Source organism: Jaculus jaculus, chromosome 4 (assembly GCF_020740685.1).
Source record: "Jaculus jaculus isolate mJacJac1 chromosome 4, mJacJac1.mat.Y.cur, whole genome shotgun sequence".
Taxonomy (NCBI): Eukaryota; Metazoa; Chordata; class Mammalia; order Rodentia; family Dipodidae; genus Jaculus; species Jaculus jaculus.
In genome coordinates, this window is record NC_059105.1 from 13,669,347 (window position 1) to 13,726,846 (window position 57,500).

The 57,500-nt window shown below is 51.3% G+C and overlaps 2 protein-coding genes and 1 pseudogene across 8 annotated transcripts; 1 reads left to right on the forward strand and 2 right to left on the reverse strand.

Annotated features, from left to right (window-relative positions):
- The first annotated feature begins 2,968 nt into the window (after nucleotides 1-2,968).
- Ptprn (protein tyrosine phosphatase receptor type N) lies at nucleotides 2,969-26,608 on the forward strand. Of its 3 annotated transcripts, none has more exons than XM_045147354.1 (23): nucleotides 2,969-3,007; nucleotides 4,721-4,771; nucleotides 4,984-5,097; nucleotides 10,232-10,328; nucleotides 11,284-11,542; nucleotides 11,621-11,978; nucleotides 13,637-13,768; nucleotides 15,037-15,071; nucleotides 15,726-16,003; nucleotides 16,774-16,860; nucleotides 17,136-17,215; nucleotides 17,388-17,452; nucleotides 17,845-18,063; nucleotides 18,935-19,135; nucleotides 19,234-19,381; nucleotides 19,507-19,580; nucleotides 19,815-19,892; nucleotides 19,996-20,115; nucleotides 20,621-20,787; nucleotides 24,898-24,951; nucleotides 25,484-25,548; nucleotides 25,745-25,818; nucleotides 26,028-26,608. In XM_045147354.1, the coding sequence occupies exons 3-23, from the start codon at nucleotides 5,088-5,090 to the stop codon at nucleotides 26,097-26,099; spliced, it is 2,673 nt and encodes an 890-aa protein (XP_045003289.1). In that variant the 5' UTR covers nucleotides 2,969-3,007; nucleotides 4,721-4,771; nucleotides 4,984-5,087; the 3' UTR covers nucleotides 26,100-26,608. The 3 variants fall into 3 exon arrangements, with proteins under 3 accessions (XP_045003289.1, XP_045003288.1, XP_004662960.1); XM_045147353.1 differs by having other exon boundaries at nucleotides 2,993-3,011; XM_004662903.2 differs by lacking the exon at nucleotides 2,969-3,007 and adding an exon at nucleotides 3,326-3,440.
- A 1,190-nt stretch (nucleotides 26,609-27,798) lies between these two features.
- On the reverse strand, nucleotides 27,799-36,827 carry Dnajb2 (DnaJ heat shock protein family (Hsp40) member B2). 5 transcript variants are annotated; one of them, XM_045147358.1, is made up of 10 exons: nucleotides 36,760-36,827; nucleotides 36,325-36,426; nucleotides 35,693-35,802; nucleotides 33,548-33,601; nucleotides 33,272-33,394; nucleotides 31,675-31,767; nucleotides 31,371-31,470; nucleotides 31,200-31,270; nucleotides 28,959-29,924; nucleotides 27,799-28,682 (listed from the first exon to the last, which is right to left on the reverse strand). In XM_045147358.1, exons 2-9 carry the CDS (start codon nucleotides 36,387-36,389, stop codon nucleotides 29,569-29,571), a joined length of 972 nt encoding a protein of 323 aa, XP_045003293.1. In that variant the 5' UTR covers nucleotides 36,390-36,426; nucleotides 36,760-36,827; the 3' UTR covers nucleotides 27,799-28,682; nucleotides 28,959-29,568. The 5 variants fall into 5 exon arrangements, with proteins under 5 accessions (XP_045003293.1, XP_045003292.1, XP_045003294.1 ...); XM_045147357.1 differs by having other exon boundaries at nucleotides 31,675-31,764; nucleotides 35,693-35,829; XM_045147359.1 differs by having other exon boundaries at nucleotides 29,721-29,924; nucleotides 35,693-35,829.
- A 6,656-nt stretch (nucleotides 36,828-43,483) lies between these two features.
- Nucleotides 43,484-45,942, reverse strand: LOC101607267 (annotated as a pseudogene).
- Nucleotides 45,943-57,500: the final 11,558 nt, after the last annotated feature.

The following is a 57,500-nucleotide window of genomic DNA, read 5'->3' on the forward strand; positions in this document are numbered from 1 at the left end:
TCTCTTAGGCCCACCTACCCTCAGCCTACTCTGTGCTAGGCACTCTCCCAGGCCCTGTGAAGACACTTGTGAAAGACAAAGTGTTTGCTGTCATGGAATTAGGTTATACATCATTTTCTTTCTTTCTTTTTTTAATTTTGGAGTGAGAGAGAGAGAGAACTGGCACGCCAGGGCCTCGGCCACTGCAATGGAACTCCAAACACTTGCACCACCTAGTGGGCACGTGTGACATTGCGTTTGCCTCACCTTTGTGCCTCTGGCTTAAGTGGGACCTGGACAGCTGAACATGGGTCCTTAGGCTTTGCAGGCAAGTGCCTTAACCTCTAAGCCATCTCTCTAGTGCCATCATTAAAAAAATTTTAAATATTAAAAAATATATTTTAGCTGGGTATGGTGGCATGTGCCTTTAATCTCAGCACTTGGGAAGCAGAGATAGGAGGGTCACCATGAGTTCAAGGTCAGCCTGAGAATACATAGTGATTTCCAGGTCAGCCTGGACTACAATGAGACCATACCTCAAAAAAACAAAAGAAGACAAAAAGCCGGGCGTGGTGGTGCACATCTTTAATCCCAACACTCAGGAGGCAGAGGTAGGAGGATCACCGTGAGTTCAAGGCCCCTGAGACTACGTAGTGAATTCCAGGTCAGCCTGAGCTAGAAACCATACCTAAAAATATATATATATATTTTTTTATTTGCAGAGGGGTATGAAGAAGCCGATATGATGGGCACACCATGGCCCCCAGCCACTGCAGACAAACTCCGGATGCATGCATCACCTCATGTAGCTGGCTTAAGTGGGTACTGGGGAATTGAACCTGGGTACTTAGGCTTCACAGGCAAGTGCCTTAACCACTAAGCCATCTCTCCAGCCCCTATACATCATTTTCGAATCATCTGTTGGTAGGGGGAAGTCTAAGCAATATATGTGACACACAGAGCAATCACGTTCTCTCCCCACACTCCTCAGCACTGTAGGGCTCTCTCCTGCCCTGCCGTCCTGTGTGCCAACAATGCAGCTCTAACAGTGTCACCCAAAGTGTGCCCGTGCAGCCTATGCTCCTGGGTCCTTGCATATGCCATAGGTGTCCCATCCCCAACACCCTGTCAATCTTATCCTAAAAATCTAAGTTGTTCCCTGTACATCGCTGTCCTTCCTAACATTTCTATACCCAGAAAAAAAGTTGCATTCAATGGGAGAAAGAGATACCACCAGTGAAGATCCTCAGTAGTGGACACTGCAAGCCTCATAATTGGCCAGCCAGGCCAAATGAACCAACGGGTGCAATAGTGGCACGTCTGTCATGGTAGAAACCAACTGCCCTCTAATTGGACTGGAGGCCCTCTCCATGAGGGGGAATACATCCCTGATATTGAAAACTTAAAACAGGGGTAGTCAGGAGCCCTAGGGGTGTAACATCTGCTGATGTCTGAGAAATGTATATACTATGCTTATCAAACTGCCCAGTAAGCACTTCTCTTAATATTTATACCCTTATATTAACGCTACTCTCACTTTGGGTAGAGAATCTTCTATTTACAGATGGCAGTGACCTTGGGATGACTCAGAAGGTATCACAGTGCTGGAAAGAAGTGACTGGAATATTGAGTAACATCTCGATCACACCTTCCAAGGCTCAGGGTCTAATGTGGAAGAGGTGGCGGAAAGAATGTAAGAGCCAAAGGAAGGGTAGGACTCCTTGCAATGTGCTCCCTCCAGACACAAAATGGCCTGGATATTCATGACCTCACAGTGCCTGACACTACCTACACAAGACCATCATAAGAGGAGGAAAAGATGGTGACATCAAAATAAAAGAGACTGATTGAGATGGGGAGGGGATATGATGGAGAATGGAGTTTCAAAGGGGAAAGTGGGGGGGGGGGAAAGGAAGGGTATTACCATGGGATACTTTTTATAATCATGGAAAATGTTAATAAAAATTGAGAAAAAAAAGAAGAAAAAGAAGAAAAAAGTTGCAGAGATTAGAATGATAAAGCCGATCGAGGATAACTGCAATAGCTGTTTGAGAGGGCAGACTGGAGAGAAGTGCGCTGCTGTGACGTGTGCTTTGCAGGAGAAACCCAGGGTTGTTGATGGGCTCCGGGTGGGACAGACCAAGAAAGAGCTGGGGGAACAACGAAAGTTAGTGCAACCGGCCATGGTACCACCCGCCTTTAATCCCAACGCTCAGGAGACAGAGATACAGGATCGCTGTGAGTTCAAGGCCACCTGAGACTACACAGTAAATTCCAGGTCAGCCTGGGCTAGAGTGAAACCCTATCTCAAAAATCCAAATAACAGAACCTACGGAGACATGGAACATGTGTCTGGAGTTCAAACTTGTAGTGGCTAAAGGCATGCCTATTTTCTCTTATCTATCTGCCTCTTTCTCTCTCAAATAAATTAAATTTTTTTTTTAAGTAAATGAAGCCTGGCGTGGTGGCACACACCTTTAATCTCAGGACTCAGGAGGCAGAGGTAGGAGAATCTCTATGAGTTCAAGGCCAGCTTGAGAATACCGAGTGAATTCCAGGTCAGCTTGGGCTAGAGGGAGACTCTACCTCGCAAAAAAAAAAAAAAAAAAAAAAAAAAAAAAAAAGAAAGAAAAGTCAATAAATTATTTAGGAAAAATAAAAACATACGACACTAAATATAAGAATAGACTGTAAGAAGAAAATAAAAATGTGCATCCGATGTACCTGTGCAGCCTTGCCTGGTTCCAAGTGAAAAATTAACTTATGTAATCCTCACCTCCACCTGGTGAGACAAGCACTGTTAGCCCCCTCCACGTTACCAAATAAGGTAACGCACTAGTCCAAGGTGATCTGGGGCTCGTGGCTGACGCCAGCAGCGTCAACGAAGACGCGCAAGAATTCCTATTCTGGTCCCTCTTACGCTGCCCGTCTTGGGGTTTACACCCCCTGGCCCGCGCCCATTTCCGGTTCCCCCTCCGTTCTTGGCCAACCCTGAGCCGGGAGGATGGAGGCGATGCCCTCGAGGAGCGTAGGTTGGAAGGGGGAGGGCCCGGCGGGAATTCTGGCGAGGTACCTACTGCGTGATGGAGGGGGACCGGGTCGAGGAGGGCCCCGCTCCCTCCCCGCAGGCTCGAGGCTCTTACGCCAGGTGTGACGCAAATCGGCCCGGGAGCCGGGGGAGGACGCGTCGTCACCGCCCGCCCGGGAGGCGGTGGGGAGAGGGGCCTTGTAGACCCCGCCTCGGAGGTGGGTGGGGAGTGGCAGGCTCCGCCCCGGCTCCTCCGGGCAGCTCCTGCCGCTGACTGCGACTCTGGCCCCGGCTGCGAGCGCGCAGAGCCGGGAAAGGATGCGGCGGCCGCGGCGGCCCGGGGGTCCCGGAGGCTCCGGGGGGCTCCGGCTGCTCGTCTGCCTGCTGCTGCTGAGCGGACGTCCCGGGGGCTGCAGCGCCGTCAGTGCCCACGGTCAGGGGGAAACTTGGGGGGCTTTGGGGGGGTGGGGAGGAGGTGTGAGCACATCTCGGTGGGGGTGGGGAGGAGCGTAGCGCAGGTGAGACGCTCAGGTAGAACGTGCGGCCTGGGGACGGGGAATGGGGAGGATGGGGAGGAGAAGCGGGAGATGAGGAAGAGGAGAAGGTGGCTGGGAGAAAAGGGGCGTAGGCCGGGGGTGGGGCTGAGACAGGCGGGCGGGACCTAAGAGAAGTGGGCTCCGGGAAGGAAGGGGCGCGGGAGCGAGAAGGTGTGCTCTGTAGCCTAGGGGCTTAGAGGACCGTGGGGGGAGCGAGGGGCTCCGGGGACCCGAGCTGAAGAACGGGGGGGGGGGGGGAGGGGCATGGAGGAAGGAAGGAGGAGAGGTGACCACCCGGCCCCAGTCATGGGCGGGGGGAGTTGTTAGTGTAAGCTTCCAGGGGAGGATTGGCTGGAGACTGAGGACCAGATCTTTGAAGCAGAGAGAACATTTGCTGCAGTTTGATCTCCTATCAGAAGGGACAGCTGGGAGAGGAGGCAGAGGAGGATGAAGAGGAGAGGGTCCTCCCCGGGCCCCCTCCCCACAGCCAGGCCTGGTGCTGACTCACATCTGTGCGGACAGAGTCAGCGCTGACTCACGGGCCGGGCCGGGGGTGGGGGTGGGAAGGTGGCGCGTGGGGGAAGGGGCGCAGCCTCTCCATCTGGCGTCCTCTTTCCCCACCCTGGCTTGGAGGCCACTGCAGGCTACTTCCTGTGAGGCTCTAGGTGAACAAGATGGAGCGGAGGAGTCAGGTCCCGTGGAGACTACTGGCCCCACCACTCACTCGCTCGCTCCTCCCCTCTCCGGAACCGCGTCCGGTCCGGACTAGCCCTTGGCCCCTCCAGGCTCAAGCTTCAGCACCGCGGACAGCGCCACGGGCTCCCGTTTTGTGGGAGCTGCCTCCCGAGACAAGCGCCCAGCCCGCACCCCTCCCACGCACGCGGGAGGAAGTGTGCTAGAGTTTCCGCCTCTTCTGCGTCCCAGGCCACTAGCGTTCTCCCCAGTGATCCGACAGGGACAGAAGGACAGGCACCTGGGATGCTCCCCATCAATTCTCAGACCTTTGAGATCCAAAGCCAGACCCCACGTTTCCTTCTTTCAAGAATTCTGTTTCCTACCATCCTCCCACCTTAAAGCCTTCTCCATAATGGAAGAGGGGGCCTCGTCTACTTCCTCTGCTTCCCATTCTCCCCTTCCGTCTGGCTGTCTGTGTGTCTGACCGTTTGCTCTTCTACAGGCTGTCTGTTTGACCGCAGGCTCTGCTCTCACCTTGAAGTCTGTATTCAAGGTGAGTAAGGCTCTGTCCCTGGAATAGGATTCAAAGGCCCGGGGTGGGGGCAGATCCCCCAGAGGAGGAGAGGGACCCATCTGGGTGCAGGAGAAGGGGCCAACAACAGAGCTCTCGAGCCAGGAGAGGAGGTGGAGCGAGTCTACCTGCGGCCTGAACTCTGGGAGGCCCCTGCGTGAGTTCCCTGATGGACCCCTTTTGTGTGCTCTTAGATGGCTTGTTTGGACAGTGCCAGGCGGGAGCGGGGCAGGCCCGGCCCCTTTTGCAGGTCACCTCCCCAATTCTCCAACGCTTACAAAGTGTGCTCCGGCAGCTCATGTCCCAAGGTGAGGTCTGGGAACACTGGAAGAGAGAGAATGGGGACTTGGTCACATAGGGGTGCGGAAGTGGGGGTTCTCTTGGTGCAAAGATTTCTCTTCATGAAATATCTTTATTATACCCACTTATGAAGCCTCGACCTCCCAGATCTTTCTGGAGAAAAGGGCCCTAGAGATGGATTGTTCACATGTGAATTCTCTGGAGTTGCCCACAAGAGCCCTCCAGCTGAAATCACTGGAAATATCTTCTTTAGGCCTGGCCCCTCTCTCCCTGCACTGAGTGCTCTAGAAGTGTGAATTCTGGGGTCCTCCCACAGGAAAGAACTCACTCATCCAAAGCACTCATTCTACAAGTAGTTATGGAATATATACTGAGTGGCAGGATGTTTGGGATGTATCAAGGAACAAGGTAAAGATCTCTCTACTGGGGCCTATCTTCAGGGGACAGAGGATGAAGTACTCTGTATAAGATACAGAGTTTAAGCCAGGCGTGGTGGCGCACTCCTTTAATCCCAGCACTCAGGAGGCAGAGGTAGGAGGATCGCCGTAAGTTTGAGGCCACCCTGAGATGACATAGTGAATTCCAGGTCAGCCTGAGCTAGAGCGAGACCCTACCTTGAAAAACAAACCAAAAAAAAAAAAAAAAAAAGATACAGAGTGTATGTGTTAGATAAGTGGGAAGCAGCAGGCTTGAACCAGAGGGTCAAGGTCAACCTTGCTGAAATGATGGCATCTGAACGGATTTCAAGGAGGTGTGTGGAGGTTATGCAGGTCATGAGGACTTCAGTGCATGGACACTGGCTTTGGTCTGAGTGAAAGGGGAAGCCGCTACAGGGTTTTGAGCACAGGGTTGTATGCTGTGCTTTAAAATGATCCTTCTTGCTGCTGTGTTGAGAATACACAGGATGTACCTCAGAGTTGAAGCAGGGAGTTCTTGCGCAGCCACGGCAGTAACTCAGGTAAGAGATGAGTGCAGACTGAGCCAGGGTGGTTACTTCATGACATATCAAATATGGCTGTAAGGAGGAATGAAAAAGATGACACGTAGCTGGGGCGTGGTGGCACATGCCCTTAATTCCAACACTCAGGAGGCAGAAGTAGGAGGACTGCCATGAGTTCAAAGCCACCCTAAGACCACATAGTGAATGAATTCCAGGTCAGCCTGGGGTAGAGTGAGACCCTACCTGAAAAGCCAAAAAAGAAAAGTGAGATCTGGGCTGGAGAGATGTCTCAGTAGTTAAGGCATCTGCCTGCATAGTCTAACAACCAGGGTTCTATTCCTCAGTACCCACATAAAGCCAGATGCACAAAGTGGCTCATGCATCTGAAGTCCATTTGTAGTGGCTGGAGGCCCTGGCATGCCCATTCTCTCTATCTCTCTCTTTCTCTTCTTGCAAATAAATAAATAAAAATTAAAAATATGTTTATTTATTTGAGAGAGAGGGGCAGATACAGAGAGAGAGAGATACAGACAGAGAGGGGGAGAGAACATGGGCACACCAGGGCCCCCAGCCACTACAAATTAACTCCAGATGCCTGCACCACCATGTGCATCCAGCTTACATGGGTCCTGGGGAATTGAACTTGAGTCCTTTGGCTTTGCAGGTGCTAAGCTATCTCTCTAGCCCCAATATATTTTTTTTTAATGAGATGAGCAAGCTGGACATGATGGTGCATGCTTTTAATCCCAGGATTTGGGAGGCAGAGGTGGGAGGATCGCTGTGAGTTTGAGACCACTCTAAGACTCCATAGTGAATTCCAGGTCAGCCTGGGCTACAGTGAAACTCTACCTCAAAAATAAAAATACAGGGCTGGAGAAATGGCTTAGTGGGTAAGGCATATGCCTGCAAAGACAAAGGACCTGGGTTTGACTCCCCAGGACCCACGTAAGCCAGATATACAAGGTGGCACATGAATCTGGATTTCGTTTACAGTGGCTGGAAACCTTGGCATGCTCACTCTCTCTCTCTCTCTCTCTCTCTCTCTCTTTCTCTAATAAATGAATAAAATATACATTAAAAAAATAAAATACAAAAAAAGTGAGATCTGAGAATTCATCACTGGATTTAGACATGCAAAAGTCACTGGTGACCTTGACAAGAGCAGCTTCAGTAGAATAATTGGGAATAAAATCCAGAATACGCATGTAGACATGGTGGTCCCGGGAGTGAATTTGTGCTTGGTAGAATAGAATACAGTGGCTTGACTTAGAATGGGAGGAAAGGAATTGGTTTCAGCCATTATTATTTCCATCTTTCAATCTCAATCTCTCTCTCTCTCTCTCTCTCTCTCTCTCTCTCTGTTTGTGTGTGTGTGTATGTTTGTTTTGTTTAGCTCAGGCTAACCTGGAATTCACTATGTAGTCTCAGGCTGGCCTTGAACTCACAGTGATCTTCCTACCTTTGCCTCCCAAGTGCTGGGACTAAAGCCATGAGCCACCACACCTGTTTGTTTTAGACAGTCTCATTGGGTAACTCTGGCTAGCCCAGAATGCACTATGTAGCCCAGGCTAGCCTCCCACCTCCGTCTTGAAGTGCAGGATTATAAGGTCTATTGCAGCACCCAGCCTCTGTATAAGTCTTAAGGAGTCTGGCTGCTAAGAAATGGATGCTAACTGAAGGAGAATGTGGAATGAAACAGTACTGTTTTCAAGATGGAAGCAATTGCATCATGTTTGTGTGCTAATGGGAATAATTCAATAGAAAAAAGAAAAAAGAAAAGAAAAGAATGACACAGGAAATAGAGGAGAATTGCAGAAAGGATTCTTGGGTAGGTAAGAGGTTGAAATCCAGTGTTCAAGTGGAAGAGTTAATTGACTGTCAATAGGATCACAGATAGTTCTTCCAATGCTAACAGACAAATAGGCATGGGCTAGATGCTGATGAATCCCAGCAGGTAGGTCAAGAGCAGCCCAGGTGACAAATTCAGAGCAAGAACCAGGCACAGTAGGAGCACCCCCTCTGATGGCAGCACTCGGGTGTCTAAGGCAGAAGGATCAGCGCGCGTTTCAGGCCAGCCTGCACTACATAGTGTGGCCTTGTCTCCAGAAAACAAAGCAAGTCTTCGGACATGGCTCAGTGGCTAAATGCGCTTGCTTACAAGCCTGCAAGCCCAAGTACAGCTTGCTGAACTACAGAAAGCTGGCAGCAAGCCGGAAGACGCGTCTAGGGCAATGGGGGGTGAAGTGCAGAAGCTCACTGGCCAGCTCGAAGAGAAGGGGTGAAGCAGAATAACTGTGGGGTGGGGGCTGTCTCAGGCAGGGCGAAGGATGAGGCCAACTACCCCAACAGTGTCCTCAGACCGCTACCCGTGCGCCATGGCATACACATGCCCCCCCCACCATATATACATAATACAGAAATACACACATAATTTCAAAAGAGCAAATATCAAAACATAATTCCAGAGAAAGAAAGGATGGAGGAAAGTGAGACTATTCCTTTGGAGCAGGTGGACGATCTGCTGGGAGCAGTTTCTCGGAGTAAAGAGTGAACCAAAATAAACTGCCTCAGGGCAACATGATGATAACGAGGTGACGGGAGGTGACAGGGACAGTCAGATGACAAGGATGGTCAGGGTTGAAACAGCTGTATAACTGGGTGTGGTGGCACACACCTTTAATCTCAGCACTAGGGAGGCTGCAGTAGGAAGACCACTGTGGTTAAAGGGCAGTCGGGGTGAAAGGGTGAGTTCTAGGTCAGCCTGGGCTAGAATGAGTACCTGCCTCAAAAAAAGATTGGAGAGATGGCTTAGTGATTAATGTGCTGGCTTGTGAAGCCTAAAGGACCCAGGTTCAATTCCCCAGCACCCACATAAGCCAGATGCACATGGTAGCGCATGCATCTGGAGTTTGTTTGCAGTGGCTAGAGAAGGGGCATGCCCATTATCTATGTCTTTCTATCCTTTTCTCTCTAGTAAATAAATAATTTTAAAGATATTTTTGTTTTTATTTTTATTTTTTATCAGTTTGTTTGAGAGCAACAGACAGAGAAAGAGGCACAGAGAGAGTGAAAGAGAGAAAATGGATGCGTCAGGGCCTCCAGCCACTGCAAACGAACTCGTGGCTTATGTGGGTCCTAGCAAATCAAGCCTTGAACTGGGGTCCTTAGGCTTCACAGGCAAGCGCTTAACTGCTAAGCCATCTCTCCAGCCTCCCCCCCCCCCTTTTTTTGTTTTTGGTTTTTCGAGGTAGGGTCTCACTCTGTCTCAGGCTGACCTGGAATTCACTATGTAGTCTCAGGGTGGCCTCGAACTCTCGGAGATCCTCCTACCTCTGCCTCCCGAGTGCTGGGATTAAAGGCATGCGCCACCACGCCCGCCCCCCCCCCCCCTTTTTGAGGTAGGGTTTCACTCTAGCCCAGGCTGACCTGGAATTCACTATGTAGTCTCAGCCTGGCCTCGAACTCACCGCAATCCTCCTCTCTCTGCCTCCCAAGTACTGGGATTAAAGGTGTTGTGCCACCACACCTGGCCTGGCATTTCATTTTCTTAGCCACACCTGATTTTCACAACAGCCCCATGAAATATTATTCCCATTTTAAAAAGAAAACTGAAGCGGGGCATGGTGGCACACACCTTTAATCCCAGCACTCGGGAGGCAGAGGTAGGAGGATCGCCATGAGTTCAAGGCCACGCTGAGACTACATAGTGAATTCCAAGTCAGGCTGGACCAGAGTGAGACCCTACCTCAAAAATCCAAAAAACAAAAGAAGAAGGAGGAGAAAACTCAGCCTCAGAATTAACCAAAACAATGCAGATGGTGGTGGCAGCATTTGTACAATAGGCACTATTCCACTTGATGTGTGTTCATTTTAATTGTCACAACAATATTAAGAGGTGCAAATCCCCATTTTACAGATGACAGCATTAAGGCTCAAGGAGAACTGAGATGAGGAAACGGAGGCTCAGCCGCTTACCCAAGGTCACTCAGTTCTTCAGTAGCTGACTCCACCTCAGGCATCTTGACTCTGAAACTCATGCCTGAGTGTAGGGAGGAGCTAACTCGGATCACCCAGTGGGTCTCCAGACCCTCTGCTGCTCCCAGCTCTGCCAAACCCACTACCCTGTAGAACACTGGCTCCATCTCTGGGCCCCAGACTGAAGCCAGCCTCCCCCTCTCCTCTCCTCTCCTCTCCTCGAACAGGACTGTCCTGGCACGATGACCTCACACAGTATGTGATCTCACAGGAGATGGAGCGCATCCCTAGACTTCACTCCCCTGAACCCCGCACAAGGGACAGGTAAGTGCCCCCTTCTTTTCTGTTTTTTCAAGGTAAGGTCTCACTCGAGCCCAGGCTGACTTGGAATTCACTATGAAGTCTCAGTGAACTCACAGTTTTTTGTTTTTGTTGTTTATTTTTATTTATTTATTTATTTATTTGAGAGCAATGGAAAGAGAGAGAGAATGGGCTCATCGGGGCCTCCAGCCACTGCAAATGAAAACTCCAGACGTATGCACCACCTTGTGCATATCTGGCTTATGTGAGTACTGAGGAATTGAGCCTGGAGCCAGGATCCTTAGGCTTCACAGGCAAGCACTTAACGTCTAAGCCATCTCTCCAGCCCCAGACATCCTTTCTTGACAACTTTGAGCTCTGGACACTGGTGGTCTGCGGTCTTCCTGAGGGACGGGGTGTGTGGGGAGGAGGGAAAGAGACGCTGAGATGGGACACAAGTAAGATCAGGTCAGGGATGGTCACTCTCTGACATGCTCCTATGCCCAGTAGAAGCTGAGCTCACCCTGAGAACAGTACCAAACAAGATAGATATACTTTGGAGGCTGAGAAGATGGCTCAAGGGGGAAAGTGCTCACCACAAAAGCGCTAGGACCTGAGTTTGGATGCCCAGCACCCACGTAAAATGTTGGGCTTGGGGGCACATGCCTGTAATCCCAGTGCTAGAAAGGCAGAGACAGAGGGATCTCTGGGGCTTCCTGGCTTGGTAGCCAAATTGATGGGCTCTGCATTCAGCCAGAAATCTTATCTAAAAATAAACAAACAAATAGATAAATAAATAACCCGGGCCTTTAATCCCAGCACTTAAGAGGCAGAGGTAGGAGGATCACCATGAGTTTGAGGCCCCCTTGAGATTACATAGTGAATTCCAGGTCAGCCTGGGCTAGGGCGAAACCCTGCCTCAAGAAAACAAAACAAAACACACAGGCATAACCCCTGCCCTTCTCCTGCTTTCTTTCAGGTCTGGCTTGGTGTCCAGGAGACCCGGTCCTCCCGGAGAGCTGCTGTCACAGGGCAACCCTACTGGCTCTGCCCCCGCTGCCCCAGGGCTTCCTCGACCTCCAGTGGGTGGCAGTGGAACTGGGGTGGGCTCCCCCCTGTCTCCGCTGCAGGCTGAGCTGCTGCCCCCGCTCTTGGAGCATCTGCTGCTGCCCCCGCAGCCTCCCCACCCTGCCCTGAGTTATGAGCCCACCTTGCTGCGGCCCTACACGTTCCACCAGGTGAGCGGCTGACTCCGCCGGTGCCCCACCCGGGTCCCCAGCCCTGAGCGTGGCCCTTACCTCGCTGGTTTCCCACAGTTCGGCTCCCGTGACGGCGGCTCCCGGAGCTCGGAGAGCCCGGCGGGGCTAGTGGGTGTCAGCCCCCTGCCCAAGGCCGAGGCGCCGGCCCTCTTCAGCAGAACTGCCTCCAAGGCCGCATTTGGGACCCATTCAGGCCACTCCTATGGGGACCTTCCAGGGCCTTCACCTGCTCAGCTCTTCCAGGACTCAGGGCTGCTCTACCTGGCCCAGGAGTTGCCAGGGCCTGGCAGGGCCAGAATGCCAAGGCTGCCAGAGCAAGGGGACAGCAGCCAGACAGAGGAATCCTCAGAGGTCTATGAGGAGGAAGGACTAGGGAGTCGTGGGGAGAAGCCCCCGTCACCAGCAGTACAGCCAGGTAACGGCCCACATCGCCCGCCTCCCTGCCTACGCGGGCTGGGACTGCTTTCAAGAGCCATGGGGTTCCTTCCTGATTCTCTCTGGAGTCATTTGTTTGTTCATTTGTTTATGAGCAGAGAGGGGAGGAAGACAGAATGGATATGCAAGGGGCCTATAAATGAACTGCAGAAGCATGAACCCAGTCTGTCAGGCTTTGCAAGCAAGTGCCTTTAACCACTGAGCCATCTCCCCAGCACCTGTTTTTATTTCTTAAACACAAGTTCATGTTATTAGCCCAGGATGACCTTGAATTCACTATTCATCCCAGGCTGGCCTCAATCTTGCAGCCGTCCTCCTGCCTCAGCCTTCCGAGTGCTGGCATCCCAGGCATCGTCAGGCCTGGTTTCCATTCACACATCTAATGTCTGCTGATCTGTACATGCACACACTACAGAGATGTGGGGTCAAGTGGACAAGGCAGAGCCAAAATGTCTGCGGTACACCAGGCGTGGTGGCGCACGCCTTTAATCCCAGCACCTGGGAGGCAGAGGTAGGAGGATCGCTGTGAGTTCAAGGTCAGCCTGAGACTACATACTGAATTCCAGGTCAGCCTGGGCTAGAGTGAGACCCTGCCTCAAGAAAGCAAAACAAAACGTCTACAGTTTGGTCTTGGCCCAGGTGGTCTTTCCCTCAAAGTATGTTCAAGAGCTGGGAAGGAGGGTGGGGTTCAGTGTCCCAGTCATAGTTCTTTTTTTTTTTTTTTTGGAGGTAGTGTAGCAGTCAGCTTCAGGTCACTGGGATGACCTTCCAAATCAGGCACAATTATGGAGGAAAGGATGTATTATTTTTTTAATATTTTTAAAATTTTTATTTGTTTATTTGAGAGAAAGAGACAGATACATACACACACACATACACACAGAGAGAGAGAGAGAGAGAGAGAGAGAGAAAGAGAGAGAATGTAGCCATTGCAAACGAACTCCACAAGTATGCACCAGCTTGTGCATCTGGCTTATATGGGTCCTGGGTAATTGAACCAAGGTCCTTTGGCTTTGCAGGCAAACCCCTTAACCGCTAAGCCATCTCTCCAGCCCGAGGAAGGGATTTGTTGCCGATAGAGGGGACGTTCCATAATGATAGAAGACTGGCCCACTTTCACAGGTCCAAGCAGAGAGAGAAAAGCCACAAGCCACCACAAGCAAGCAAGCTCGCTTTCGGAACTCCAGGCAGAGCTCCTGCACTTTGCCTGTCTCTAGTCTGGAATTCCAAGTCCACCCCCACACCTTAGGGCTGGCCCCTAGGATCTGTCCAGTGACACCAAGTTTCCTGAATCAATTGGGGGATATTCATTTAAACTACCACAGGTAGGATCTCGCTGTAGCCCAGGCTTCCTGGAACTCTCTCTGTAGTTTATATATATATATAATAATTTTATATATATAAAATTGTTCAAAGTAGGGTCTCACTCTAGTCCAGGCTGACCTGGAATTCACTACGTAGTCTCAGGGTGGCTTCTTGACGTCACAGTGATCCTCCTGCCTCTGCCTCCCTAGTGCTGGGATTAAAGGCGTGCGCCACCATGCCTGGCCTAGTCTTCATTCTCCAATGTGTCCATCCCCTTCTCCAACCACCAGCTGACCACGATCAGCCCTAAGCACGGTGTCTGTCTCCCTGCAGATGCAACCCTGCAGAAACTAGCCGCTGTGCTGGCAGGCTATGGACTGGAGCTGCGTCAGCTGACCCCTGAGCAGCTGTCCACCCTCTTGACCCTGCTGCAGCTGCTGCCCAAGGGTGCGGGAAGAAATCTTGGTGAGTGTCCAGAGAGGGAGGCCATTAGCCCCACCATCAAGACTACATGGGGCAAAGCTGGGTGTGGTGGCGCACGCCTTTAATCCCAGCACTCCCTGGGAGGCAGAGTTAAGAGGATCACCATGAGTTTGAGGCCACCCTGAGACTACATAGTGAATTCCAGGTCATCTTGACCTAGAGCGAGACTACACGGGGTACTCTGAAGGGTACCAGTCAAAGGAAGAAAGTTCTTTTCCCTCCTGAGACATGATCTTTCTATGTAGCCCAGGAACTGACCAAGAACTCATGATGCTTCTGCCTCTGCCTCCCGAAAGGCAAACTCCACCATGCCTGGCTAGGAAGAAAGTTCTTCATGACACAGAGTCATTACCAGTAAAGCACTGAAAGAAAAGGGGCAAGGTGACAAACTGAAGTTACACCAGGAGAAAACTCAGAGTAGCTCGGCATGGTGGTGCCCGTCTTTAATCCCAGCACTTGGGAGGCAGAGGCAGAAGAATCACCGTGAGTTCAATGCCACCCTGAGACTACCTAGTGAATTCCAGGTCTGCCTGGACTAGAGCAAGACCCTACCTCAAAAAAAAAAAAAAAAGCAGTCGTGGTGGCGCACGCCTTTAATCCCAGCACTAAGGAGGCAGAGGTAGGAGTGCTGTGAGTTTGAGGCCAGCCTAGGATTACAGAGTGAATTTCAGGTCCGCCTGGGCTAGAGCAAGACCCTATCTCAGAAAACCAAGAAGGAAAGGAGAGGAGAGGGGAAGGAAGGAAGGAAAGAAAACTCAAGGGTGGAAGCAATGGAAAAAAGAAACCAGCAAAGGTTGTGAGCAGGGAAAAGGGGTCCCCAAGAAGGGTAGATAAGGGATGGGGATACAGCTCAGTAGTAGATCTCCTTAGCATGAACAAGACCTGGGGTTCCACGCCCAGCACTGCAGGAATAGGAGGAGGTGGAGGTCAGTGCTAATGAAGACCCAGAGAGAAAGTGTGGCCAGTGCGGGGGAGAGATGAATGACGGATGGATCAAGGGAGGACTTAAATAAAGAATGGCTTCGAGGGCCATAGCCAGTGACAGAGAGGAGTTACCAAAACAATGACATATATATATAAGGCAGAAGCAAAGAGAATGTGGCCATGCATGGGATGGAACCTTTGGCCTCCATGGGGCCACAGTAGACGGAACAGGCTCAGGGGCCGCGGCCCTTTCCCTCACACCTGTGTCATGTGGACCTTGGCCTTGTCACCTTTCCCCCAGACTTTTGCTTTTCCTGTCTCCACAGGAGGGGTTGTAAATGTTGGAGCTGATATCAAGAAAGTGAGTTCCCAGCGCCTTCCTGACCACAAGTGCCCTTTACCGAAACCTAAATCTTAGGATCAGGCCCTAGAATCTATCTTCCAACACCTTATTTCGGGGCGACTAAGGCCCAGAGACTTCAAATTATAGCCTGTGGTCTCACTTCAAGTTAACGGGCAGAGCCAGGAATAGAGGCCAGAATGCTTGATCTCCTTCCCTTTGGGCTAAAATCCTTTGAGATCATGCTCTGGGCATGCCTACAGCAAGAAGGACCTTGACAATAGGCAGGCTTCTGTCCCCTGCAGCTGGAGGAGCTGTGTGTCTCTGTTATTTAGATCTTGGACTTCTAAGGCTGGACAAAAGCCAAGGAACCATTGCCCTCCTGTCTGTCTTCCCAGCCTCCCCCCAGACTCTCTGGCTGTAGCACTCGCTCCCATTCCAGCCCCGTCCTGTGGACACACAGACTGCATTTCATTCATTCGAGCCTTTATTCACTCGTTTGCCCTTTTTACTCTCAGCTCCTGGATGTGCATTCTGTTCTCAGCACTGCACTGGCCCTGGGGGTAGAAAATTAAACAAGTCTCAAACTCCGCCACAGGGAACTCAGAGCCTAGGGGTGTGGCCCTGCGACCCTCCACTCTCCGGAGGCCACATCTACATCCTCTTTTCTAACAGACAGTGGAGAAGCAGGTGCAGGGTGCAGACACAGCAGAGCCTGTACCCCCCATGCCCTCCCTGCCCGGACACCCCACTGCCAGCCCAACCTCCAAAAAAGCCCAGCAGGTGTCGAGCCCTGCCTCCACAGAACCCCCCAAAACAGTCAGTCCTCCTGGAGTCCCCGCTGTGCTTTTGGAGAAGAAAAGTCCCCTGGGCCAGAGCCAGTCCACAGTGACGGGACAGCCATCGGCTCATCTGTCCTCAGAAGAGTACGGCTACATCGTCACTGACCAGAAGTAAGCGCCATAGCCTGAACAAGCCTTCTAGTTCCTTAGGGGCTGGGGCTGGCCTGTCTGGAAGGAAGCAGAGAGCAGAAATCCAGCTGTGAAAAGGACTGGGAGCTGGTTGTGGTGGCGCACGCCTTTAATCCCAGTACTTGGGAGGCAGAGAAAGGAGGGTTGCTGTGAGTTCAAGGCCAGCCTGGACTACAGTGAGATGAGATCCTACCTTGAAGAACAAAAAAAAAAAAGAAAAAGAAAAAAGAAAGAAAGAAAAGTAATGGAGATGGCTTAGCAGTTAAGGTGTTTGCCTGCAAAGCCAAAGGACCTTGGTTCGATTCCCAGGACCCACGTAAGCCACATGCATAACGTGGTGCATGCATCTGGAGTTCGTTTGCAGTGGCTGGAGGCCCTGGCATGCCCATTCTCTACCCCACCTTTACACACTTTCTCTATGTCTCTTAAATAAATAAATAAACTATCTTTTTTGGCTTATGCCCTTTTTTTTTGAGAGAGAGAATGGGCACACTAGGGTCTCCAGCCACTGCAAAAGAACTCCAGGTGCATGCACCCCCTTGTGCATCTGGCTTACGTGGGTTCTGGAGAGTGGAACTACGATCCTTTGGTTTTGCAGTCAAATGGCTTAACCGCTAAGCCATCTCTCCAGCCCTAAAATATTTTTTTTTTATAAAAAGAAAAGGAAAAGCTCACTGCCCCTGGCAAAGGCCTGTTTCAAGAAAGTGACTGAAAATCCCCACTTGCCTCCCCTCCTCCCCTGCCCCCTGCAGACCCCTGAGCCTGGCGGCGGGCGTGAGGCTGCTGGAGCTCCTGGCCGAGCGAGTGCACGTGTCCTCGGGCAGCTTCATCAACATCAGGTGGGGCCGCCCTCCTGCTGGAGCCGCGCTGGGGTCTAGAGAGCAGCTTGAACCAGGCGGTGCTGGAGGGACTTGGGCGAAAGGGAAGAAAAGCTCTGGGGTCATAGATGCTCGCGGCAATGTGGAAGAGACAGCCACGCTTAGCCCTGCCGCGGGCCCGCCCATCCGCCTGTCGTCAGACACCCCCGTGTCACCCCGACCCCCACCGCTGGCCTCTCTTTTAAGAGCCCAAGGTCTCCGGTGGGTAAGGTTGTAATATAGCTCCTATTTGGCAGTGTGGTGGGACCGGCCCTCACCTTCCGGATCCAGCACAATGAGCAGAACCTGTCTTTGGCGGATGTGACCCAGCAAGCTGGTAAATACACCCCAACCTCAAGCCCAAGCTGGGCCTGGCCTCAACCCTGGGGCTAACGCTGCCTTGAAATACTCCTAACCCACATGAATTCTGCCTGCGTACTAGAGCATGGTGGGGGGCGGGGGAGACCACGCAGGGCTGGAGACAAGCCTGACCTGATCCCTCCCTACAGGGCTGGTGAAGTCCGAACTGGAAGCCCAGACAGGGCTCCAAATATTGCAGACGGGAGTGGGACAGGTAGGCCCCCACTGGGGAATCTGTCAAAGCCCCAGGGGCCTGACTCCACCCACAAGTGAAGCAAACTCCGGGAGAACTGGAGTTGAGACCCAAATAACTTAACTGGCTGGCCAGCTGCCTTCTTTCTCCAAGCAGCTCCTTGCTGTTGCACTTCTTCTTCTGACCAGCAGAGGGAGGAGTGGCTCCTTCCTGCGAGACCAGCGTATTGGCTGGAGTGGCTGAGGTCACCTTGGCCTCCTGGAGCAAAGTCTCCAAAATTCAAGGGAGAACCTTGCACAGAAAGGACATTATACTCAAAATATGTTCCTATTATGCATCTAAGTCGGGGTTCTGGGTAGAAGTGAGGAAGAGCTCCTAGGTCTGCCTCCCTGATTCTGGCGTTCTTCCTACAGAGGGAGGAGGCAGCCGCAGTCCTTCCCCGGGCAGCCCACACCGGTTCCCCTACGCGCTCCGTGCTGCTTACTCTGGTGGCCCTGGCAGGTGTCGCTGGGCTGCTAGTGGCTTTGGCGGTAGCCCTGTGTGTGCGCCACCATGCACGGCAGCGGGACAAGGAGCGCCTGGCAGCCCTGGGGCCCGAGGGGGCCCATGGTGACACTACTTTTGAGTACCAGGTGTGCATGGCTGGGAGGAAGTGCGAAGGGTTTGGATGTCTGGGTCTTGTGTGGAGCGAGAGTGGGAGTGAATTGGCTGTGAGCTGCTGTTCTGGTTTGGGCAAAGGATGGAGACGCCCCGAAGGGAAGTGTTGTGGGGCACTTTAAAAAAAATACTTTATTTATTTATATTTGAGAGAGAGAAAGCAAAGAGACATAGAGGCAGACAGAGAGAGAATGGAAGCACTCGGACCTCCAGCTGCTGCAAACAAACTCCATACGCATGCACCCCCTTGTGCATCTGGTTTATGTGCATTCCTGGGGAATGGAGGTCCTTTGGCTTTGCAGACAAGTGCCTTAACCACTAAGCCATCTCTCCAGAAGAGGCACTTTGGAATGGATAGAAATTAGGAACAGCTGGTTCCTGAGATTCTGCCCAGTGCTCTGCTCTGAGATTCTGGGGTTCTACTGTAATGTCTGCTTGTATGTATGTATTATGTATGTATGTATGTATGTATGTATTTTGAGGTAGGGTCTCACTCTAGCTAAGGCTGACCTGGAATTCACTATGTAGTCTCAGAGTGGTCTCGAACTCTCGGCAATCCTACCTCTGCCTCCTGAGTGCTGGGATTAAAGGTGTGCGCCACCACTCCTGGCTGAGGTTTTGATAAGCAATACAAGATGAGGGCCAGGGCAAAGACTGTAGGCAGAGGAGATGGGCTTCATTCAAACTCAGTCAAGGATGAGCCCAGAGTTTAATATGTGTCTTTGTTTTCTGGTCCTGGGTGTTGAACCCTGAGCCTCGTGCATGCTTCCCAAGGCTCTCTGTATCTCCGATCCTTTGGCCCTGTTGAAAGGCTTCAGGGGCCCTGCCCCCATTCTTCTTCCGCAGGATCTGTGTCGCCAGCACATGGCCACAAAGTCCCTGTTTAACCGGGCAGAGGGTCCTCCAGAGCCTTCTCGGGTGAGCAGTGTGTCCTCACAGTTCAGTGACGCGGCCCAGGCCAGCCCCAGCTCCCACAGCAGCACACCGTCGTGGTGCGAGGAGCCTGCCCAGGCCACCATGGATATCTCCACAGGACACATGATTCTGGTCAGGAAAGGGACCAGGCCCCAGGGTGGGTGGGTCAGGATGGCGGGAGAGGCGGGACTAGCAGTGTGGGTCAGAACCAGGCTGTGGTGTCCCTGCAGGCATACATGGAAGATCACCTCCGGAACCGGGACCGCCTGGCCAAGGAGTGGCAGGCCCTATGTGCCTACCAAGCAGAGCCAAACACCTGCGCCACTGCACAGGACGAGGGCAACGCAAAGAAGAACCGCCATCCCGACTTCCTTCCCTGTAAGTCACCTGCTGGCCAGTTTGCCCCCCGCCCTGGCTGATGGGAGCTCTGGGGAAGGGGGTGGGCTTCTGGCTGAGGCTGAGTGGCAGGTGACTCTGATGACCCAAGTGCCCATTACGTGCAGATGACCATGCCCGCATCAAGCTGAAGATGGAGAGCAGTCCTTCTCGGAGTGATTACATCAATGCCAGCCCTATTGTGAGTGGCTTTGAGCCCAGCCCCTGCCCTGCCCTGCCCCATCTGTCCGGCTCCTTCCTCTTCATTCCCTGTAGTCACCTCTCAGCCCAGCCAAGGCCCTGAAATTGTGGGCCTGTATCCTGCCATGGAAGCATGGGTTTCTCAGCCTTCCCCAGACCCTGGCCTACTCCTGACCAAGCCTCTCCATGGTGCCGTTTCCCATCCCAGCTCACGACCTACCCTCCTTGCCCCCAGATCGAGCACGACCCTCGGATGCCAGCCTACATAGCCACTCAGGGACCACTGTCCCATACCATTGCAGACTTCTGGCAGGTGAGCTCTTGGAGGAGGCTTCTGTAGGGACCAGAGGCCCTTGTGGTCAGCCTGTACCAGCCAGAGGAGGCTGGAGGGCAGCTTGCCTGGTCTCTGTGCCTAGATGGTGTGGGAGAGTGGTTGCACTGTCATCGTTATGCTGACCCCCCTGGTGGAGGATGGCGTCAAGCAGTGTGACCGCTACTGGCCAGATGAGGGTTCCTCCCTCTATCATGTATATGAGGTCAGCAGGGCCCCACAGCTAAGGGATAACGGGAGTGGGGAAAGTGGGGTGGTGGTCTATTCATCTAAGAATGTATATGTATATAGATGTTCACATGCATACACGTATGCCTGTCTAGAATCAAAAAGCATTTGTAGGGACTTATGATGAAGCTAAGAACTGTGAGGCAGGGAAAATAAATATATCCAAAGACGGAGATTAACACTTGCCTCCAGTCTAACACAGCTAAGGGTTTCCTAGTGGTCAAAGCAAAGTAAGAGATGCTACTGTCACATTATGTTGCTTATGTGGAATAAAAAATAAACCTCATTAGGAGAGGAGCTGGGCAAAAGCAAGGCAGGGGAAGGACAAGTGGAACATGTCCCCAGGAGACAAAACACCTTGGGAGCAGAAGTTTTTGTCTGGGAAGCGGGAGGGAGCCAAGAAGAGGTGGCTGTAAGGAGCATGTGCGCCGACGCGATAGTGGAGCGCTTGGCTGCGCTCAAGCCAGTGGCATCCCGGGCAGGTGAACCTGGTGTCCGAGCACATCTGGTGCGAGGACTTCCTGGTACGAAGCTTCTACCTGAAAAACGTGCAGACCCAGGAGACGCGCACGCTCACGCAGTTCCACTTCCTCAGCTGGCCGGCAGAGGGCACCCCCGCCTCCACCCGGCCGCTGCTGGACTTCCGCAGGTGAGTGAGTACCCAGCTGGAACCAGCGCTGGGGCGACCCCAGGGAGACTCCTTCCACGCAGGGGCCTTAGCCCAGAGCAGTTCACCAGCTCCTCCTGGGCCCCGGGTCTGACCTGGAGCCTCGCCCTTGACCTCTGGCCGCCCCTGTCTCCCCCCCCCCCCCCCCCCCGCAGTCTCTCAGCCCCAAACCAAGATCGATGCTCTGGCTATGCAGTGCCCCGGTCCAAGCCTCACGTCTTTCTGGGGTCTCCCTCTCTCGCCCTGCTTGTCTCCCGGCACCTCACTGCATCAGGCTTCTTTGATGGCTTCCCAGGAGAAGGGGCTTCCTTCTAGCTACCCTCCCCTCTCCTCCCTCTGCCAGCCCTGTACCATCCCTCTTAACTCCTGCCTTGCTCCACCCCAGCTGTTACTCTCTGCCTCACTCATTCCCTCCCAGCTTCCTTCTTCATCCTTCTCCTTGTCTCTTCGCTTCCATTTTTGTTTCTCTTTCACTCTTTTCCTTTCTTCCTTTTCCTCTTCACTCCTCCATCTGTCTGTCGTTTGCTACCTCGCTGTCTCCATTTCTCCTCCCTCCCTCCTTCCCTCACAGCTGCCAGCATCATTTTTGTGATCTGCAGCTAGTACTCTCATCCCAGTTGCATAGTCACAAAAGTGGTCATTGGCAGGTGTGGCAGCTGCATGGACAGAACAGACAGGACACAGCCTGAGGCTGCTGGGAGAGCTGGGGCAGGGGCACAGGAAGAGACAGAGGCTGTCAGAGGAGCCCGTGGACAGGGGAGGGGCGGGGACAGGGAGTATCCGAGGAAGTTAGCCTGCCGTGGCGTTGAACCCAAGGCTAGGCCATGTGTCCAGCCTCACGTGTCTCCCCCACACACAGGAGGCTGAGAAAAGTGCCTCCAGAGCCGCTGGCCACCCCACTGCAGCCCCTCCGTTCCTCTTCTGCTGCTGGGCTAGCTTGGGTCTCCCGTGCCTGGCAGAGCTGCTGGTGGGGACCTGGGGAATTTCTGAATCTCAGGACAGTCATTTCTGGCTAGTGTCTATGCACTTTGAGACGTGTCTTGAAAACAGCATCAGGGTATTGGAACTGTTTCTTTTTCTAACACATCTTAAAAATCCTAGCAGGGCATGGTGGCACACTCCTGCAACCCCAGATATTCAGGAGGCTATGGCAGGAGGATGGCAAGTTCAAGTCTGAGTAATGTAGTAAGAACCTGTCTTTAAAAAAAAAAAAAAAAAGGAGCCGAGCATGGTGGCACACGCCTTTAATCCCAGCACTGGGGAGGCAGAGGTAGGAGGATTGCCATGAGTTCGAGGCCACCCTGAGACTCCATAGTGAATTCCAGGTCAGCCTGGGCAGAGTGAGACCTTACCTCGAGAAACCAAAATAAATAAATAAATAATGTAAGGGAGCCAGGTGTGGTGGCTCATGCCTTTAATCCCAGCACTCAGGAGGCAGAGGTAGGAGGACTGTCATGAGTTTGAGGTTATCCTGAGACTACATAGTGAATTCCAGGTCAGCCTGGGCAGAGTGAGACCTTACCTCGAGAAACCAAAATAAATAAATAAATAAATAAATAATGTAAGGGAGCCAGGTGTGGTGGCTCATGCCTTTAATCCCAGCACTCGGGAGGCAGAGGTAGGAGGACTGTCATGAGTTTGAGGTTATCCTGAGACTCCATAGTGAATTCCAGGTCAGCCTGAGCTAGAGTGAAACCCTACCTCGGAAAAAAAAATATAAGGGGAAGCAGGGAATGTGGCTTAGTGGTACAGCACTTGCTAAGTATACACAAGGCCCTGGGCTCAAGCCTTATTACTAGACAAAAGTAACTAAAATTTGGGCTGGAACTAGGCATTGTGGAGCATGCCTTTAGTCCCAGTACTGGAGAGGCAGAGGTAGGAGGATCACTGTGAGTTCAAGACCAGCCTTGGACTACATAGTGAGTTCTAGGTCAACCTGGGGTAGAGTAAGACCCTACATTGAAAAAAAAAAAAAAAAAGAAAGAAAGAAAAAAGGTTGGGCTGGAGAGATAGCTCAGCAGGTAAAGGTGCTTGCTTGCAAAGCCTGCCAGCCTGGGTTCAATTCCCCATTGGCCACATAAAGCCAGATGCACAAAGTGGCACATGCATCTGGAGTTTATTTGCAATGGCAAGAGGCCCCAGTGCAACCATTCTCTCTCTCTCCTTTCAAATAAATAATATTTTTTTAAAAAATAAAATTATGGGCTGGGAAGATGGCTGAGAGGTTAAGGTATTTGCCTGCAATGCCCAATTACCCAGGTTTGATTACCCAGTACCTATGTAAAGCCAGATACACAAAGTGGTGCATATATCTGGAGTTCGTTTGCAGTGGCTAGAAGCCCTGGCATACCCATTCTTTCTCTCCCTCCCCGCCCTCTCTCTCCTTGCAAATAAATAAATAAAATGTTTATAAAACAAAGTTATTAGAAATAAAGATTAGAGCCAGGCGTGGTGGTGCACGCCTTTAATCCCAGCACTCGGGAGGCAGAGGTAGGAGGATCGCCGTGAGTTCAAGGCCACCCTGAGAGGACATAGTGAATCCCAGGTCAGCCTGGATTAGTGTGAGACCCTACCTTGAAAAACCAAAAAAAAAAAAGAAAAAAAAAGAAATAAATATTAGGAGTGGCTCAGTGATAAAGCATATGAAAGGTTTTGGATTTGACCCATGCTCTGCCCTAAAATTAGTAAAGGTCCTGATAGAGCCACTGCACACATCTGTTTTAAGGCCACACTGATAAGCTAAGATGTTCCTGTGACTTGGGCCAGAATTATATAAATACATTTGGCATATGACATCTAAAATAAGCTAATGGTCCTTTTTACATGCATTTTGGTGGCCACCAATGGGAAAGCAGATTAGTAAAAGAGGCCCCAGCAAGTGCCTAGTGCAAACCCTTGAGCCCTTCCCTGTGAAATGAGGGTGCTGACAGTTCAAAGATACAAGAATAAAAAGGATATAAAGTCTAATTAAAAGATGGGTGTGGTGGTGCACACCTTTAATCCCAGTACTTGGGAGGCAGAGGTAGGATTGCTGAATTCACAGCCACTCTGAGACTACATAGTGAATTCCAGGTCAGCCTGGCTAAAACAAGACCCTACCTCGAAAAAAAAAAAAAAAAGTCTACTTAAGTGCCTGGTGCATGGCAAGGGCTCAGCTGACTCTGCAGGAAGATTATCATGGACTTTCTAAGCAGCTACAGGCCGCTGTAGGGACCATGTCCAATCCAGCCCTCAGTACAGCCGCCAGTGTGTAGGAAAGCCACGAGTTCCTTAGCTGAAAGACCACTACGTCCCAAGCTTCTCCAAGCCAATCTGACCCTTAAAGTCCCCTAGTCCTGGGGCTACTAGGAGTGTGCAGCTGAGTGTCAAAGCAGGGAGGTTTTAAGGGACAATGGAAGGTTAAATAGGCACAGACTATCCCTCCTGCATCTTGCCCAACCTGTGGACAGGGACAGCAGAGAAAGGTCTGAAGTCCAAGTGGACCCCAAGTCTAGAATGCCTGGGCCAAGTGAAGCCGATCAAGGGAGCTAGACAGCCAAGTCCAGCGTGGAGGGTTTGTCCTCCTCTGGCCAGAGGAGTGCTGTGCCTGGGGCAACAGGACATCGGGGCTCGTGTGGACTACTGGGAGCCACAGTGGGAAGAGAAATAGCCTGAACAACTGTGGAGCATATCGGAGTGGTGCCCTGGCAGTCACCAGAAAGCCTGTCCCCTCTCTCACCTCGGGACATTATTCTGCATTGTTATTTATCGTATGCAAAACTAGTTCTGTACATACATAGGTTATCTCATGCCACGATTTTAGACCCCTCAAGAGGGTTACCCTCATCCTCCCACTGTACACCTGAGAGAACTAACATTCTTAAGAGATGAACTCAATTATTGCAGGTGCATAGATAGCTTGGGCACATAGCTTCTAAGTGACAAAGAATGCACAGGGCCATGCACCCCAGACCTGGCCCTCTGCCCCTAGCTCTGACTTTCTCTCCCACACTCCTTCCAGCGTCATAGAGGGAAAGGAAGAAGGGCTGTGTGGTGGGCTCTTCCTCCCCTCTGCTGGTGGCCCCTGGCCCTCACACCCACTTCTCGTTGCAGGAAAGTGAACAAGTGCTACCGCGGCCGTTCCTGCCCCATCATTGTGCACTGCAGGTGGGTGGGGACCCGAGGCGTTGAGGCAGCCCCCCAGATCAGAGGCCCTGGCCTGGAACTTCCTGATTCCCAACCCCTTCTGGGCCCACTACCTGTGCACAAATCTTGGGCACACTGCCTGTCTGTCCCTTGATGTCAGCCAACAGTTAGCTGCCTGTGGACCAGATCTGGCGTACCCCATCTTTAACAGTCCATGAGTAAAAATACTGATGTGAGCCCTTGAAGTTGGAAATACTTACTGTCTGGCTCTTTCCACAAAGAGACGGCAGAACAAAGGAGGCGGACACTGGGTGGAAGGGCGCCATTTCTGTTCCATTCCGTGTCTCTATGCAGGCTGAGCCACAGCTGTCCTTTCCTGGGGACATGCCAGAGCTCACAGGTCTGCCCCGGAAGGCCCTTTCCTCTTATTCACGCTCACTCGTGCCTCTGAGGCCAACCTTAATGGATCAGCCACTGTTGTCCCCACCCCAAACCCCATGCCACTCCCTTCTTACCTGGTCAGCACTAAGCCTGGCACCAACTCCTGTTTCAGCGACGGCGCAGGGAGGACGGGTACCTACATCCTCATCGACATGGTACTGAACCGCATGGCGAAAGGTAAGGGCTGTACCTGCAGCCAAGGCCCTCGTGCCTCCTCTGTGCCCAGCACCCTCGGGAGCTCTTTGGAAAACGAGCTGTTAACACCTCCGTGCTTGGCCGATCCTCTGAGCCACCCAACCCAGGGTACCAGACTTCCCAGGTTCTGCCCTACCCTGGGGACCTCTGAGCAAACCGTGTCTCACTCCATCTCCAGGCGTGAAAGAAATCGACATCGCGGCCACCCTGGAGCATGTCCGTGACCAGAGGCCTGGCCTCGTCCGCTCTAAGGTAACTGGACCTACTTGCCTAGCCGTAGCTGCCTCTCTTCCCACGCACCCAGCTCTTAGTCACCCCCAGGGAAACCAAGAACAGCCTTCTCCCAGCTCTCCCAGGGGGACTCCCCTCCTTCCAGCTCCCCAGCACCCCCACTCCTACAAGGTCTCCTGGGGCAGCAGAGGCCAGCCACCCCTAACCCTGCTGCCACTGCCCTTGTGCAGGACCAGTTTGAATTTGCGTTGACAGCTGTGGCAGAGGAGGTGAATGCCATCCTCAAGGCCCTGCCCCAGTGAGACACCCCTAGGCCCCTCGGTGGGCAGCTCAGCCTCGGCTCCCTCTGCCTATGTGAGCATCTCTCTCAGCCCCCACCCACCCCCAGCCCTGGCCCCTCTTGGGCAAGCCAGCCCTTCCCGATGCAGTGTGGAAGGAAGTGGGGGTAAGATGGAGCAGGCCTGTCCCACATGCCACAGCCGGGACAGCCCGTGGGCAGCTGGCAGTGTCCAGGAGCAGCAGAATGAGCAGCAGGTGTGCCCAAGCTTCCTCTGGCCTGAGTCCCTGGGCTCTCTGTCCCCTGGCTCTGGATGCTCCCAGCCTGTATGCAGCATAGACAGGGCAGAGTAGGGGACCCCAGCTCTCCAACCCTGCCACCGACCTGCTACCTTGACCCACATGCCGCCACGCTGCCCCCCACATGTGCCCACGTGTGCCGCTCCACCTTTCCCTCTAGCACAAGAGAACATTTCTAGAAAAATCTACTTTTGTATCAATGTGAATAAAGTTAGTGTCGTCTGTGCAGCTGCAACTCTAAGCCTACAGTTGTCTGCTCTGCTTCCACATTCCAGCCGATGCCGGGGTCGGTGCTGGCCCGGAGCATCGCTCGAGCTGCAACGGTCCGTTCGGTTTGAGCAGCAGTGCCATGCTCTGGAGGCCGTTCTAGTAGCAGACGCACGGCTTCTAGGTGGCTCCAGAGAGCCCTGTATGTGTCGGTTTGTTTTCTCTTCATAAAACCACACGCAGTGACTTGCAAAGGAGACCACACCACCATCCTGGCTCAGACTATATGACTTCAAAGTGGTGGGACTGGGATTTGAAGCTGGGCAGCAAGGCCTTGTGTCCCGCAGCTTCATGCAGGAGTGAGGTTAGGTCTGTGGAGGTGCAACCAACTTTGACAGTGGAATGCCAGGGCAGACCTCCACCTGCTAGGGAGGGGCACTTCCTGTCAGCTCATCCCAGCTCCCAACACTCCCCTCCTTCAGGGTGGTCCCAGCCTTTCTCCTCCCAGGAGTCCTCATGTGGAGTCCTTGCACAGGAATGGATACAGAACTGGGGAGAGATGAGCCTTGTGCCTGGGATCATTTGCCCATACTGAGGTTCAAAGGGCGGGGAGGGGCAGGTAGACCACCACGTGTTGTCAGTGGGAAGAAAAGGCCCCTGCCAGGCTTTCCTCAGCCCAGGCCCAGCCAGTAATACATTTCACATCTCAAAGGCTAGACGTGGGCGACCATTTTGCAATCCTCAGCATTCTCTCAGGACAGAAGCCTGAAATTCCTTTCGGAGCAGGCTGCTACTGTGCTTTGAAAAATAAAATGAAAATATATTCTGAAAGCTAAGAGTGGGTCCTGAGTCAGGGAAGCAGGGGCCACACATCCCTGTAAGACAACACAAAGGTGCCGGTCCTGTAGCTGCAGACAACGGGGAGGGGACCTGGCTCCTCAGTCTCTAGGGCCGTGGACTGGTGCCATTCCTCGTGTCCCTGCCTCACCCACTGGCTGTGAGTCATGAAGATCTGTGAGGGACCTGGTCTAGGGACTCTGGGGTAGTTTTAAGGCTGTGATTGTGCATGCTTTCAATCGAGTCAGCTCCTAGCTGTGCTCTGCCGAGTACAGTACTGGGAGGCAGGTCTCCTTACAGGGGAAGGATCAGCTGAAGTGTGTCGTGAAGGAAGTGCGAAGCCTGGGGTGTCACCCAAAGGAGGAACGTGGGGCACCGAGCTCTCACAACAGCTTTATTGACTTCCAGTTTCCCTCTTATCTGGGCTCGGCTCAGCTGGCTTTGATGGGTCTCTGAGGCTCAACGTTACAGGGGCTGGCAGCAGCCTGCTACACCAGTGCCCTCCCTGGCCTTGGGCTCCCCAGGCAGGGAGAAGGAGGCAGCTCGAGGATGACAGTGAGAAAGCATGGGCAGCAGGGTCAGAGGCCAAAGAAAGCCATTCGTGCAGCAGCATGCCTGGCACTGCCATCACGTGCCAATCCCAGCCACACACACTCCAGCCAGGGCAGCCCTCCCTCCCAAGTTCTGCCAGCACACAGCCATCAGCCTTCTGGGACTTGGGTCAGCCTACTCAATCCACTGCTCCACTGGCTTGTCAGAACCCAGGCGGCCCCCAGGGAAACGACCTGTTAGGACTCTGGTGACCTGCTACAATCTGGGACTGACAAGAGGTGTCGGGGGAACCGAGGCTCTGGTCTTACTCCCCTTCATCCACAATTCTCAGCACCCCTACCAGGGATAAGTCATGAAAAAGACAAGATCTCCCTATCCACAGTGATGGGCGGCCTAGGTTGGAACTACAGATCCCAAGAAGCACAGTTTTGTAACCAAGCGCCACTTCCCCCGGGGCAAGATCTATCAGAAATGAGGCCATGACGGCTTGCAGTCTGGGACTTGTAGTCCCCAAGAGACGGCAACAATCACCCAGGGAAGACCGTCCAGAGGCTTAGACTACTGATGCCTCCACCCACCACCCAGGCCCCCGCTCTACACTCAGCATGGTGAGGAAGAGGAGTGGTGTATTCCCACCCAGCACATGGGGGGAGGGCGCTGTCCTGCTGGAGCTGCAGCAACTCTGGATCCAGGACATCCAGCTCAGAACACATCTGGGGAGAGAGCAGGGGTGGGCGACAGGAGAGAGGGTCAGCAGCAAGCTGGTGGAGAACAGAGCTGAGCATGCAAACCTGGGCTGGCCCTGGGGCAGATCTCCGAATGAACCCTGGCGGGTGAGAAGTACGGGCAGGAGTCCTGTCTAGGCCCCCCGGGGACCCTGGCCTATCCCACCACTCTAGGGACAAGCAGCCTTAGCTCTACTCAGGAAGGAGGACAGGAGAAGTGGACTCCAATTCTGACTGGAGAGCTGAGTGTTTCCCCCCACCCACCTCATGGCATCTTCCAGGGCACACTGGGGCTTCTCGGGGAAGGAAAGGCAGGCAGCCATGAAAGCAAACGATGTGGCCCGCAAGGAGGCGCAGAGAGCAGAGCAGGAGGAAGGAGGGCAGTACCAGAAGGGAAGCACAGAGATGGTGAAAGCTCAGCTCTGCACAGAAACCAGAGGTCTGCAGCTGGACAAGGAGAGCGGAGACTCCACTCAGCCTGCACTGCTCCCCAAGGGGAGCTGCCAACTTGGGCTCAGAGCACCCCAGACCAGGTTCTCCTTCCTTGACAGCATCAGCAACACAGGTGGCACAGAAAATGGGCACAAAAGGCCCACCCAAACCACTAATACCCCTCAGCAATGCCCCATGCCTCCAGGCTCCTCAGGCCCTTCCACTGCCCAGACACCACCCACCCAGGTCTTCACCCAGGGACCTATCAGCTCCAGGCTGAGCTCAGCAAGCCCCAGGTTTACACTGGACAGGGGTAAGCCCAGGAGGAAAACTTATGGAGGGATAGAGAGCTCAGGCTCCAGGAACCTGGGCCACACTCCACCCTGAATTGATGACAGTGAGCCAGACCCCAGGCTGAATCAGGTCAGGCTGGGCCTGGTGTTCAAAGGATGAGGCAGCGAGAGGCCTTCTCCTCTGTGGTTGGGCTGGATGTGGCTGCCTCGCTTCGTGCTCCCTTATGGGTGCCCCCCACGTCAGGATCTTGGTGCTGGGCCTTGGGCCGCCCCTGCCTTCGTTGCTGTGCCTCGCGCCCACCTGCTGGCTTCTGCCCAGCTGCTTCCATCTCGGACAGGCTGTAGGCCATGGCGAGCTGCAGGTCTTCATCGTCGGAGAGGTCACTATCAGAGCGACGGGGGATGGGGGCCTGCCGGGCCTGTGTGCCCCCCAACCTGGAGGGGACTGGAGGCTGCTGTTCACGACGGCTCAACTCCAAGCCCAATGCCAGGTCGTCCGGGACCCCTGTAAGAGTCACGACCACCATGAGGTCCCAGACCCAAGCACCAGGGCACCCTACTGGGCCAATGTTACATAGCCGTGACCCTAACCACTTACAGCCTCTCTTTGGAAGTGGCACATATATTAGGCTCCTAACATAATGGTTACAGGAGGTGCTCAGTTGCCCAGGCAGCAGTTCTCTCTACTTGGGCATAGTACTCAACCCTCCCACACCTCCCTTTCCTGGTCTAGGACATGTGAATGGTGACAGTTCCTACATACACAAAGCTCAGTGGTCCCATACAATAAGGCACATAAAGTGCTGGGCACAGTGCTCAGCATCAGCAGGCCAGGAGTCAGTCACAGTAGGTGACAATGCTGGAGGGGTGGTTCTACAGGAAGAACTCTGCTCCAGGAATCCTCTGTCCTGAGTTGATTCTGGCTCTCTTTACTGTGGGTGGTACCAGAGAGTCTGGAGCCAGGACCTACTTGGAAGTGAGGGCCACTTAATCAAGCTGTGATTCCAGCTCCTCAAATAAAAACTGGGCAAGTACTACCTGCCTTGCTTACTACCCTGCTGCAGTAAGAACACAGGAGAAAGCTGAGCATGGTGGCGCACACCTTTAATCCCAGCCCTCAGGAGGCCGAAGTAGGATGACCACTGTGAGTTCCAGGCCAACCTGGACTAGACTGAGACTCTACCTTGAAAAACAAATAAATAAATAAATAAAATAAATAAAAAACCACAGGAGATCCTGTATGTGTGTGTGCTTTAAGAAGAGAGATGTGCAGTCTCAGAATGTGGGTGAAAGGTAGAGTGCTTGCCTAGCGTGTGTAAAATCCTAAATTCAATCCCAAGCACTTCACACAAGCACACACAAAAATGACATGCCTTGGGCTAGAGAGATGGCTTAGTGGTTAAGTGCTTGCCTGTGAAGCCTAAGGACCCCAGTTCGAAGCTCAATTCCCCAAGACCCACATTAGCCAGATGCACAAGGGGGCGCATGCATCTGGAGTTCGTTTGCAGAGGCTGGAGGCCCTGGTGTGCCCATTTTTTCTCTCTCTCTGCCTCTTTCTCTCTTTCTCTCTTTCTCTCTGTCACTTTCAAATAAATAAATTAAAGTTAAAATTAAATAAATGACATGCCTTGCAAGTATCAGTCACCCCGCTAGTGATGGCAACTATTAGTTGGCCCTCTAAGACTCCTCTGCTGCCCCGAGGCCCATCTCCCCAGAGCTCAGTAGAGGGCATGGGGGCTGTGCCCCCTGAAAGGATCCAGGTGGTGGAGCTATAGCTCACCATTGATTGAGACTGACTTCAGCTGCCCGTCCTCCTCCACTTCCACCCGCTCCTGTCCATTCTCCATGATTCTGTGGGAGACAATCCAGTTCAGTCAACAACCAGAGACGGGTCCAGGTGCTGAGCCCTGCAAACAGGCCCCCTCTCTCTGTACGCCCCAGAAGCACTCACCTGCGTGTTGTGATGCGGCGTCCTTGGACGAAAGTGGTAGATGTAGAGACAGAGCGAAAAGCACCAGCCCCAGGGCTGAAGGAGAAAGATGAGGAGAAATCTGGCAGTGAAACAAAGGTGGAGAGGAAGCTATGAGAGGGAGGCTGTGGCTACCTGCTGCCGTTACTGAAGACTAGGAGCCTCAGAGGCCTCCCTCAAACCTCCCTCAGGCCCAGGCTAGGAAAGGTGAGAAGCTGACATCAAAGTTACAGGACTCAAGAATTTGCAAAAAAAAAAAAAAGGGAAAGGTCAGGGAAGTGCTTACCAGAATGCCCAGGGAAGGAGGAAGAGAAGGAAAAGAAGGGACCTGTGTGTCGGGAGCTCCGGTTCTGAAGCTCTGAGAAGGGGCCCAATTCTTCTGCAAGAAGTAAAGATTAATTAACCATGATGAAGAGATTTCCTTCAAAAAAGTGTGTGGCCCTCAATTTTAAGTCTAGAAATGTAAGCTGCTAAGCAACTGGGTACATTTCTGATTTTTTGTTGTTGTTGTTTTAATGAGAAAGAGGCAGAAAGAGAAAGAGAATGGGAGCTCCAGGGCCTCTTGCCACTGCGAACCAACTCCAGATGCATGTGCCACTTTGTGCATCTGGCTTTAACATGGGTACTGGGGAGTCGAACCCCAATTTAGGTTTTACAGGAGAGTGCCTTAACCACTGAGCCATTTCTCCAGTCCTCTTCTTTCTGTTTTTGATTGGGCTACTATACAAAATTATCATTTTTAAGGTTTTTTAAAAAAAGTTTTTCCAAGAGTGGAAGCACACACCTTTAATCCCAGCACTCGGGAGGCAGAGGTAGGAGGATCACTGTGAGTTTGAGGCCATAGTGAATTCCAGGTCAGCCTGGGCTAGAGCGACCCTACCTTGAAAAACAACAAAAGTTTTGTTGTGTGTACATGCATGCACATGTACAAAAAGGACAACTTTTGGGTTGGTCCTGGCCTTCTACCTCTCTTGAGGCAGGGTCTCTCATTATTGTTCACTGCTGTTTGTGAGCTTCCAGGAAACTCTCCTGTCTCCATCTCCTTTCTCTCCACAACTTGAATTACTGAAGCCTGTCACAGCTTCTGGCTTTTACTCAGGTCCTCGGGGTTGCATGACAAGTGCTTTAGCCACTGAGCCGTCTCCAGAGTCTTTTTTTTTTTTCTTTTTAATTCTTCTGAGACAGAGTCTCAAGTAGACCAGGCTGGCCTCAAACGCACTATGTAGCTGAGTTTGACCATGAAATACTAATCCTCTTGCATCCACCTCCTAAGTGCTGAGACTACAGGCATATGCTACCAATACCCAGTTGGGGGGGACACCAGAATCTTCTCATCACCATAGTTCTTTTTGTTTTTGTTTCTGCAGCGCTGGTGACTAAACCTGGAGCCTTACATGCGCTAGGCAAGTGTTCTACCAGACAAACATCCCACCACCCAGCTCAGGCATTTGCTGTGTGGATCTAAGCAACTGAGTGTGCTTCAGTTTTCTCATCTGCTCAGGAGTTCCTAAGAGAATTAGGGGATATAAAATTCTTGCACATATTAACCATCCCAAGAACTGGTGTCTGTTGTTAGGTGTAACACTACCACAGCTGTCACATGATGCTTTGAGTCTTGCTCCCATGGTGCCTGTTGTGACGGCCTAACAAAGTGTTCTTGTTGTCATTCAATAAGGCCAGTCTGTGAAGTGTCACTACTGGGTCACATGGGTTCTGTCATGTGTGAGGTTCTGTCCCAGCTCTCCCTGAACTCACCCCCAACACGAAAATCAGCCTGTGGAATTCCACTTCCCTCCTGGCCTCCTGCCTAAGTGCTTCCCAGTGTCCAGAGGACAGGGAGGCCCAAGGGAGGGGAAGTGAGCCATTCTTCTGAGTCCACTCACCAAACAGCTCTGCAAAGGGATCTCCACTCCCGAAGAACTCCCGGAAGACTTCCTCAGGGCTGCGGAACGAGAAGGTGAAGCCAGGCCCCACGCCTCCGCTTTCAGCCCGAGAGGGACCAGTTCCTGAAGGAGAGGGTGGGTGACTTAGGGTGACTCCTGGCCCTGAATTAGAGGACCCCACATAAAATGTGGCCAGGAGAAAGCATGTACTCCAAGAATCTGCCTGTCTCTCCTCCGTGATCCACATCCATCCCAGCATCCCACAGTTCTACCTACCTGCTCCAGTCAGCCCTTCCCGGCCATAGCGGTCATAGATCTCCCGCTTGTGCTCTGGAAAACAAAGAAACCCCATCATTTCCATTCCACATACAATAGGCTAAGCCACAGAGGACTTCCCAGAGACTTGACACTTGGGGGCAGCAGGGTATCCAAAGGAAATGGGTTTTAACAGCAGCTCAACCTTTAATACAACTGGCTCCTTCTCATCAGTAAAATGGGTACGCTAAGAATGGAGAGGTGGCTTAGCAGTTAAGGCGCTTGCCTGTAAAGTAGGTTTGATTCCCCAGGACCCATGTAAGCCAGATGCACAAGGAAGCACATGTGTCTGGAGTTCCTTTACAGCAGCTGGAGGTCCCAGCGTGCTCATTCTCATTCTCTATCTCTCTGTGTCTCTGCCTCCTTCTCTCGAATAAATAAATAAATAAATAAATAAATATAACAAATATTTAGAAAATGAGCACACTAAAAGCATCTACTTCCTAGGGCTGTTGTGAGGATTACCTGGGATAATCTACACCACCTGACACATAGTAAATGTTCAATAAATGTCAGCTAGGGGATAGCAGTGTAGCTCAGGGGGGACAGCATTTGCCTATCATGGGCAAGACCCTACATTTGATCCTCAGTTCTACACAACTCAACAAACAAATAAATGTCAAGTAGTCAGGTGCTAGCTTGATGATGCCACTTTCTCAGAGACCCGCTGTGACCACCCACGCAAGCGGGTGCCACGACTCCCTATGACATTGCCATGCTACTCTTCCTTGGAATGCTCTCATGCCCGTAACCTGCCTGTGCTTGATCTGGCTGGTGTCTGATAAACTCCCGGGATGGAGAACAAGGCCTACTTGTCCTCTTCTGTTCTCCCAACACCCAGTAAACGCCTGGCACCATCACTATGAAGCAGATTATTTCTGGGATGGCTGTTTGTTTGTTGGAGGGTTCTGTTTGTTGAGGTTTACTTGCCTGTTGTTTGAGACAAGATCTTGCTATATATAGCCTACACGGTCTTTGAACTCCAGGTCCTCCCTCCTCACCTCCTGAGTAGTAGGATTACAGGTGGAATACTTTGAATGAATGAATGAATAAATGAATGACCTGGGGCTGCAGAAGATGTAGCTCTCCAACAGAGCACTTGCCTGGCATGTACAAGATCCTTGGTTAAAAAAAAAACAAAACAAGCCAGGTGTGGTGGCACATGCCTCTAATCCCAGCACTCAGGAGGTAGAGGTAGGAGGATTGCCATGAGTTCAAGGCCACCCAGAGAATACAGAGTGAATTCCAATTCAGCCTGGACTAGAGTGAAACCCTACCAGGAAAAACCAACAAAAAAAAAAAAAAGGGGGGGGGGGACTGGGGAAATGGCTCAACAGTTATGGCATTTGCATGTGAAGCTTAAGGATCCAGGTTTGCTTCCCCAGGACCCACATAAGCCAGATGCACAAGGGGGCAAATGTTTCTGGAGTTTGTATGCAGTAGCTAGAGGTTCTATCGTACCTATTCTCTTTTACTCTGTCTGTCTCTTTCTCTCTCATCAATCAATAAATAAAATATTAAATACACACACACACACATTCAGACAGGCATGGTAGCACATGCATTTAACCCCAGCACTCAGGAGGCAGAGGTAGAAGGATCACCATGAGTTCAAGGCCATCCTGAGACTACACAATGAATCCCAGGTCAGCCGTGGCTAAAGCAAAATGCTACCTAAAAAAACAAAAAGGGCAGATAGGGACTCATATTTCTAGCTCCATAAGACTGTGAGCAAATGATTTCACTTCTTTCAGCCTCAGTTTTCCGAGCCTGCAAAATGTAGGTAATAAAACCAACCTGGCAGTATTGAGGACCCATGAGTTACAGAGGCCTGACACAGAGGTGCAGGATACATTGGCAACCCTTCCTGTGCCCTTTGGCCTTTCCCTGGTGAGGCCCCTGCTGCTCTCCAAACCCTGAGCAACAGGAGGCACTTAAATGCCAAGTCGTTAAAAGACACACACACACAGACAGAGAGAGAGAGAGAGAGAGAGAGAGAGAGAGAGAGGGAGAGAGGAGACTAGGGTGGTGGAAGCTTGGCTTTGAGAAAGAGAGGGATGGGCATAAAATAAGATGTGTTGGACCCTGTCTGACCCCAGGCCTTACTGTCAGACAGTACTTCATAGGCCTCTGCCACTTCCTTAAATTTCTTCTCAGCAAACTCCTTGTTATCTGGGTTCTTGTCGGGGTGCCACTGCAGAGCCTTTTTTCGGTACCTGCAGGAAGTGAGCACAGAGGGTGGGTTGGGGGACAAATGCAGGATCTTACCATCAGGCAACCGCATCACACACTCTTCCTTAGCCCATCAGCACCCTTTCGCTGTTGGGATCCCAGAACAGCCGGACAACAGCCATATTTTTAGCAAGTTCGCTCTACGCCAGGGCTATAAGCAGAGGAGAATACTCCACTCTAAGTCCTCCCTAGGGCTCAGTGTACAGGGCTACAGAGGACGCGCCTTTCCCATCGCGCCTGGGCATCTTCGCAATGCGGGCTAGGAAACCCCCCCCCCCCCCCCCCCGTCTAGAAGCTGAGGGTTAGGGGCGTGGAGGGAAGGGACTGGAGTGACCCTCGACAAGGACCCATAGTGTGGCTCGCAGCCCTTCTTTCCTCTTTGGACACTGCCGGGAGCGGTGGGGGTCTCCTTGCTACCCATGCCCCCCCCGGGCATCCCTCGGGAAGACCCACAGCGCCGAGGGGGTGCGGTGCCAGGTTTCCTGACGCACAACCGAGGCACTTACGCCTTCTTGATGTCATCAGCCGACGCACTCCGCGGCACGTCGAGAATCTCGTAGTAGGATGCCATGGCAACTGGTCAGGCGTCAGGCGGGCCTCGTCCGGGGCTGCAGGAGAGAAGGGGAGTCAGGCAGTCGGGGGTGCGGGGGGGGGGGAAGAGAGCACAGCCGATGCCTGGGGCGCTCGGAGGTGGAAGCAGGGGGTGGGGTGGGGGCGGTGCGCCCACGGGGCCGAGCCTGCAGCCCGTGACTAAGGCTCCCGGCGCGGCTTTATCTGCCCCTGCAGGCCGGCGCCCAGGCTGTATTATCACTGGGCGCAGGGCCCGGGAAGCCCAGTCAGAACCCGGCGAACTCCAGCAGGAGACTGACCGGGTCCCCAACCTGCCCGGGCTCCGGGGTGCGGGGGGGGGGGGGTGGTGGGTGTCGGAGGAGGGTGCGCACCTCCACGGCCGGGAGTCCCGCCCCTGCCCCCCGCGGGGAACCGCCTGGCCCGGGCCGCGGAGCTCGCGGCGGCGGCGGGCGGCGGCCGGGCTGCTGCGTAGGGCGCGCCGGGCCGGGCGGTGCGCGCAGGCGTGCGTCAGCGGCTCGGAAAGTACCAGAGCGCCCGAGCGCGCCCGCGCCGCCGAGGCCGGGGGGGGGGGGGGGGGGGGGGGGGGGCGCCGCACGGGCTGCCGGGAGAAGGGGGCGGGGCCGGCCGCTTCCCAGCTGCGCCCCGCGCGACGTCGCGGCCCCGGGTGGGATTCCCGAGGCCTGGTTGCAGGGCGTCGTTGCCGGCACGTGACGCGCTGCGCCCCGACGCTGGTGCTGCCGTGGGCAGACGCGATGCCCTCCGTCCCCCGGGCCCCTGGGCTCTGCGCCGCTCGGTGCGTGCGCTCGAGGACTCCTCGTCCATTCCCATCTGCACCGCGCTCCTCCCCTCCTGCCTTCTCTTTTAACTCCAGCCCCTCAAGAGGCTGCCCTAGCTTTCCAGAGTAGGTCAACCTGCTTTTTAATAATAGCGTTTCATGCATTAGCGTTTACTTGATAACCATTTCCTTCCCTCACTGAAAGGTAAATTTTAGAATTCCGTGCCCTCCTTTCTTACCTCGCTGGTTTGTAGGGCAAGAGTCAGGGTTCAAAGCGCCTGGAGGGATGGCTTAGATAGTTAACGCGCTGGGCTGCAAGAAAGCAAAGGACCCAGGTTCAATTCCCCAGGACCCACCCAAGATGCACAAGGTGGTCCATGCGTCTGGAGTTCATTCAGTGGCTGAAGGCCCTAGAGCACTCATTAATCTCCCCCCCCCCACACACACACACCATTGGAAGCCAGGCATGGTGGACTATGCTAACGTCTTGGTGACAGTTTTGACTCTAGAAAGGTGAGGTTAAAGGAGTTTGGTAAAAGGAAAGTATCAGAGTCATTCATGATTTTCCTCCCCAGTTGATCTTGAATAGGCCCATTCAACCTCACAATGACACAGGGTTCATACCACATGAGAAACTTAAGGAAGCTTCCAGAATTGGCTCCTGTTTTATAACTTTGGGCCAATCCACCGCACCTTCTGTATACGAGATGTGCCAGGATGTTCTAAGAGAAATGTGGGGCTGTGAGCATAGCTCGAGGTTACTTGTTTGCCTACTGCTCCTCAGGCCTTGCTGAGTCTCAATTCCCAGCACTTGAGGCAGGGGGGAGGAGGAAGTGATTCGGTCTCTGGCCGTCGCCAAGCTGGAACTTACCAACGTAGCAGTCCGTGGCAAGAGCTCATTGAATCACACAGGGCTAACAGGTAGACCTGGGTTTTCAACCTGGCACTTCTGTGTGACGGGGAAGCTTCGAAGGACTGTTTTTGTTCTCCTTAAATATAGGTAACACCTAGAGTTGTTTGAAAGTTGAAGTGTGGTAGATAGAAGGTGTCATTAGTGTAGTCATTTCTAGCGTCACAGTGGACCCAAGGACTCATGGTTATATGAGTCCAGAGAAGTGTGTCAGCATGGGTGACCTGGGAACGCTTCATCAAAGGGACTCGAACAGGACCTGAGGGAGGAAGGCAGCATGCATTGTGAAATTTGCCTGGCAGCCCACCAGCTGAACTTCCTGCCCCATTTGGGGAATTAAAAAACATATATATATATTATTTAATTTCTTTATTTTAGAGAGAGAGAGAGAAAGAGGCAGATAGCTAGATAGAGAGAGAATGGGCGTGCCAGGGCCTCCAGCCACTGTAATCGAACTCCAGATGTGTGCATCACCTTGTACATCTGGCTTACCTGGCTTTTAGAAAATTGAGCCTCCGTCCTTAGGCTTCACAGGCAAGTTCCTTAACCTCTAAGCCATCTACCCAGCCCCATTTGGGGAATTTCTATTGTGTGGGTTGTTATGGGAGGTAGACCACCTGCCACAGAGCCCAAGGGTTCAGGCAAAGGCACAAGCTCTGCCAACGAAGAGCTGCTGCAACTGGGACTTTAAATCTGGAGCAAGGCTTGTAGAAGCAGGTGTAGGTCACTGAGAAATCTGATCGGTAGCCTTGCCATGGGGTCTGCAGCGCCCTCTAGTGTCTGGGGGAGGAAGTAGCCTCAATGTCCATAGTGAGGGAAGGTGGGCAGTACAGGGGTGGAGAGAACACTGGTTTCCTACACAGGCCACCCTGTGCCCTGTCATTGACTGTGGTACTGGCTGTCACGCTTCCTTTGGTGCCAACCTGTTTGCTGAGCCTTGGTTGCCAGCATTCATTGTGGTGGTTTGAATATGTGGCCCCATAGATTCAGGTGTTTTATTAAAATTGAGTTTATAGCTTGAGCCTCTAGCAGGCCCACTCCTGCCACAGGGCGTATGTCACTGGGGGCAGATCTGAATTCCAGCCCAAAGGCGGACAGAGAGGTCTGAGCTTTGGTGGGGTCCCTGTTTGCTGTTGGTTTTTGTCTGCAGCTTTTGGTGTGTGTTGGCTATTTGGTGGTTTCTCTGTGTTTTTGTTTTGTTTTGTTTGTTTTAATCTGTGAAAGGAGGTTAGCTTTTTCCATCATTGGACGTTTCCTGGATATGTAAACCTGAAATATATCCTATTCCTCCCATAAACTGTGTTTGGTTGGATGTTCATGGCAGCCTCGTGCAACTGTCTACTACACTTGTAGTGATTGACTTGGTATTCTTTCGCCTCCTATGTTGCTAATTTGGTGGGTGGCAGAGTTACTGGGTTTAGCTTGGATTTTATTATTTATTTATTTAAGAGAGAAAGAGAAAGGGAGTGGGAGAGAATGGGTACACCAGGGCCTCTAGCCGCTGCAAACAGACTCCAGACACATGCACCACCTAGTGCATCTCACTACTGGGTACTGGGGCATTGAACCTGGATCCTTAAGCTTCTTAGACACCACTAAGCCATATCTGCAGCCTGGATTTTGTTGTTTTGTTTTACTGTTTAAAACTTTAGAGTTAGCTTCTGCTGTTCACAGTAAGTCCCAACTGACCCAAAAGGCCAAGGGGCTTACATTTGGTATAAAAGTCAAGAGTGAGATAGGAGGATCACTGTGAGTTCAAGGCTACCCTCAGACTACTTTCTCACAGCTCAGCAAACATTTGTATAGCGCCTATGAGCTATGTGATATTACATGAAGAAGGAGGCGCCTAGGAAGATGGCTCAGCAGCTAAAGGCACTTGCTTGCATTGCAGTGGCAAGAGGCCCTGTCATGCACACACAAATAATTTATTTTAAAAAATTAGGAAAGCTGGGCGTGGTGGCACACGCCTATAATCCCCGCACTTCAGAGACATAGGTAGGAGGATCACTGTGAATTTGAGGCCAGCCTGGAACTGCAGAGTGAGTTCCAGGTCAGCCTGGTCTGAAGTGAGATCCTACCTCAAAAAACAAACAAAAAAAGAAATTTAAACTTAGCTGAGGAACTAGGACAATGATAAGAAGCTACATGCTACTGTACAAGGCAGCCTACACCAAGTGCCAAATGTGTGACAGGGACAGGCAGATGGTAGTCGACCGAGGAAAAGCTCCTAGGCGCCGGATGGGTTCTGGATGGCTGTGATGTAAGCAGGGAGGGGGAGCTGGTGTTCTAGGAGGAAATGGCAGGAGACGCAGCTCTGGAGGCAGGCATATCCTGACACAGCAGGAGTAAGGGAAGAAATTTGTTGGGTGGAATCTAGGGCTGGGAGCCGGTCTCAGGTGTCTGCCTGCAGGAGGTAATTGTACTCTGGTTTTAGAAGCATCAGGGATGAAAGCATTCCCCTGCACCGAGGGAGTCCTTAGGAGCCAGGTTAGGTGGTGCCTCTAGCTTCTGTAGGAGGTCTGTGTTGCCATGTCACCATCTGTGGTGGTTTGATTCATGTGTCCCCCATAAACTTAGGTGTTCTGAATGCTAGGTTCCCAGCTGATAGAGATTTGGGAGTTAATGCCTCCTGGAAGCAGTGTATTTTGGGAGGCGGGCTTATGGTTATTATAGCTAGTTTCCCCTTGCCACTGTTTGGCACACCCTCCTGTTGCTGTTGTCCACCTTATGTGGGCCAGGGGGTGATGTACACCCTCTGCTCATGCCATCATTTTCCCCTGCCATCGTGGAGCTTCCCCTCAAGCATGTAATCCAAAATAAACCTCTTTTTCCCACAAGCTGCTCTTGGTCGGGTGATTTCTACCAGCAATGCAAACCTGACTGCAACACCATCCTACACCCCATCCAAACCAGGCCTGCCCGTGCATACCAGCATGGGGTATGAGCAGGGAGACCTGGCTGAAAGGAGTCAGCTACACAGCCACCCGATATAGCTAACAAAAGGAGACACTGGCTACCTGCCTTGGCATCTAGCCCTTCTGACAAGTGACATTCCTGCCTTTCAGCCCTTCCTGTTGGGCTGTCCCAGGTCCTTGCCCCACTTCCTATGAGATACTAAGAGACCCTTCCAAAGGGGAGTGACAGCCCAGGCCTTTTCTCCCAAGAAACTTCTGCCCTAATTTGGGCCCTGAGCCCCACCTTGATCCCATATACACCACAGCCTGGCAGAGGAGTGTCAGGCATCATCTCCTCCCTGCCCTCAGGGTGCCTGAGTCACAGTCTAGGCATTGGGCACTTGACAGGCCAGAAGAGGTGATGTCTGGAGGGGAGCCTGGCGCCAGTGGGCGGGAGGAGAGATTGTCTAGTGAAGGGGACAACAGCACTAACTCCAGCTCCGGCTGACCTAGCTGGGTAACATTGTGCAAGACACGCAGGCTCCACATCTATAAAACAGACATTCTCGTAACCAGCTCTTTCAACAATTATGGCGTGTCTGATAAAGCAAGCAGCATTTGGGGTGCTGAGAGCAGAGCAGGGAGGAGAGCCTTTGTCCCCATGGAGATTCTGTTGCAGTGGGTATAGTGACCAGACGACCAGAGCCATCTCGGGATAAACAAGATATGGATATACAAAGGCATTACACACAGTAGGTGCTCAACAGATGACAACAATTTCTTGGAATTTAAAGGGCTCCAGTGTAACCTTCTTCTGTCCCCAAGTTTGAAACCAGGTGAGGAAGAGATGGACACAAAGTTAAAACTTAAGCCCAGTGTGATGGCACGTGTCTTTAATCCCAGAACTCAGGAGGCAGAGATAGGAGGATCAGTGTAAGTTTGAGGCCAGCCTGGGACTACATAGTGAATTCCAGGTCAGCCTGGGCTAGAGTGAAACTGTACCTTAAAAAAAAAATGGAAATTTAAAAATAGCTTTTTTAGTGAGGAAAAAGATGGATTAAGGATGTAGCTGAGCTATTCTGCCAAAATAAGCTGCTTCTACATATGCTGCCTGGGGAACGCGTCACGCAGGGTAACTTGAGTCCATGCGCCTAGATTACGGTCACTCATGTTTAGCTCAGAATAATCTATTTCCTTTTATCGCTGTGAGTTTGAGGCCAGTCTAGAACTACAGAGTGAGTTGCAGGTCAGCCTGGGCTAAAGTGAGACCCTATTTTGAAAAAACAAACAAAAGGCAAAAGCGTCGTTGGAGATGACAGAGAAGTAAGCTCTTCCACCAGCTATGCTGCTGCTCCACATGGGTTCACGATCATGATCCTTCCCCTCTATAATGGCCTTGTTCCTCCGTATGAATTAAGAGAATAGCTGATGCGCCCCCTCTCAGGCAGAGATGGGCAACTTGAATCAACATTGGCCTGAGACCTGTCGGCACAGGGAGCCAAAATAGGGTCTCCGCAATGCCAGCTGGCTTGTCTCTCCTCATAACCCACCTCCTGCCTGGGCACGACCAATCTCCAGATCCCAGCAGGAGCCAGTGAGCACGAGCCACAGACCCAAGGCTCTTGTTGCAGCCCTCAGTGATTGATCTCCAGTCAACTTCACAGTGCCTCCTCCTTCCCCAGGCTCCTGTGTGCAATGCAGTAGCCCAAGTGTGTGCAGAGCAGTACACGTGCTTAATGGGGCAGAGGTTTTTTTGTGTTTTTGTGTTTTTTTTTTTAACATTCGTATTTATTTATTTGACAGAGAGAAAGTGAGAGAATGGGCACACCAGGGCCTCCAGCCACTGCAAACAAACTCCAGATGCGTGCACCCCCTTATGCATCTGGCTAACGTGGATCTTGGGGAATCTAACGTGGGTCCTTTGGCTTTGCAGGCAAATGCCTTAAACACTAAACCATCCCTCCAGCCCTTTTTTTTTAAAAAAAAATTCTTTTACTTATGTATTAGAGACAGAGAGAGAGAGAATGGGCATGCCCAGGCCTCCAGCCACTGCAAATGAACTCCAGACACATGTGCTACCTTGTGCATCTGGCTTGTGTAGGACCTGGAGAATTGAGCCCAAGATCCTTGGGCTTTGCAGGCAAGCAGCTTAACCACTAAGCCATCTCTGCAGCCCAATGGGGCAGAGGTTTAATCAACAGAACAGAACAGAGCCCGTGAGCAAGCTTCCCCACCTTTACACCCTTGCCTGCCTGCTCACCCAACAATGGCCCCAAGATGCCTTTGTCCCAGCTGCATCTTCTGTAGGGAGCATTTGCCTTTTCTTGCTTTACAGTCACCTTCTCTCCTTGGAATTGTGCAATAATGAAATCTAAAATCAGGGCAACTTTATGAGGATCCCAGGCTAAGTCAGCAGCCTTATTTTATGAAGGAAAAGTCCAATGTTCCCAAGAGAACAAGAGTCCTGTGAGACAATAGGCTACAGCAATTTATTCAGCACAGATAGACAGGGTCCCCTAGTACTCACCTGCCGCCGCCTCCTCTGCCTCCCCCTTCACACTATCCATGCCCACTTCCTCCTAATCCTTCTCCAGGGCAGCCACATCCTCCCGGGCCTCAGAGAACTCCCCCTCCTCCATGCCCTCACCCACATACCAGTGTACAAAAGCCCTCTTGGCATACATCAGGTCAAACTTGTGGTCCAGGCGGGCCCAGGCCTCAGCAATGGCGGTCGTGTTGCTCAGCATGCACATGGCTCGCTGCACCTTCGCCAGGTCACCCCCTGGCACCACAGTGGGCGGCTGGTAGTTGATACCAACCTTGAAGCCCGTGGGGCACCAGTTCACAAACTGGATGCTGCGCTTGGTCTTGATGGCTGCAATGGCGGCGTTGACATCCTTGGGCACCACATCGCCGCGGTAGAGCAGGCAGCAGGCCATGTACTTGCCGTGCCAGGGGTCACACTTCACCATCTGGTTGGCAGGCTCAAAGCAGGCGTTGGTGATCTCTGCCACTGACAGCTGCTCGTGGTAGGCCTTCTCTGCGGAGATGACCGGCGCATAGGTGGCCAGGGGGAAGTGGATGCGGGGGTAGGGCACCAGGTTGGTCTGGAACTCGGTCAGGTCCACGTTGAGGGCCCCGTCAAAGTGCAGGGAGGCCGTGATGGAGGACACGATCGGCTGATGAGGCGGTTGAGGTTGGTGTAGGTGGGGCGCTCGATGTCCAGGTTGTGGCGACAGATGTCGTAGATGGCCTCGTTGTCCACCATGAAGGCACAGTCTGAGTGCTCCAGGGTGGTGTGGGTGGTCAGGATGGAGTTGTAGGGCTCCACCACAGCAGTGGACACTTGAGGGGCAGGGTAGATGGAGAACTCCAGCTTGGACTTCTTGCCATAGTCAACAGAGAGCCGCTCCATCAGCAGAGAGGTGAAGCCTGAGCCTGTGCCCCCTCCGAAGCTGTGGAATACTAGGAAGCCCTGCAGCCCTGTGCACTGGTCAGCCTACTTAGAGAAGGAGAAGGGAATGTGGGGAGAGCAGAGCAGCAAAGGAAGAGGGAGAACCCAGCCATGCTGTTTCCAAGTCCCTAGAGTTTCATGAAATTCTTGAACTTCTAAGAGCACAAGAGAGCCATATGGGAAGAGCCCACTCTTTTTCTGCTGCTGTTGTTTCTTGGCCCTCTTCCTCTCCTGAAATAAATGACATAAAGCTTTCTTGAATCTTTTTTTTTTTTTTTTTTTTTTTTTTTTTTTTTTTTGAGGTAGGGTCTCACTCTAGCCCAGGCTAACTTGGAATTCATTATGTAGTCTCAGAGTGGCCTTGAACTCAGTGATCCTCCTACCTCTGCCTCCCAAGTGCTGGGATTAAAGGCGTGCCCCACTGTGCCCAGATTGAAGCTTAAAATAGGGTCCTTTTGTCATAAGTTACAACCCCAACCAGCTTCGTGATTATGGCCCTAGATATGACATCAGAAATTTCTGGAGGGCTTCTGTACAGACATCAGCAATCTAGAATAATCCTCACTGGAAGCCAGTCAATCACAGAGCCTTGGGTTGGCATTTCTGGGAACCCCTGATTTTCACAGGTGTTCCTTCCCATATTCTTGCGATATATAATCTATCCTGAGGGTGTCTGCGGACTTCCATAATTTGGCCAGACAACGCGTTTGTACAAAGGGTCGTGTGCCCAGCACTGGCCAGTTCCTATGGCAGTAAAGAAGAATGTGGCTCCAGGCTAGAAACACAGTGGGCCTCCCCTGATCAGAGTGCACAGTGGGCCCCCCCCCCCACAATCCAGCAGGGCCTGAAGTTCCTTCCAGAGCATTTTGCTACAGGAACCCAGACTCCCTACCCCAGCTCTCAGTCTTCCCTCACCAGCTTCCAGATCTGATCCAGCACCAGCTCCATGAGCTCCTTGCCCAATGGTGCAGTGGCCTCGGACATAGCTGTTGGCAGCATCTTCCTTGCCTGTGATGAGCTGTTGTGGATAGAAGAGCTGGCGGTGTGTTCCTGTGTGAACGTCATCTGCAAGGATCAGAGTTTTGGACCCCAAACCTCCAGGAACCCAGAAGGAATACAATCACCAGGCCACAGATTCTGCCCTGGAGCTGGAGGTGCATCAAAGCTGCTGTCATGACCCTGCTTGGACACACTTTCCAGTGGCCTGGAAAGGGATGCAGGTGGCCTTGGGACTCGGGTGGTGAATAACTTTGATTCTATAGGTCTGGAGTTCTAATGTGCTGCAGCAGTTGGCAGGCTGTACCAGCTAACTCCTGTACTCTTCAGTGATAGAGCAGGCCTTGTGTACTTGGGGACAAGGCTATGACAGGCTGATCACCACTCACGGACCACAGTGGGCTCTCAGTCCACAAACACAGCACGGGGCATGTGTTTTCCAGCCCCAGTTTCACTAAAGAAGGTGTTGAAAGAGTCGTCCCCTCCTCCAGTCTTCTTGTCCCTGGGCATCTGCCCATCTGGTGTTCCAGGCAGTAGAGCTCCCAGCAGGCATTGCCAATCTGCACACGGGCCTGCCCCACATGGACTGAGATGCATTCACGCTGAGCAGGCAGAGGGCAAAGGACATCTTTAGAGACATGTGTCTTGGGCCAGAGAGATAGCTTAGTGGTTAAGGCACTTTGTCTGAGACCCAGGTTCAATTCCCCAGTACCCATGTAGGCCAGATGCCACAAGGTAGTAGTGCATGCATCTGCAGTTTGTTTGCAGAGGCTAGAGGCCCTGATGCCCCCCATATTCTCTCACACACAAATGAACGAGAGACATGTGCCCTGACTGCCTGCCTGCCTTCCTGCCTGCCTGCCTGCCTGCCTTGAGTGGTTTCTTTGGCTAAAGGCCAAGGAACCTGGACTCTGCTCTCTGGCCCTACCCCCTGTGTCTAAGCATTTACTGGTGGCATTGAAGACCAACAGATATTGGCTGACAGGGGATATGCCACAATTCTGGGGGAAGTAGATGTGGGCAGACCTAAGATTATAGAGCCTTACTCAGTGACTAAGCGTTTCAGTGAGGAATGTGAGAGGGCCAGAAGGGTCTGGCAGGGTGTGATAGTCAACCCATCCACATTCCAGTAGGAATGGAAAGCCAGTGGTGAGGGAAGCAGCATAGAGACAGAGGCAGCAAAAGAAGACATTAAAACCAAATTTGGGATAATACTCTCTGGCAAGGGAGGGAAGTGCATGCCATTGGAGAAGTTCACTGTCAGTCATGGCTGCCAGTATTCCTGATATTATTCCTTATGTCTTTTTCAGTGGATGAAATAATTACTATCATGATTTTTTCACCACTGAGAGTTGAACCTAAGGCTTGGCACATCCTGAGCAGGTACTCTGCCACTACAGCTACATCCCCAAGCCATTGTTGTTGTTGTTGTTGTTTGTTTTGAGACAGGATTTCACTAAGTTGCCCAAGCTGGCCTTGACTCATGATCTTTCTGCCTCAGCCCCTGGGATAGCTGGGGTTACAGATCTGGGCCACCACATCTGATTGGTTATTTTGCAATGGTTAATGAGGATGCTTTCTCCATAATTCTAACTCATCGCTGACTTTTAAAATACGACACAAGGGGGCTAGAGAGATGGCTTAGCGGTTAAGGTGTTTGCCTGCAAAGCCCAAGGACCCAGGTTTAATTCCCTAGTACTTACGTAAGCCAGATGGTGCATGCAACTGGAGTTTGTTTGCAGCGACTGGAGTCCCTGGAGCACCCATTTCAATATGTACATATAATTTTTGGATGACTGAGGTTTATCCATACATAATCTATATTTGAGCCCTAGGACTTCTCCACTCCTCTTGAACAAGATTCTTAACCTCCCTCAAAAGATTCTTAACCTTTTCGTGAATGTCCTCCCTGCAAAAGAGGGGTGACAATAAGATCCCTGTCCTAGAATGAACAACTATGAGGGTTAAATGAATGGATGCAAGGAACCTGACCCAGTACCTTACACACATTCTAGGGTCCAGCATACTTGTTGGAGCGCCCCACTAATTTCCCGTTCCTCCACCCCCAGTCCCCAATGTCATGATAAAAGAAGGTAATTAGTTGAGCTGGAAGAAACTTAGGCATACAAGTACTCAAGAACTCCCCAGATCGGGGAGCAGGGCTCTCTTGCCTTGTAAAACCAGCACCAGGCGAAGCACCTCTGAGCCTCCTGGGGCCCTGCCCATGAAATCAGACATGGTTCTGGCCCCCGGAACTACCAGCCTATGTGGGTGTCCCAGGCTTCTTAGGAGAGACGCTCCATGCTGTGGGGCCACAGGTGTGGAACAAAGAACTCAGCCTCAGGACACACTTTGCTTCACCTGAGCTTCCAGAAGTCCTTTTTCTGTGAATGTGGCATAATCGCCTGCCCAGCGGGCTTTGTCGTGTTGTTTAGTTCCAGTTTAATAAGCACTAATTAGATGCCAATCCCAGCCTGACATGTTTCACATACGTATCATCTCATCTTCACAACATTCCCCTTGGGTGGACGCTTTCCCACCCCTGTTTTACAGAGCAGGAAACTCACCCTCAGAAAAAGGCTAAGCAACCTGCTCAAGGTCGTGGACAAAAATGAGCATACTGAGAGCAGGGACCATGTGGCTCCAGCCATGCCCTTAACTGCTCTTCTATCTTGCCTGGCAGAGACAGTTGAACATATCAAATGTGCCCCATGCACGGCACAGGGTAGCGCAGCAGCTCTAGATAGACACAGCACTGCCCTCCCCTCCCTTTCTCGCCCGCTGATCTGAAAGGAGAGGTCCGAGACGCAGGAGAAGGGCAGGGCTGCGGGAGAGACCAGGGCACAGCAGCTTCTGGACAGGGTTTGAAAGCGGCTACTCTCTCTTCTCAGGCTCTGCTCATCACGCACGCCCCTCTCCGCTCCGGAATTCAGAGCCCTTCAGCAGACCTGGTTTTTGTTGTTGTTGTTTTGCATTTTCTTTCTTTCTTTTTTTTTTCAAGGTAAGGTCTCGCTCTAGCCCAGGCTGACCTGGAATTCACTATGTAGTCTCAGGGTGGCCTCGAACTCTTGGTGATCCTCCTACCTCTGCCTGCCGAGTGCTGGGATTAAAGGCATGCGCCACCACGCCCGGCTGAGACCCGCTTTTAAGCCTAGACAGATCCACCTCTGGACCGTCCCATGCATGCTCCCCCATACCAGCACATACCAGGCCATTACACATCTGGAAGCCTCTTCCTGTCTCCCTCACACCTCAATGCTCTAACCCCAAGAACACCTCACTCCCAAGGGTCCCTCACCCCAGCTTTATGGGTCCATTGGACACCCCCCCACCCTTGCTCACCATGTTGCATGGCTGGAGGTTGCTAGGATCTGCTATTTGTACATCGGCAACTGGACAGGAGCAGGATGGATTTGTGAGAGATTCACTCCTGACCTCTTTATACTCTCTGGTGGCACTCAGGGGGGAATGTTGTCAGAAAAGGTTCCCCAGGGAGGGTTGGCCTGTTGACTTGGTAACAGAGCAGCAGGCAGGCACTGGGCCCAAACAGGGGAGCCAGGTGGGGTAGGCAGAGGAGGGGCCAGGACTATTAACTCCACACACCATCCAGGCCTGTGTCTGTTGCTAGTCACACAATCCCATTTCCTGGTGGCGGCCTACCCTTCACAGGTGGGAGAATAAGGGGGCTGAAGCTAGAAGAGGGAAAGAGAGTTGAGGAATGTTCAAGGAAGTCATCTTGGCTGGCCATGGAATTGAAGACTGGGGGGAAGAAAATGAAGATAAAGAGAAAGAACCTCAAACCCAAGGAGAGAGCACAATCTTGAGTTTAGCTCTGAGTTTGGGGCAATCCACAGATAGCTTAGGTACCTATCCAGCTGACCCACAAGCAGGGGGACACAATTCCAATGTTCATGGTCAAGGAGAAGTAAAAACTGAGAAGAGAACAAACTTGGTTGATTGGCAGGCATCCACAGTTGAGTATCTCCCAGGCATGCTACATTCAAACTGCCCAAAAGGTCTTCTACCCAAATTCTCCAGTTGGTCTTTAGCTAAAGTAGGCCCTGCTAAGTCTTAAAACTTTCATACAGGTTTGGATCAACAGGGCTTTGTTCCAGGAACAAACTATCTTATGCCTTGGGACATAGTCATCAGGACTAGGGCTGAAGATGAAGGTGACTTAAGACACAAATTCATGGCCTGCTCCAAATAAAGCTATTCCTGGAAAGAGAAGTGCAGTTGTAATGGGAAGAGGAAGACGGTGAGATGACATAGCTCGAGCTTCTGTGGGCTTTGAATATGAAGACTCTCGAGGTCGGAGATTCATGTCAATTAAGCCCCCAGAGCTCTACCTTTTGAGGTTGGGAAGTGGAGTGTGAGGGGGTCTAAGATGTCTGCAGTGGTCCAGAAGTAATGAATCCTCAGGCAAGAGGTAAAGCCCACAGCATTCTGGGTAAAGCTCAGAATGGCATGAAGCATAAGGAATGGCATCTAATACCTATGAACGCATGCTTCTCTTGCTCTAGTTTCTCATGGGTAGAGTGGAGAGAGGGCGTACTGTGAGGTTCACACAAGAGGAACTTCCTTCAGTTCTTGGTCCAGAGTTGCTGCTGCTCTTCACAAGCAAAACAAGATGACAAGCAGTGTCAGGCCTATTTTTTTTTTCCTTGATTTTCTTGATTGCATATTTGTTTGATTTGTAATTTTTTTAATTCATTGGGGGGAGTGTGCATGCCACAGTGTATTGTGGAGGTCAGAGGACAACTTCAAAGTGTCTGTATCCACCTTCTTTAAGACAGGGTCTCCGGCCAGACTACAAAGGAATGTTAGACTAACTGACCTGTGAGCTTCTTCGATTTCTCCTGGCTCTGCTGCCCATCATTGAAGGTGGGTTGGGATCACAGATGCATGCACAACTTTGCATTCAAATTTATGTGGGTGCCGGGGAAGTGAACCTGGGCCAGCAAGCTTTGCAAGCAAGTGCTTTTAACTGCTGAGCCATCTCCCCAGTCCCTGATGTTTGATTTAAAAAAAAAAAAAACACAACACAGTCTTATGTAGCCCAGGTTGGCCTTGAACTTGCTGCATAGTGGAGGTTGACCTTGTGCTCCTGATCTTCCTGCCTTTACCTTTCAAGTGCTGGAATTACAAGTGTGAATGTGAGGTGTGACTTTCAGGGTATTTCTTTTCTTTTTCTTTCTTTTTACAGCTCATGATTATTCTTTTTTAATATATTTTGTTTTTATTTATTTATTTGAGAGAGAGAAAGAGATAGAGGGGTGGGGGAGAGAATGGATGTGCCAGGGCTTTCAGCCACTGCAAATGAACTCCAGATCCATGTGCCACCTTGTGCATCTGGCTTATGTGGGTCCTGGGGAATCGAACCAAGGTCCTTTTGGCTTTGCAGGCAAGTGCCTTAACCACAAAGCCATCTCTCCAGCCCCTGATAATTATTCTTAAAAGTCTACTCCAGGAGCTGGGCATGGTGGCGTATGCCTTTAATCCCAGCATTTGGGATGCAGAGGTAAGGATCGCCATGAGTTTGAGGCCACCCTGAGATTACATAGTAAATTCCAGATCAACCTGGGCTAGAAAAAAAAAGTTTCCCCCAAATTCATTGCAAGTTATAGATGCACTAGCCTGCTTTACACACACACACACACACACACACACACACACACACACACACACATATGTATATTTAGACAGACAGGTACTCTAGACCATGCTGGTCTAGAACTCACTATGTAGCCCAGACTAGCCTCAAACGTGTAGCAATCCTTAAGTGCTAGGATTACAGACATGACCACCACACTCAGATTCTGCTTTATAATTTGTTTTTCTGTTGTTGTCTTTCAAGGTAGGTTCTCACTTTAGCCCAGGCTGACCTGGAATTCACTATGTAGTCTCAGGCTGGCCCTCAACTCACAGCATTCCTCCTACCTCTGCTACCCTAGTGCTGAGATTAAAGACATGCACCACCATGCCTGGCTGCTTTATAATTCCTAAGGCAACTTTGTTTCTACGAGGCCCTTGAATTCGTAGATCTCAGAATTAGCCTAAGTATCACTAATTCTACTATACAAATGACAAATGGGTGGGTGTCTTGTGTAAAATGTATTTTTAAGGGACTGAGGAATTTTTGCGGGGGTGGGTTTTCAAGGTAGGATCTCACTCTAGCTCAGGCTGACCTGGAATTCACTAAGTAGTTGCAGGGTGGCCTCAAACTCATGGCAATCATCCTACCTCTGCCTCCTGAGTGCTGGGATTAAAGGTGTGCGCTACCACACCCGGCCAAAGGATTGAGGAATTTTGGTTTTGCCTTTTGCCAAGGATATTTCTTGCTTTCCAGCCCAAGCTATCCTGGAATTCACTATGTAGCCCAAGCTGGCCTCAAACTTTCAATCCTCCTGCCTTAGCCTTCCAGGTGCTGGGATTATAGGTATACACCACCACACTCAGCTGAGACAGGTTTTAAAGGTGTGTAAACCACCACACTGGGATTTTAAAGGCATATGAATGTTATCTAAATTGTAAAGTAAAAGGCAGACAATGCTCTTAATTCCTTCAACAAATACTTATTGAGTGATGGCTATAGGCCAAAGCATTGGTCTTGGTGCCAGAGATACTATGGTAGATAAGAAGTCCTCTTAAGGTTGGGCTGGAGAGACCGCTTAGCAGTTAAGCGCTTGCCTGTGAAGCCTAAGGACCTCGGTTCAAGGCTTGATTCCCCAGGACCCACGTTAGCCAGATGCATAAGGGGGGACATGCATCTGGAGTTCATTTGCAGTGGCTGGAAGCCCTGGCGTGCCCATTCTCTCTCTGTCTCTCTGCCTCTTTCTCTCTCTGCCTGTTGCTCTCAAATAAATAAATAAAAATAAACAAAAAATTAAAAATAAATAAATAAAAATAAAAACTTAAGAAAAAAAGAAGTCCTCTTAAGGAGCTTACTTTTTGTGGGAAAGACAGATAATAAGCAAACAATCAAATTTCAGACAGCACGTCAGAAAACAAAGCAGGCTAAGGGTATAGAAGGAGACATAGCTCTCTAAGAAGGGGTGTCACAGCCGAGGCCCAACTGAGGAATCAAAGTGCTCCAGACAGAACAACCAGGCAAAACTTCATAAGCAGGAGCAAGCCCAGGAGTTTAAAGAAACCGGGGGGGGGGGCAGAAAGGGGAGATCCCGGAGGGAAAGGGGCCTCAAAGGCAGTGGCTTTGTGTTGGGTGCGGTGGGCATGTTCTGAAAGAGTCCCAATGCCTGGTTTCTGTTTTGGAGAGTTCACTGCAGCTCCTACGTGGGGACAGGATTACAGGGGCTCAAGGGAGACCAGACAGCTGGTTTGGGGGGGGGGACGACTGCAGGCATCCAGGACAGAGGCAAGCATGGCTTAGCAGGAGATAGTGGGAGTAGCCACTTTCCAATGCAGGAGGCGGCCGAGCTGCTAAACAGCCTCGCCTGCCCCTTTGCCCACCTCTCCGGCAGCGTGCTGGTTTTCTTTAAGTATTCCCCTTTTCCACTTGCTCAAGACCCAGATCAGTCTAAGCCATGCCCTCCTTCCAACAATTGATTGAGGAATGGGCTAGTGAGACACAAGGGGATATCTCTTCTGGACTAATTGGCCCAGAGAAAATACGAAGGCAACCAACACATCAAGGTGAGTCAGTCAAGTCGCCTGCTGGATTGGCCCATAAAGCAGAGACCTCAAGAATGTTACCCAGGTGGGGAGGCCTGGACCTGGAGGACCTACTGAGGTGTCACGGCCCTTGCCTTCCTTTCCCTTTCCTTTCCGTCCTTTCTCTTCCTCCCTCCTTTCTTTTCCACTTTACATGAGAGAATGCTTTAAGGAAAAGTGTTGTTTTGTTTTTTTCAAGGTAGGGTCTCACTCTAGCTCAGGCTGACCTGGAATTCACTATGTAGTCTCAGGGTGGCCTTGAACTCATGGCGATCCTCCTGCCTCTGTCTCCTAGGTGCTGGGATTAAAGGTGTGTGCCACCACAACCAGTTTAGGGAAGGTTTTTATCCCTGGTGAGAAGAGATATGGGAAGAATCATCTCCCCTTCTCTGCCTTACGACAGTGTCATATAAGGACATGATGCTTACAGCTGCTATACCCATCTTGTGATCATGAGAGAAAATGTCACCAGCCCATTGAGGATGCCAGAATAAGAAGCTGGAAATACTGGAGTTATTGGTCATTGAATCAACCCTGGACTTGCCCTCCTCTGTTTTCTAATGGGATAATGAATATCCTCTTTGTTTAAGGCATGTTTAGATATGCTTTCCATTACTTGCTGCCAAAAAAAAAAAAAAAAAAAAAGAGTTAAAGAGGAGAGAGGAAGGCTAACTGGTCGCACAGCTATAATCCTAGTCCTCAGGAGGTTGACGGGAGCAGAATGAGCGTTTGAGGCCAGCCTGGGCTACGCAGTAACATCCTGTGAAAGAGAGACGGAGAGGTGGGGGAAAAAAAGAGTAGGAAAAGAGGAAAGAGATCTTAAGTTCTTTTTCATCCAAATGTTTTTTTATTTATGAAATAGAGATAGAGCCAGGTGTGGTGGCACCTGCCTTTAATCCCAGACCTCAGGAGGCAGAGGTAGGAGGATCACCCTGAGTTTGAGGCTAGTGTGAGAGTACATGGTGAATTCCAGCCTAACTTGAGCTAGAAAACCAAAAAAAGCCAGGCATGGTGGCACACACCTTTAATCCCAGTACTCGGGAGGCAGAGGTAGAAGGATTGCCATGAGTTCGAGGCCACTCTGAGACTCCATAGTGAATTCCAGGTCAGCCTGGGCTAGAGTGAAAGCCTACCTCGAAAAACCAAAAAAAAAAAAAAAAAAAAAAAAAGGAAAGAGAGAGAAAGAAAGGGAGGGATGGAAGGAGGGAGGGAAGGAGGGAGGATGGAAAGAAGGTAGGTAGGTAGGTGGTCTAGAACCTCTTGCAGCTACAAATGAATTTCAGACACATGTACCATTTTGTGTATCTGGCTTTACATGGGTATTGGGGAATCAAGTCTGGGCAAGTGCCTTTAACCACTGAACTAACTCCCCAGCCCTGATCCTGGGCTCTTAAGCACTTGGGCACACAGTGCCACACACCTGGGCTGAGATGCCTAGAACAGAAGCAAGTATGGCAGGAAGCTAGTGAGGCGTAGGTAGAGCGTTGAGGATTCCTTTGTGACTGTCCTGTTTTAGGTCGAACGGGCTTTCAGGTAGAGATATCAAGCAAGCAAGTAAACACGTGAGTCTGAAATTCAGAGGAAAGGTACAAAATGAAGCTAAAAATTTGAGAGTTGCATCTGTGACATACATTTCTATTTAAAAATGTATTTATTTGTGGGCTGGAGAGATGGTTTATTATTAGCACCATGCTCTAACCAACTTAGCTAACCAGCCAGCTTGGAGAGATGGTTTAGCAGTTAAGGCACCTACCTGCAAAGTCTAACAACCCAGGTTTGATTCCCCAGCACCCACGTAAAGCCAGATGCACACAGTGGTGCATGCATATGGAGTACGTTTGCAGTGGCAGGAGACCCTGGTGTACCCATATTCTCTCTCTCTCTTTCTTGCTCTCTCTCTCTCTCTTATATCTCTCTGTCTCTCAAATAAATAAACATTTTAAAAAATTCTAGCTGGCCAGGCATAGTGGCACACACCTTTAATCACGAGGCAGAGGTAGGAAGATCACCATGTGTTCGAAGTCACCCTGAGACTACATAGTGAATTCCAGGTCAACCTGGACTAGAGTGAGACCATACCTCAAAAACAAACAAACAAAATTTACCTGGACATGAAAATTAAAAAAAATAAAATAAAAACATAAGAGCCAGGTGTGGTGGTGTACACCTTTAATCCTAGCACTCAGGAGGTGGAGGTAGGTGGATCGCCGTGAGTTCAAGGCCACCCTGAGACTACATAGTTAATTCCAGGTCAGCCTGGGCCAGAGTGAGATCCTACCTCGAAAAACCAAAAATAGGGCTGGAGAGATGGCTTAGTGCTTAAGCGCTTGTCTGTGAAGCCTAAGGACCCCAGTTCAAGGCTCAATTCCCCAGGACCCATGTCAGCCAGATGCACAAGGGGCTCATGCGCCTGGAGTTCATATGCAGTGGCTGGAGGCCCTGGCATGCCCATTCTCTCTCTATAGATATATCTTCCTCTTTCTCTGTCACTTTCAAATAAATAAATAAAAATAAACAACAACAAAATGTATCTCAATCTATTAAAAAAAAAAGAAAAACCAAAAATTAAATAAATAAATAAATAGGGCCGGAGAGATGGCTTAGTGGTTAAGTGCTTGCCTGTGAAGCCTGAGGACCCTCGATTGTCCAGTACCCATGCTAGCCAGATGCACAAGGCGGCACATGCATCTGGAGTTCATTTGCAGTGGCTGGAGGCCCTGGCACACCCATTCTCTCTCTCTGCCTCTTTTTCTCTCTGTCTGCCACTCTCAAATAAATAAATAAAAATAAACAATAAATAATAAATAAATAAAGTCCTATGCAAAGCCCTGTAAGGTAATGTAAGGTTACAGGGGTTAAAATATGGACATGGGGAGGGAATAGCATTATTCTGCCTACCACAGTTGCTAAGTGGGAATGTGAGCGTGGTATGAATAGAGTATCCAGGTCTTTGTAAAGTAGACTAGACATGTGATGTGAGTGTAAAAGAGAGCAGGCCTGCAGGGTGTGGTGACTCATGCCAATAATCCCAGCTCTCAGGAGGCACAGGTAGGAGCATTGCTGTGTGTTTGAGGCCCGCCTAGGACTACAGAGTGAGTTCCAGGTCAGCCTGGACTAGAGTGAGACCTTGATTCAAAAAAAAAAAAGGGCTCAGACCACTGTCCTTAGCATGGCCTGCTTGCAAAGCTGATCGTTGTCTGGAAATCTGAGTTGAGACTGAGTTGAGAATCTGAGTGTACCTGGTCAACAGTAAACTGATAAGGATGCATTGCTGTTCCTAGACTGTTTGTGCAAGCAATGTGGCTTATGTCAAATATCTGCTTTTCTTCTAGGAGTCTGAAATTTCAATATGTGCTAAGCAGAAATGCCTCTATGACAAGCCTCCAATAAAACCTCAGCTACCAAGTCTCCAGTGTGCTTCCTTGAACAGAAACATTGTAGGGAAATGTTCATATTTTTTAAATAATATTTTAGCAGGTGTTAATGGCACATGCCCTTAACCCCAGCACTTAGGAGGCTGAAGTAGGAGGATCGCCATGAGTTTGAGGTCAGGCTGGAGCTACAAAGTGAGTTCCAGGTCAGCCTGGCCTGGAGTGAGACTCTACCTTGAAAACACCAAGAAGGGCTGGAGAGATGGCTCATCAGTAACGCACTTGCCTGCATCTCTCTCTCAAACAAATGAATAAAATATTTTTAAAAAGGAAAAACCAGAGCAGGACGTGATGGCACATGCCTTTAATCCCAGCACTTGGGAGGCAGAGGTAGGAAGATCACTGTAAATTTAAGGCCACCCTGAGACAACATAGTGAATTTCAGGTCAGCCTGGGCTAGAGTGAGACCCTACCTCAAAAACAAACAAAACAACAACAAAAAAAAGGAAAACCAAAAAATAAAATAATTTTTTATGTGAGAGTGAATATGGGGCATGCCAGGGCCTCTTGCCAGTGCAAATGAACTACAGATGCATGCACCACTTGGTGTGTCTGCCTTCACATGGGAACTGGGAAATCGAACCTGGATTGACAGGTTTTTTGTTCTTTTTTTTATTTTTATTTGAAAGAGAGAGGGAGAGAAAGAGACAGATAGAGAGGGAATGGGCGCGCCAGGGCTTCCAGCCACTGCAAACGAACTCTGGACGCGTGCGTCCCCTTGTGCATCTGGCTAACGTGGGTCTTGGGGAAACGAGCCTCGAACCGGAGTCCTTAGGCCTCACAGGCAAGCGCTTAACCGCTAAGCCATCTCTCCAGCCCGGATTGACAGGTTTTGCAAGCAAGTGCCTTTAACCACTGAACCATTTCTCCAGCCCCATTTCTGATTGTTGTTTTGGAGGAAGAGTGTGCTCTGTGTGAGCCCTGGCAAAAGGGAGAAGGCTCAGATTCCTCCAGACACCACCTATGTCTTTCCCCTTCTGA

Coding starts and splice junctions, on each gene's coding strand:
- Ptprn (XM_004662903.2), top strand. CDS start 3,326: ATGCGGCGGCCGCGGCGGCCCGGGGGTCCCGGAGGCTCCGGGGGGCTC. Junction 5,098..10,231: donor CCGGCAGCTCATGTCCCAAG/GTGAGGTCTGGG, acceptor CTCCTCGAACAG/GACTGTCCTGGCACGATGAC. Junction 18,064..18,934: donor ACACTACTTTTGAGTACCAG/GTGTGCATGGCT, acceptor CTTCTTCCGCAG/GATCTGTGTCGCCAGCACAT.
- Dnajb2 (XM_045147356.1), bottom strand. CDS start 36,389: ATGGCATCCTACTACGAGATTCTCGACGTGCCGCGGAGTGCGTCGGCT. Junction 31,471..31,674: donor CTCCTTCCCTGGGCATTCTG/GTAAGCACTTCC, acceptor TTTCACTGCCAG/ATTTCTCCTCATCTTTCTCC. Junction 31,271..31,370: donor CGCCGCATCACAACACGCAG/GTGAGTGCTTCT, acceptor TGTCTCCCACAG/AATCATGGAGAATGGACAGG.